A 64,987-nucleotide genomic window follows, 5' to 3' on the forward strand; every position below is an offset into this window, starting at 1 on the left:
ACCTCCCCAAAACAGTCCCGTTTTTTTCCCTCCAAAAAAGGGCATGGATAGCCTTTAGGGGCTTGCGGAGTGCTCCTGGGGGGTGCCCCCGCCAATGAGGGAAAAAATGGCCTGTTTTCCAAATAAAGAGCCTGTTTTTGTCAAAAAAAGGGCATGCATAGCCTTTAGGAGGTTTATAGAGTGCTCCTGGGGCTGGGGGGGGGGGGCAAATAGAGCAAAAAAATGACCCATATTTTTCTCATTTCTGCCTTCCGCAGCCCCCAGGAGTAATTTGCAAGCCTCCTAAAGGCTATGCACAGCCATTTTGGTGAAGGCAGCAGGGTTTTTTATTCTCAATATATACAGGTGAAACTCGAAAAATTAGAATATCGTGCAAAAGTTCATTTGTAGGATTGTATGTAGAACAATATAGTACGCCTGAAAAGTATAAGCATGCATATGTACTCATACTTGGTTTGGGCCCCTTTTGCAGCAATTACTGCCTCAATGCGACGTGGCATGGAAGCTATCAGCCTGTGGCACTGCTGAGGTGTTGTGGAAGACCAGGATGCTTCAATAGCGGCCTTCAGCTCTTCCACACTGTTCGGTCTCATGTCTCCATCTTTCTTTTTGCAATGCCCCATAGATTCTCTATGGGGTTCAGGTCAGACGAGTTTGCTGGCCAATCAAGCACAGTAATCCCACAGTGATTGAACCAGGTTTTGGTGCTTTTGGCAGTGTGGGCAGCAGGAAAATTAAGTCAGCATCCCCATAAAGCTCGTCTGCAGAAGGAACCAAGAAGTGCTCCAAAATCAGTGGTCCAAAGTCCTCTTTTCTGATGAGAGCAACTTTTGCATCACATTTGGAAACCAAGGACCCAGAGTATGGAGGAAGAATGGAGAGGCCAATCAAGCACAGTAATCCCACGGTCATTGAACCAGATTTTGGTGCTTTGGCAAAAGTTGCTCTCATCAGGAAAGAGGACTTTGGACCACTGAGCAACAGGACTGTAGACCACTGTGCTTCATGAAGACCAGGGTCAACGCAGCCGTCTACCAGGAGATTTCGGAGCACTTCATGCTTCCTTCCTATGTCTAATAAACAAAAAACTGACCCATTTTTTACTCATTTCTGCCCTCCCCAGCACCCAGGAGCAATTTGCAAGCCTCTTAAAGGCTATGCATGGCCATTTTGGTGAAGGGAAGGGGTTTTGGGAAGCAAAAAATGCTGTATTCAGTGTATGAGATGCACTCAGATTTCCAGCCCCTTTTTTGATGGAAAAAGGTCTGTCTTATACTCCAAAAATATGATATATGTAGCAGCTGAATATGTTTCAGCCTAGCTGCTTCTCTGCTCTGCTTCTCCACTGTGGAGCAAACCACATAGCCCTTCTTGCTCCTAGCCTGCTCCCAGCCTTGGTCTCTGATCTTTCCCCACTTCTAGCTACTGCGTGGACTCTAGAAAGAGAACAAGTCACGAGGCCAACCGCATGGCACACTCTGCCATACATCAACAACATTTCAGAATGCTGTAGAACGCAGCTTCCGAGATGCCCACTGTTTGCCCAGAGGCTACCGTATGAGGACAAATTATACGTTGTAAAGATTGCTTGGAGGTGGGAGATACTTCTAATGTAATCTATCAGATCCCCTGCATGGATTGGCCCTGTGACTATGTAGGACAGACAGGGAGGAAGCTGAACACCAAATTGTAAGAACAGAAGCGAGTAGTCAGATGAGGAGACCCGAACTGATTGGTAGCTTCGCCCTGCAATGATCAAGGGCAGAGATTCACTTTTGTCACTACTAAGGTTGTTGGGTGAGCAGGCACAAAAACAGCCAGGGAAGTGATTGAAGCCTTTGAGAAAAGGGGCCTTTGTCAGTCAACATGAGTACTGATTTACCATCAGTCTATCAAGTACTTAGAAGGTAAAGGGCTGGGCAGCACAAGCAAAACGACAGCCAACTACTCAAAAACCAGCACAATCAACATCTAAAATCCTACTTCCACACCAAATGGATTTCCAGAAGCAAAAAAAAAATGCAGAACCAGGAACACAACTCAGGTGACTCTTAGGGCGCAGATAAACTTCCAAGGGCTTCAAGGACCCTCTAAAAGGGTGCAAATGACCTGCTGTCTGCAAGGAATATAAATCCTTCTAATCCCTATCATTCTGTCAGAGCTAAAGAAGCTTCTTGAATGAGAAGCGAAACGTCTTCAATAAAAAAAACCAAAGAAAGTCCAGTTGCCTCCTGAAAAAACACCTTTGGGACAACCATGCCCTGGATGGCTGAGAATCTCTGCAGGTTGGGAGGGAGGATTTTAAGGGGATCGGTGGAGCCGATCCAGCAGCACCGTGCACGGAGCAGAAAACCTTGCAAGTAAAAACCGGGGACTCCGAAGGGGAGAGGGCGCAGCTGGCAAAAGTCCCCCAGTTTGCTCCTCCCCTTCCCTCACCTGGGGATCCCCCCTTCTCCTCCACTGAGCCCCCCCCTCCCTCGCTAGGGGTCCACTGCCCTCTTTCCAGCGTCTTTGCTCACCTGGCGCCCTCCCCGCGAGGGGATCTCCGCAGTCCTGGCGTAGCAAACGGCGGGAGACGGGGGTGGGTGGGGGAAGAGGCGGAGGGGACAGGAAACTGGGATCCCAACCCCCCTTTGCCGCTTTCCTGCTTCCACTCTAGGCGCAAAGGAAAAAAACCTCTCTGCCTTTAACCCCTTCGCTGAAGGCCGGGCGGTGAGAGGGCGGGACCGAGCAATCCCAAAATCCCCAGCCCGGGTGTGTTGTTTGTGTCTGTCCTGAGTCACTGGGATATTGCATTATAGTCTGACCTCTGAGCTGCGTTACAGACTTTGAAATCTTAATTTAAGGATCGCATATAAAATGGATGGACAACATGAAGAGGATCACATGCCTTGGAGATCTTGGGCAAAGAAAAAGGCACATGGCTGAGAGAGAGAGAGAGAGAGAGAGGGAGAGATTTATACCCTCTCTTGTGCTTTGAATTTGAGCTTGTGTTCTGATTGGTTGTCAGACACCTATGGGGCTATGCAAGGCAGGGGTGGTTTGCTGCCAGCATTACTGCTGATTCGGTGGGTGCGCTTTGCTTGCTTGTGCACGCCAGACACACTCTGCATGCGTGCACATTGGACCACAAATGCTATCAAAATTGTTCTGCCCATGTGCTGAAGCAAAAAACAAGATGGCACCACCTACTGCGCTGCCAGGAGAACCGGCTCGGGGGCATGGCAGGCCTGGGTCACTGCGGGTGCCAGCGACCCAGGCCACCAAACTACTACCGGTTCAGCCAAGTCGGTCCAAACCGGTAGGAACTCTAGTCTGTCCAGAGTCCCAAGCTTGGTTGAATCTTGCTGGGTGATGTAATCTCCCAGGTGCCATGTGGTGAGTTCTGTTGGTAGATGGGTAGAGGCTAATCCTACCTTTTGTTGGATTTGGGTGAGGGCATTTGCCTATGAATAGACCTAGCTGTCTCTTTATCACTGCTGTGGGCTATTGAGGAGGGTGGGGGTTGAATATCGACATTATTCATAGTAAAACAATACTTCAGGTTTCCATTCTATTTTAACCGCTGTTATTGCTCCATCCAATTTTTGATCCTTTTCCCAAAAAAATTTTTTTTTAATTATAAGTCTTCGAATCGACATCTACCGGCCACATCGATTGTTCCTCTCCAGGACAATTTATCCTTTTGAGTCATCCTTTTTTCTTGCAGAGCCACTCAGTCAGGGCCACTGGAACTAAGCCAGTGGCTTTTGTTGCAGAAGCCAGATCTAAACCAAAGGAAACATCCTCAGATGGCGACAGGTGTGTGTATGTGTAAACAATGTGCAACAGGCAACGACAAAGTGCTCTTGTGCGGATCGGTGGAGATTCTTCCAGCCAGTCTTGGGGTGCAGGATAACTCCTCAAATCCTACTGAGGGAAACTTGAGAGTCACGTTTCTGTGGAGATTCTAAATGATTGCCAACTTCATCCTATTAATAGAAACATGAAAGAAACCGAAGTATCCACTGGCATTGCCTATGAATTGGATCAAGACACAAGGTTGATATGTGGCTCCTATCTATATTATGAGGGGGGCTTGCTAGAAGGCAGAATTATTCTGAGGAGCCTTCTCAGAGGAGTTAGATTTCAGCTTTAGCTATTATTACTAGCTGAATACCCGTGCTCTGCTACGAAACTATATGATTGGGCTGACAAATCAACACAGCTTGAAAATTAATGAGTAGTTAACAATTGGCCTCTCCCCTTTCCCCTTCTCTCCCCAGGAGTGTCCCACAGAACAAGTAGGTGTCGCCAGCTTGTGGGAGTGGCTTGGCAGTCAGGTGACTGGATGGGCGTGGCCAACTCGTAAAATGTGGTGATACTCAAAAAACGCTCTTGCTTAGCAACCAAAATGTTGGCTCGGGAACTCTGGCATTGAAGCGGGCAAGTCTTAAAGCTGTCAATTTACAAGACCCTCCTAACCCTTTAGAAAAAAAAAAAACCAGGAGTGTTCAAACTTGACAGCTTTAAGACTTGTGGACTTCAACTCCCAGAATTCCTCCTCTGGCTCTTCATCTTGATGATGTGCGGATGGGTGGGGGGGGAGGGAGCTGGAACCAGTTCTAAACGGCACTGTAGATTTGTGGAACCTCTTCAATAGAAGAGGTTAGAACTGGCAGGAACCCACCCCTGCACAGAAAACCTCCCCTATCCTATCCGCTTCTCTCCCTCAGGCTTGCCCCACAGAAATCTCTCCTATCTTATCCCCTTTTCTCCCTCAGGCTCCTCACCAAACTCCCAGCCAGCATGTAGGATGAGTTGCATGCTGGCCACGCCCAAGTGGAAGTTGAACAGCAAGATCTTTTCAGGTGGGGAGGGGGGAGTAGAAGTGATTAGCATCATAGCGTGTTAAGAATAAAATAAGCAATACTAATGATCTGATGGTCATTTTGAAAAATCCAGCGACCCAGGCCACCAAACTACTACCGGTTCAGCCCGAGTGTCCAACCAGTAGGAACCCACTACTGATGCAAGGCAGCTCTGTAAGGCTGTCCGGAGTCCCAAGCTTGGTTGAATCTTGCTAGGTGATGCAATCTCCCCAGGTGCCATGTAGTGAGTTCTGTTGGTAGATGGGTAGAGGGGTTTGTTTTTGCTCCCAGGAGGCTTCCCTGAGGCCTGCTAGGCCAAAAACAGGGCTGAGGGCGAAAAAAAGAAAGAAAAAGGGAGAGGGAGGGGAGAGAAAAGGAGAAGGAGGAAGGACCCACAAATCGGGGCACTAGACGCAGCTCCAGAGGATACCTTGAAAGAGCACAGCAATCCAGGGCTGTAAGGGACCTAGAGGTCATCTAGTCCAACCCCCTTCTCCAGCAGGACGTTGTTAAAGTGAGTTTCTGTCTTTTGACAACCCCCCCCCCACTCACATGACTACATAGCCTTGCCCACCCAGTCACATGACCCCACCACTACCAAGAACCGGTAGGAAAAGGTTAGATTTCGCCACTGGTTCATCCACAATGTGATCTGCTGGAGAGTAAAAAGTAATAGATAAGCTGACAAAATCAAATCAATATTTATTACTGTGAAAGATCAGGATACAGTTAAAAAGTACAGAAAAGTAGAATAGTTTAAAAATGATAATTATTTTTAAAATACATAGAAGAGGGAATATATATATAAAAAAGAAGGTTAAATGGAACTAAAAGGAAAGCGAGGGTAAGAGTGGGGAGGGCAGTGTTTCTCAACCTTGGCAACTTGGAAAATGGGTGGACTTCAACTCCCAGAATTCCCCAGCCAGCATAGAGTATCATGTTGGAGCATTCACAACTTTTAGAGGTAAGCTGATTAATTGTTCTGTCATGAAATTTCTCCTTAGTTCTAGGTTGCTTACCTCTTTGATTAGTTTCCATCCATTGCTTCTTTTCCTGCCTTCAGGTGCTTTGGAGAACAGCTTGACTCCCTCTTCTTTGTGGCAGCCCCTGAGATATTGGAAGACTGCTGTCATGTCTCCCCTGGTCCTTCTTTTCATTGAACTACTAGACATATTCAGTTCCAGCAACCGTGTTCTTCATGTTTTAGCCTCCAGCCCCCTAATCATCCTTGATGCTCTTCTCTGCACTCTTTCTAGAGTCTCAACATATTTTTTACATCTTAGCAACCAAAATTGTAGCAGTATTCCAAGTGCAGCCTTACCAAGGCTCACTGGAGAAGCACATGCTCTTTTGTTTCTGGGGGTCGAGAGGGAAGAGGCATTGTATTATAGCTTGAAATGTGTTACTGAAATGAACAAACCTTGAATTGTTTGGTAAACTCAGCATCTTGGCATTGCTATCATCCCTCCCGCCTTCAAACGATAACAAGAGGCACCTCCACACAAAAAACATCACAGCAGGAGTTGCTAATAAATTTGAAGATCCTGTGCTCAAAAGCCACAACCCCTTTTTCTCTAGAATATTGCAACAGCATTTCCATGTCATATTCAACCACCTTTACATAGGAAATTTTCATGCTCTTCTCACCTGTCGAAACCTCCCTCATATGTTCTCCGTTCTGTGTGTCACTGCGCTGTGTTTCTGAATTCACTGTTCTCCTTGCACTCAATCTTTGTGCATGTTAGGAAAAGATGGAACTCCTCTCCCATCCCCTCATATTTGAGGAGCCACCATCATCACTAAGTGCTCCTATCTTTTCCTTTGGAGGGAAAACTAATCAAGCAGAGAACCAGAACTTAGGACTGGGGAGAAGTTTCCTGACACTTGGAGCAATTAACCAGGGGAATCACTTGACTTCAGAAGTTCTGGGTGCTCCATCAATGGAGGTTTTTAAGAGGAGACAGGACAGTTACTTATCTGGAATGGTATAGGGCAGGGGTCCTTAAACTTTTAAACAGGGGGGCCAATTCACGCTCCCTCAGACTAGGGGACCAGCTGGGTGGGCATGTGGCTGGGTGGGCGTGGCCAATTTAGCAGTCCATTTTCCCTTTGTCCTTGCTGTACTTGCCCTTCCCGTATTCATCCACCAGCCCTGGATCATATGGCTATGAAAAACGTCCTGAAAAACTGTTTTTAAAGCATTTTTAAAGACTTTTAAAGTACTACAAGCTGATAGTTGCTTTTCAAGCCAGCAGCAGCCTCGCCCTTACTCACCCACCAGCCTTGGATCACGTGGCTGCATTGGCAAGATCACCCCTTAGCCAGCTGGCCCTCCCCTGCACCGTTTGGCCTCACTTTCAGCATCAGCGGTGTGATCTGAAGTGCAGCTCAACCGGCGAAATAACTCACCAGACGTGCAGATGGAGTAGATGCTAGCTGGAAGATAAGGCCAACAAGGGTCGGGGCTGAATCTCATCACTCCGCGGGCTGGATACTCTGCATCGGTGGGCCGTATCCTGCCTGCTGGCTGTAGTTTGAGGATCGCTGGGACAAAGTCTTCTGTTGAGCAGGGGGTTGGACTAGAAGATCTCCAAGATCCCTTCCAACATTATTCTGTAATGTACATTTTTGGATCTCTAGTAGATTTTTGGAGCCTCGGAGAACATTATGACTCCCACATTTTTTTAAAAGACCTTCTGGCTGAAGAATTATTGGGCTCAAAGTGAGAAAGACACATAGGTAGAAGGCTGAAACTCTGCCTGGGCATTTCTATGAGGTACGATCAGTATGTAGAAAACCATCCTAAAAGTCTTCTTTGCAGAATTGAGCTATTTCTCTACCAGTGAAGGTCCATTAATTTCTGCTGATAGTCAGCTATGGGAAATTAGACTTATTAAATTTTCTTTTCTCCCTCATCTCTAATACTGAAGCATATTTGACTAACTGAACAAGGCCAGAAATTAAAGAGTTAACTTCTCAGCCATATTTTTATAGGCAGCTCAGAAATGAAATTCAAGCCTTTCCTACAGTCATCACCGTCTGCTTAACGTGGATTTTCTTGTGTGCAGTAAGGGAGGAATTTTCTGTGAAGCACCGTCCACACTCTGGACATTTGAAAGGTTTCTCCCCAATGTGTAAACCTACATGATTGATAAGTTTAGACCTAGTACTAAAACCTTTCCCACAATCGGGACACTCATATGGTTTCTCCCCTGTATGAGTCCTCTGGTGTATCACCAGATGGGAATTCTGACTGAATCTTTTCCCACAATCCAGACACTCATATGGTTTCTCCCCGGTGTGAATCCTATGGTGGCTCACCAGATGGGAATTCTGACTAAATCTTTTCCCACAATCCAGACACTCATATGGTTTCTCTCCTGTGTGAGTCCTCTGGTGTATCACCAGGTCTGAATTCCGACAGAAATTTTTCCCACAATAAGGACATTCATACGGTTTCTCTCCTGTGTGAATCCTTCGATGTATAACCAACTCAGAATTCCAAGTGAAGTTTTTCCCGCAATCCAGGCACTCATATGGTTTTTCCCCTGCGTGAGACCTCCGGTGTAATACCAGCTTGGAATTCTCACTGAAACTTTTCCCACAGTCTGGACACTTGTATGGTTTCTCCGCAGTGTGAGTCCTCTTGTGTATCACCAGGCTGGAACTGCGACTGAAACCTTTGCCACAGTCTGTACACTCATATGGTTTCTCTCCTGTGTGTGTCCTCTGATGTACCACCAGATCGGAATTGTGACTGAAACTTTTCCCACAATCTGGGCATTCATATGGTTTCTCCCCAGTGTGAGTCCTATGGTGGCTCAACAGAAGGGAATTCTGACTAAATCTTTTCCCACAATCCAGACACTCATATGGTTTCTCTCCTGTGTGAGTTCGCTGGTGTTTTATCAGGCCGGAATAATGACTGAAACTTTCCCACAATCTGGGCATTCATACGGTTTCTGCCCAGTGTGAGTCCTATGGTGGCTCACCAGATTGGAATTCTGACCTGAATCTTTTCCCCACAATCCAGACACTCATATGGTTCTCCCCTGTGTGAGTCCTCTGATGTCTCACCAGAACGGAATTGCGACTGAAACTTTTCCCACAATCTGAACACTCATACGGTTTTCTCCCCAGTGTGAATCCTACGGTGGCTCACAAATGGCAATTGTGACTGAATTTTTCCCCACAATCCAGACACTCATATGGTTTCTCCCCTGTGTGGGTCCTCTGGTGTATCCTTAGGGTGGCCTGCTTTCTGAAGCTTTTGCCACAGTGATGGCTCTGGGCAGACTCTTCTCCAGTTTGGATCCTCTTATGCATAATCAGCTTTGATCTAAAATTTTTGCAGGGGTGTTTCCATCCCTTACATTTTGGATTCTCAAGGTCTGAAATATGTGTGATCCCTTCTTCGATGGTGCTTTTATTCAAGCTACTCTTTCTTCCTTCACATGATGAGGCTTGCATGACTGTCCTCCCTATGGGCCTATCCAAGTGACCTCTTCCATTCCGGATTTCCAGATTATTTGGGATTTGGAAATGATCCTGATCTTTTCATGGAGTGTTTCAGTGAGTTTCACAGACTCAATTACTTCCAGCTGAAAATTCTCTTTCTGTTTATTCTCTCTTTGTCTCTCCCCGGTCTTGGGGAGGAGAAGAGTTTTGTGGTTTTCCGGAGGAAGTGGGGGGAAAACTTTGATTGCTGGCCGGATTGTTTTCCTTCTTAATGGTGCTTCTGATTCTCACTTGCTCAGGATGGTCTCTGGACATCCTCTTCATCTAAAAGATTCACACAAAGTAATGACTCTATAATCAAGCGTTATGTTTAGGGTTAGGGTTAGGGTTAGCTTTTGAATGCTAGTAAAAGCATTTTGCTGAGTGTTGCATATTCAATATGCAAATACCAGCTGCGACCTGATTGGTTGGTCGTTTTGACAGTTGGTCTGAGTGCTAGTATAAATACCCTGACAGTTGCAGGGAACGTTTGAATCGGCTTGTCACCTGTGTTATAATAAAGATCTGTCTTGCACATGGCTCCTGCGTGTCAATTCCCTCACAACAACAACCCACACGTTACAATACTGGCGACAAAGGTGGATTGATATGCGATTCCCGCAGAGCCTAACAACATCAGCCAACGTGAACGCAGGAAAAAATTTTTCTTTCCTACATTGAGGGCCTGTCAGGGCCGCCGCTATGGCCAGCAAGCGACATCAACAGCAGTACCCACCACCGTGGGCCTCCGGTTGTAGCCAACCTCAGTAAGCTCCCAGGTGCGGCCTCCATCCGTCGAGGGACGGGCTTCCTACGCTTAACCTCGACTGGAGCCGCCGCCGCTACTCAGGGACGAGCTATGGACCGTGATGGCTAAACTGCGCCAGCTGTGCCTGCCTGCCTACCTGCCACCAGCTGTTCCTACGGCATGCCTGCCACCAGCTGTTCCTACGGCACTCCAACCGCCTCGTTCCAACCGCTGGCGTTCAACAACAGCCTCGTTCTCCAAGCTGCCACCTAGCACCACCGGCTACGCTCTCTCAGCCTGTCTAAAGCCTCTCCAATACTAGCACACTCACAACATACACCAGACTGTCCTCTACACCATGAGCCTCCTTCCGCTGCAAAGGCCACAGCTTGCTTCTCGAACCAACGAGAGCTACAACACGAGAGCCTCCCTGCTGCAAATATTCCAAAGGACCTGTTTTTTTTTCCCTGGTTCTAAAATTTAGCTACGAAGGACTCACCACCATCTTGAAATAGCAGAACTGGGGGGAAGGAGAGAGATTGAATATGCAAATACCAGCTGCGACGTGATTGGCTGGTCATTTGGTCTTTAGAACTGGGGGGAAGGAGTGTTGTGTTAAGTATTCATAAGTTCATGAATATGTATGAGCCATGCAAATGGCCTCACTGTCTTGTACTTCAGCACCTTTGTGCTGGCCAGCAACAGCCTCCTGCGTCTGGATTGGATAGGACGCGAGGGAGGCTGTTGCCGGCTGAATGTTTGTTTCTGATTGGTTGAAGCCCGTGTATATAAGGTTTTGGCGGGCTGGTTATGAGTGGAATCGCTGTTATACTTAGCTTGGAATAAAGCCTGTTCCGTTGTTCACCCTGTGGTCGCGTCCCTCATTCCGAACCTCTAAACTGGCGACGAGGGTGGATTAGCGATTCCGCGACACTAGGGTGAAAAGAGAGAGACAGACAGTTAGCTGCCGTTTCCAGACCGGCAACGAACGCTGCCTGAAGAGGAAAAAAAAATTTTTTTTTGTGGCCTCTTGATATCTCTCCCTCAGGATGACATCTGCTTTGCCTCCATTCGCCCCTTTTGGTTCCGCCGGGGAATCATGGGAGGGGTTTATGGAAAGGTTTCGAATGTTACCTGATCGCTTCCAAAAATCAGGCGCAAACCGAAGAGGAAAAATGCAGTTTTTTCCTCTCATGCTGCGAGCCATCTATGTTCGCCTCAGCAAGAGCCTTGGCAGCCCCACGGCCAGCATACAAGCTTGGGTGGGACGAACTCATGGCCAGATTGAAGAACCACTATGCCACCCACTCCGCAGTCATTGCCCGCCGTTTTTTGCCTTCCGCAGACGAGTCCAAAAACAGAATGAATCAATCAGCCAATTTTTGGAGGCTCTGCGGATGGTGGCTGCCCAGTGCGAGTTCTCCAACCTTGAAGAAAATTTGGTGGAAACAGTTTGTGTGCGGGGTCCGCGATTCAACCTGCGGAGCGCATGTTCCGAATCACCGAATTACACTGCTGCAGGCCGTGGAAACTGCCCGAGCCGCTAAACTGTCGGAGCAGTCCACGGCCGACATTGAACGATTGCAGATTGCCCACCAGAGCGAGCCTCGTCGGACGCATCTCCACAAGCCCACATGGTCGAGGACGACCTGGCTTATGAGGATCCAGAAGAAGAAGTAGTGGCCCAAATGAGGGACTGTGTGCCTAAGAGAAAGCCAAAGCCGCAACCTGCAGCCCAACAGGCGTCCGCAGTGCCCTGCCGGGGTTGCGGAGGCCGTCATAAGCGCCAGGCTTGCCCATTTTAAATGCCATCTGTAACCGGTGCAAGGGCGAAGGCCACCTGGCAAGGTCTGCAGGGCCCTATTGCCGGCACCCTCGTTTCTTCAATCGCCCAGCCGTCCCCAGGCGCAACCGCGCCGCCAGGCAGCAGCGGCCACCGAAGAGAGCGGAAGATTGTTACCAGTCCACCAGCCAACCCGCTAATTTTGACAGTACGGCGAAGCCACGCCGTTGCAGGGGCCCGGAAGGTCTCGACCTCCGTCCAGCTGGAAGGTCAGCCGTGCCGGATGGAGGTGGACTCTGGCTCTTCCCGGTCCCTCCTGCCCTGGTCACTTTTCGCCAAGCTATGCCCTAAAGTGCCCCAGAAACGCCTAAAGCAATCTGAGGTCTCCCTAAGGGATTACCAGGGGAGGTTGATCCCTACTCTAGGATCCTTTCCCTATCTCTGTATCTTATGGCCACTTCCAGGGGAAGCTACCCATCCTCATAGTCAGGGATGACCTGCCGGCCATCCTGGGCCCCTGGACTGGTACCCCAGCCCTGGGATTATCCATTGGGGGGGTCCACCGGGTGGTTCCTAGCACACTCGAGGACACCTTAAGGGAATTTTCGGACATTTCGACGGCCAGTTGGGCTGTTATAAGGGGACCCCATATCTTTAAGTTTAGACCCTCAGGTTGCTCCCATTAGGCTGAAAGCCCGCAGGGTGCCTTTTGCCTTAAGGGCCAAGGGTTGACGCCGAACTTGACAAGGTGGTTGGCGCAGGGAGTCATCGAGCCCGTAGATCACTCCCCTTGGGAGACCCCCATTGTTCTCCCAATCAAACCCGACGGGTCGGTGAGGATCTGCGCCGACACAAGTCGACGATCAACTTGGCCCTTCAGGCAAACCCCTATCCAGTCCCTGTAGTGCAACACCTGCTCCATTCCCTGGGGGTTCCCCAGGGTTGCACATTTGCCAAACTGGATATGGCGCAGGCCTATCAACAGCTCCCGGTGGATGACGATGCGGCGGCTGCCCAGACCATCGTCACCCATCGTGGGGCTTTCCGTTGTCGCCGCCTGCAATTTGGGTGTTTCCGTGGCCCCGGGGATCTTCCAAAGCTGATGGAGCGGCTGCTCCACGGGCTGCCGGGCGTAGTTCCGTATTTCGATGACGTCCTGATCGCTGCTTCCAGCCGCTCAGAACTCATCGAAGTACTGCGGGAAGGTCCTCAGTCGTTTCAGGGGCGCGGGCTTAAAAACTGAAACGCAGCAAATGTTCATTTGCTGTTCCGAGGGTGGAATTTCTTGGCTTCATGATTGACGCCCAAGGCATCCACCCCACACCTTCTAAAGTCGCTGCCATTAGGAACGCCCCTGCAACCCACCTCCAAGGCGGAGCTGCAGGCGTTCTAGGGCTCCTGAATTTTTACGCCCCTTTTATTCCGCACAAGGCGTCACTAGCCGAGCCGCTGCATCGGTTGCTCGACCGATCTGCGGCCTGGCTGGGGGGAGCCGCGAAGCGCATGCGTTCGTGGCTGTCAAAGAAGCTCTGACGTCAGCGGCAGTCCTGTCCAGTACAATGACAGGATGCCACTGACGTTAGCTTGTGACGCCTCCCCCTATGGAGTCGGGGCCGTTCTAAGCCATGTCCTCCCAAATGGCTTAGAGGCCCCTTGGCCTATTACTCCCGGACACTCTCCTCGGCGGAGCGTAATTACAGCCAGATAGACAAGGAGGCTCTGGCTGCAGTGTCCGGGATTAAGATTTCCACGACTACCTCTATGGTCGGCCTTTCACCCTTGTCACTGTACCACAAGCACTCCTTGGGCTTCTGGCAGGTGACAAGCCGACACCCCCCCATCCTCTCCCCCCGAATGACTAGATGGACGGAGTTCCTGGCAGCGTATTCTTATACGCTGCAGTACCGTCCAGGCAAGCAGCTGGGGCATGCCGATGCCTTAAGCCGCTGCCCGTTACCGGAGACCGACACCGCCCTAGTGCCCTGTCTCTCAGTCCTGTCTATTGCGTCTTCCGGTTTTCCCGATTTCGGCCGCGGATGTCGCGGCCTGCAACCAAGGCCGATCCGATCCTCTCCCAGGTCGCTTCCTGGGTCTCGAGGGGATGGCCAGTGGACAAAGGTGGCAGAGGGCTTCAAGCCCTTTAAAACCCGGCAGGGCGGAGCTCTCCCTCCACGGGGGGTGCCTTATTTGGGGGGATCGAGTGGTGATCCCCACCGCGCTGCGGCCACAAGTCCTGTCCTGCTCCATAAGGATCATCCGGGCATAGCACGAATGAAGGCATTAGCCCGTAGCTATGTTTGGTGGCCCTTACTGGACTCAGAGATAGCGGGCCTATGTTGGCCGCTGCCACCACCTGTCAGCAATCTAGGCCTAATCCCCCAGCCGGGCCGGCTCGTGAGTGGGAGGCTCCGAGAGGCCCATGGTCGCGCCTCCACCTAGATTTTGCCGGTCCCTTTCACGGCCAGAACTTCTTGGTTAAGTGGTGGACGCTTACTCCCGCTGGGTGGAGCTGGTCCTCATGGCTCCACCACAGCTGAGAGTACGGTCCGGGCCTTGAGAAGGCTGTTCGCGACCCATGGTTTGCCGGACCTGATAGTTCTGATAATGGGCCTCAATTTATGTCCAACACGTTCCAGGAGTTCCTGGCCATGCAAGGGATTCGACATGCGCCCATAGCCCCGTACCACCCGGCCAGCATGGCCGGGCGGCGCGGGCGGTCCGCTCAGCAAAGGAGGCACTGGGCCGCATGGACCGGGGCGACTGGCAGGAGAAAGTGGCGGCTACTGCTAAGCCAACATTCACTCCCTGCCCAACTGACCAACCGAAGCCCCGCGGAGCTCTTGATGGGCAGGCGCCTGCGGACCCCCTGGACCGGCTTACATCCGTGGTATTCAGGGGATCAGCGAGCAACCTGGGGGTTATCCCTTCCCGTTCATTTAAATTAGGGGACCGCGGTATGGGCCCGGGCATTTTCGGGGCCTACGAGATGGGTGCCAGCCACTGTGACTGCCCTGACTGGCCCGTGTTCTTTTAGAGTCGGACTGGCTGACGGATCCAATGGAGGCGTCACCTGGATCAATTGAGAGACGCCTCCCACCGCCAGCCGGCAAGCCCAGGCCCACCGAAGCCGGCACCGACTGCCCGGAAACCCAGCGTGAGGCCTTCGCCGCTCCAGGCCTCTCCTGCAACAACCGAGAGCTCAATCCGGAGAGAACACACCACGGGCCTTCGCCACACCAGGCCCAACCTGCCCCGAGCGCCCCGTGCCGGGGGAACGCCCACAATCAGCTCAAGCCGCCGCAGAACAATTCCCACCTAGGCCTTGGTTCCTCCCTCCCGACACCGCCTCCTAACACAACACTATCACAGTGGACACGCCACCTCGCCCCTATTCACCAGGACAGTTGAGCCCTCCTTCTGGGCCATCACAAGAAGGCGTGCTTGGAGCTACACCCCCTTCCGGGAGGAGCTACCACAAGGAGGTCCTCCTCCGCCGCCGACTAGTGGAGAACTGCGTAGATCAGGGCGGGTCCGCACCGCCCCGCCTACCTGCAAGACTACGCATGCTCCACCCGCGGAGCATGCGCAGAACTGGGGGGAAGGGGTGTTAAGTATTCATAAGTTCATGAATATGTATGAGCCATGCAAATGGCCCTCACTGTCTTGTACTTCAGCACCTTTGTGCTGGCCAGCAACAGCCTCCTGCGTCTGGATTGATAGGACGCGAGGGAGGCTGTTGCCGGCTGAATGTTTGTTTCTGATTGGTTGAAAGCCCGTGTATATAAGGTTTTGGCGGGCTGGTTATGAGTGGAATCGCTGTTATACTTAGCTTGGAATAAAGGCCTGTTCCGTTGTTCACCCTGTGGTCGCGTCCCTCATTCCGAACCTCTAAATGTTGCAATATTCAATATGCAAATACCAGCTGCGACCTGATTGGTTGGTCGTTTTGACAGTTGGTCTGAGTGCTAGTATAAATACCCTGACAGTTGCAGGGAACGTTGAATCGCTTGTCACCTGTGTTATAATAAAGATCTGTCTTGCACATGGCTCCTGCGTGTCAATTCCCTCACAACAACAACCCACACGTTACAATACTGAGCACTCAGAAGGCGCGGATTTGCCCTCCGCAATTATGTCGGCGCGCTAGGGTCGCCTTTTTCCTTAGCGCATCGGACGGCACGGATTTGTCCTCCGCGGTTATGTCGGCGCGGAAAAGGGCTTTGCGGTTTTGTCGGTGAACCCTATTTTTTAGAGTATAAGATGCACCTTCCCCCCAAGAGTGTGAAAATCTGGGTGCATCTTATACACTTTTTGGGCTCTGATACCCTCTCCCTGCACATCCTGTTTTTTCACAAAAATGGACTTGCAGAGGATTTTGGAGGTGTTTTTTGCCCATTTTTGCACCCCCCTCAGCAGCACTCTACAAGCCTCCCAAAGCCTATGCATGCCCTATCCTATGTCTCTGCAACATTTAAAGTAGCAGTTTTGTTCATGAAGTGCCTCAGTTTCCAAGAAAACAAGATGTGCAGAAAAAATCACAAGGAGTGAACTCTAAGATGAAGACTTTTTAAATTTCCCAACCAGCTGAAAATTGCAGGCACCAATTTTAAATTTGCAGCACTAGGAGAATAAAAATTGGGGAGGGAAGGTGCTGCATTTTCATACCTAGATTTGATGAGGCAAATTAAACAAAAGGTTTTGCACTCTGCAAATCTTCCAAAAATGCCCCCCCCCTTTTTTTTTTTCAAAAAAGGGCATGGATAGCCTTTAGGAGGCGTGCAGAGTGCTCCTTGGGGTGCGGCCGCAAAATGAGCAAAAATGGCCCGTTTTTCACAAAAATGGGCCTGTTTTGTCAAAAGAAAGGTCATGCATAGCCTTTAGGAGGCTTATAGAGTGCTCCTGGGGGCTGCAGGGGGCAAAATGGAGCAAAAAAAAAGACCAATTTTTTACTTATTTCTGCCCTCCCCAGCCCCCAGGAGCACTCTGCAAGCCTCCTAAAGGCTATGCATGACCATTTTAATGAAGGGGGTGGAGTTTTGGGAGGCAAAAAATGCTGTATTCAGTGTATAAGATGCACTCAGATTTTCAGCCTCTTTTTTGTAGGAAAAAGATGTGTCTTATACTCCAAAAAATATGGTATATGTAGCAGCTGAATATGTTTCAGTCTAGCTGCTTCTCTGCTCTGCTTCTCCACTGTGGAGCAAACCACATAGCCCTTCTTGCTCCTAGCCTGCTCCCAGCCTTGGTCTCTGATCTTTCCACACTTCTAGCTACTGCGTGGACTCTAGAAAGAGAACAAGGCACAAGGCCAACCACATGGCACACTCTGCCATACATCAACAACATTTCAGAATGCTGTAGAACGCAGCTTCCGAGATGCCCACTGTTTGCCCAGAGGCTACCGTATGAGGACAAATTATACATTGTAAAAGATCGCTTGGAGGTGGGAGATACTGCTAATGTAATCTACCAAATCCCCTGCATGGATTGGCCCTGTGACTATGTAGGACAGACAGGGAGGAAGCTGAACACCAAATTGTAAGAACACAAGCGAGTGGTCAGATGAGGAGACCTGAACTGATTGGTAGCTTCACCCTGTAATGATCAAGGGCAGAGATTCACTTTTGTCACTACTAAGGTTGTGGGTGAGCAGGCACAAAAACAGCCAGGGAAGTGATTGAAGCCTTTGAGAAAAGGGGCCTTTGTCAGTCAACAGGACTGCTGATTTACCATCAGCCTATCAAGTACTTAGAAGATAAAGGGCTGGGCAGCACAAGCAAAATGACAGCCAACTACTCAAAAACCAGTACAATCAGCATCTAAAATGCCTACTTCCACACCAAATGGATTTCCAGAAGCAAAAAAAAATGCAGAACCAGGAACACACTCAGGTGACTCTTAGGATGCAGATAAACCTCCAAGGCTTCAAGGACCCTCCTCTAAAAGGGTGCAAATGATCTGCTGTCTGCAAGAAACATAAATCCTTCCATTCCCCATCATCCTGTCAGAGCTAAAGAAGCTTCTTGAATGAGAAACGAAACGTCTTCAATAAGAAAAAAAACCAAACAAGAGAGTCCAGTTGACTCCTGAAAAACCACCTTTGTTACAACCATGCCCTGGATGGCTGAGAATCTCTGCAGGCTGGGAGGGAGGATTTAAGGGGATCGGTGGAGCTGATCAATGCATGGAGCAGAAAACCTTGCAAGCAAAAAACCGGGGACTCCGAAGGGGAGAGGGCGCAGCTGGCAAAAGCCCCCCACTTTGCTCCCTCCCCTTCCCTCACCTGGGGATCCCCCCTTCTCCTCCACCTGAGCCCCCCCCTCCCTCGCTCGGGGTCCACCTGCCCTCTTGCCACGTCTTTGCTCACCTGGCGCCCCTCCTCGCGAGGGGATCTCCGCAGTCCTGGCGTAGCAAACGGCGGGAAACGGGGGTGGGTGGGGGAAGAGGCGGGAGAGGACAGGAAACTAGGATCCCAGCCCCCCTTTCCCCTTTCCCTGTCTCCTCTCTAGACGCAAAGGGGAAAAAAACTCTCTGCCTTTAACCCCTTCGCTATAGGCCGGGCGGGGAGCGGGCGGGACCGAGCAAATCCCAAAATCCCATCCCGGGTGAATGCGGGATCCCTCGCGTCACCCAGAGGTAAAAGCCGAAGGGTCAAAGCAAGCACCGAGACTGACGTGGAAAGTTGGAATAGAATAGATAGAATAACAAGAGTTGAAGGGACCTTGGAGATCTTCTAGTCCAACCTCCTGCTTAGGCAGGAACCCCTACACCGCTTCAGACAAATGGTTCTCCAACATCTTCTTAAAAACTTCCAGTGTTGGAGCTTCAGAAGGCAAGCTGTTCCACTGATTAATTGCTGTGTCAAGAAATTTCTTCTTAGTTCTAGGTTGCTTCTCTCCTTGATTAGTTTCCACCCATTGCTTCTTGTTCTGGCCCTCAGGTGCTTTGGAGAATAGCTTGACCTCCTCTTCTTTCTGGCAGCCCCTGAGATATTGGAAGACTGCTATCATGTCTCCCCTAGTCCTTCTTATCATTAAACTAGACATAACCAGTTCCTGCAACCGTTCTTCATATGTTTTAGCTTCATCTGCTCATCTGCATCTACAGGGGGAATTAGGAATTCAGCACTGTTGAATATAGACTGGGCTAGGACTAGGGCTAGGCAGAATAGAATAGAATAGAATTAAGGATAGGGTAGGATAGGAATAGGAATAGAATAGGAATAGAATAGGAATTAGAGCGCAGCGGAGCACAGAAGATCATGTTTCTCTTGAGCTGTCATTGTTTATGATTAGGGGGGAAAAACCCAGGCCATTTTCAATATAGTTGTGGTTTTATAACACCATCTTTTTGTATCTTCTCTTGTTTAGAGAACATAATGCTGAAAAAGACAGCTTGTCAGATCTTTAATCCTGAGGCGGTTGCCAGATTTTTTTAATTTATTTTTTATTTTTTAGTAACAAACATGTAAAATACACACACACAAAAACTTAGACATATACCACATTTATACAATACAATACGAACAAGAGCTTCCTGTTCTTTCTAATAGCAATTATCAATCGATACCACTCACCTTACGTTATTTCCCCTTCTATTGTATTTCATTTGGATTTCACCATTCTTAACCCTCTTATTTCACTCATAACTATTATTTTTGAGTTTTGTTATATTTCTTCATTGATTCTTGTTTCTTTCCTCCATCCACCTATACCATTTATCCCATACCTGGTAGAATTCTGATTCTTCTTTTCCCTGGATTTTTAGTTAGTTTGTCCATTTCAGCACAATCCATAACCTTCTTATTATTTCATCTTCGCTTGGAGTTAATTTGTTTTTCCATTTCTGGGCAAAGGCAATCCTTGCCGCCTTAATTATATGTAAGGTAAATACTGGATTTCTTTTTTGTATTTCACAGACATTATTCCTGCTTAGGGTTAGGGTTAGCTTTTGAATGCTAGTAAAAGCATTTTGCTGAGCGCTTCAGAAGGCGCGGATTTGCCCTCCGCAGTTATGTCGGCGCGGAAACCCACAAGTGGTGGGTTTCAAAAATTTTTAGAACCTCTTCTGTAGGTGTGGCCTGCTTTGTGGGAGTGGCTTGCCAGCCATGTGACTGGGTGGGAGTGGTTTGGCAGTCAGGTGACTGGGTGGGCATGGCCAACTTGTAAAATGTGGTGAAACTCATTTAACAATAGCAATAGCAGTAGACATATACCGCTTCATAGGGCTTTTAGCCCTCTCTAAGCGTTTACAGAGTCAGCATATTGCTCCCAACAATCCAGGTCCTCATTTTACCCACCTTGAAAGGATGGAAGGCTGAGTCAACCTTGAGCCAGTGAGATTTGAACAGCCGAACTGCAGAACTGCCGTCAGCTGAAGTAGCCTGCAGTGCTGCACTCTAACCACTGCGCCACCTCGGCTCTCTAACATTTAACACGGCTCTTGCTTAGGAATCAAAATGTTGGCTCAGGAACTCTGGCATTGAAGTGTGCAAGTCTTAAAGCTGTCAAGTTACAAGACCTTTGCACCACTAACCCTTTAGAAAAAAAAACCCCAGGGGTGTTCAAACTTGACAGCTTTAACACATGTGGACTTTAACTCCCAGAATTCCTCCTCTAGCTCTTGATCTTGATGTGCGGATGGGTGGGGGGGAGGGAGCTGGAACCGATTCTAAACGGCACTGTAGATTTGTGGAACCTCTTCAATAGAAGAGGTTAGAACTGGCAGGAACCCACCCCTGCACAGAACCCTCCCCTATCCTATCCGCTTTTCTCCCTCAGGCTTGCCCCACAGAAATCTCTCCTATCTTATCCCCTTTTCTCCCTCAGGCTCCTCACCAAACCCCCAGCCAGCAGGTCGGATGAGTCACATGCTGGCCACGCCCAAGTGGCAGTTTGAACAGAGATCTTTTCAGGTGGGGAGGGGGGAGTAGAACTGCTTAGCATCATAGCGTGTTAATAATAATATAAGCAGTACTAATGATCTGATGGTCATTTTGAAAAATCCTTTCTAAGCGAGCACCGAGAAGCCAAGAGGAACATACATGCCATATTTCAAGTTTGTAGGCTTTATGGTTCTGGAGATTTTGTGATGTGGCATGAGGGTTTTTCACTTTTATATATATATAGATTCTCAAGCAACTTTGAGGAAAAGAAGGAAACTAGTTTGCAGAAAACTGATTCAGATTCCTGTCCTTTCCAGTGATCAAAATCTCTATACATATTTAAGCTGTAGAGATTGACAGATTTTCTGTGGCTTCCAAGGGGAACCAGCTTGAGAGCACCAGCAGGCCAGACTCCAAGGGAACCCATTTCACTTGGTTGTGTCCAAGTTCATCCAGTGTCTTGAAGCTGGTGTTCTCAGCAAGTCACCTTTGTTCCTGAAGATTTTAAATCTCCTAGAAAAAGATGATGGAATAACAGAGTCGGTAGGGACCTTGGAGGTCATCGAGTCCAACCCCCTGCTCGAGCAGGAGTTTATAACATTTCAGATAAATGGCTGTCTGTTCTTGAAAGCCTCCAGAGATGGGGACACCCACAATGCTAAATGCCATCTTCTTTTGTAAATTCCTTTGCACAAAAGTCTCCTCTAGGTGAAAGTGAGAGACATAATATCAGGGAGTAGAAAAAGAGGGCTTAGAAAGAGGATGAATCTGTTTAAATTTGGTAAAAGAAACAAATAAACTTTTCGTATAAACATTTTAAATGGTTGTAAAAAAAAAGGTAGTGTTACAATTAGGGTTACTTCTTCCTTTCCATTGCCTTTGCCCTAATATCCCATTTTATTCCCCAAAGACATCAGAATATTGTAGTCACTAAGAGTTTGCATTACGGTATGGTCCTCTCAGAGAGGTTTTTCAATCTTTTCAAGGTTTTTCATCTCCTAAATCTGATGTGATGAGTGCACCACCCAAAAATGGCACCAAGTGAGAGAAAAGTAGAGAAAATTAAATATAATTTGATTCTTTTAAAACTTTGCACATTTAAAATTGAAGCCACCTGAAGCTTCAAAAAAGCCTCTTGGTTCCTCCTCACCCCTGGCCTGGTCCTGGTTTGTTAAGATATTTTTCTGCAAATAATTCATATGCAATGTGATCTATTGGAGACAAAAAAGTACTATATAACCTGGTGAAATCAAATGAAATCTTTATTATGCCGAAAGACCAGCATAAGGATTGTATGGTACATTTAATTAAAAAGGAAATAATCTTAATAATTGCTAAAGTAACTATTATTATAGAAAATTAAAAGGTATAAAAGAGAAGGCATATATAAATACAGAAGCTTAAATGGAATCTAAAAGGAGGACTAGAAACACGAGATGGGTTTAGGGAACGTTAAGAGTGGCAGATTAAATCTATCACTGCCCATACCTTTGTATGACAAGCTGGATGCTTATTAAACTAATTTATAGCCACAAAATGCAGCTTCAGGACAAGCTTCCCAAACCTTCCCTTTCCTTAATGTTCTCCATCCCTCAGAAAGTCACAATTTTGACTGCAGCAATCTAGTCTTTTAAGCCCTAGCTGGGCTTTACAGGCAGTCTGACAGTTAATTTAAGCTTGCAAAGACACAGCATCCTCTATTTTCTGGCACAACTTTTAGAGATTTGCTGTGGGTTTTTTTTTTTAACCTCAGGGGGAAAAGGCTGCAGAAATATTTTCTCTCTTTGGAGTAATTCTTAGACTCTCCCTAATCCAGGTGCATCATACAAACTGAAGGAATGCCAGTCCTTCAGTTAATAGTTGAAGAGCTACAGCCCAGGGAAAAAAACCTTTCAGGGTATGTATTCTGTTAGTCATCTTTTCACTGGAAGTAAAAAGTCTCTTCGCTGGCTTCATTCTTCCACTCTTCAGCCTGGAGTCAAAGTAAGGTTTTTTTAAAATAGGATATTGGTTAGAGGGCAGAGGGAGAATTTAGTTTTAGCACCTAATTGAGGCAGGGTGAAGGAAGATCAACAAGCCCATCCTTCCCAGATTTTTTTCCGGGAGAGAGAGAAAGGAGAGGGTGTTAAGGAAGGGAAAGGTTTGGGAAGCTTGTTCTGAAGCTGCCCTTTCAGCAAGGGCCCTCTTCCCAAAGCCTAGAGACAGAGGAGCTTCACAGCATCCCCATGGACAGCTAATGGTCAGACAGCTGATTAGTGGAAAAAAGCCCCCAAAAGCTGAGGAACTGGTCCTTCTTTTGTCCTATAAATGCAGGGCATCTTGGGAGAAAGAAGGGCAGAGGCAGAATTAGAAAATGCAGACAGAGATTCCTTCCCCACCTATTCTCGTTGGCAGGACAGCTGGGCCACTGGAGAAGGCCTGAGGCAGGTGGGCTGATGCTTCCATTAGGTCTCCCTACATTTCCTGCACTTCTAATGACAGATCAGAAATGAAAGTCAAGACTTTTCCAGACTCATTACTTTCTGCCTCATGTGGATTTTCTTGTGTGCAGTAAGAGAGGAATTTTGTGTGAAGCTACGTCCGCATTCTGGGCATTTGAATGGTTTCTCCCCAATGTGTAAAGCTACATGAACTACAAGTTTGGACTTAGTAGTGAAACCTTTCCCACAATCAGGACACTCATATGGTTTCTCTCCTGTGTGAGTTCTTTGGTGTATCACCAAGTGGGAATTCCGACTGAAAGTTTTCCCACACTCCTGACACTCATATGGTTTCTCCCCTGTGTGAGACCTCTGATGTATCAGCAGGTGAGAATTACGACTAAACGTTTTCCCACATTCCTGGCACTCATACGGCTTCTCACCTGTGTGAATACTCTGGTGCACCACCAGGTGGGAGTTGTTACTGAAACTTTTCCCACAATCTGGACACTCATATGGTTTCTCTCCTGTGTGTCGCCTCTGGTGGTATACCAAAAGGCAATTCTGACTGAAACTTTCCCCACAATCCTGGCACTCGTAAGGTTTCTTCTCCGAGTGAGTCCTCTGATGGACTACCAGGTGGGAATTAAGACGGAAACTTTTCCCACAATCCATACATTTGTACGGTTTCTCCCCTGTGTGAGTCCTTTGGTGTATCACTAAGGAGTAATTCCGAATGAAACTTTTCCCACAATATAGACACTCATATGGTTTCTCCCCTGTGTGAGTTCGCTCATGTATAACCAGGTAACAACTCTGACTGAAAGTTTTCCCACAATCTGGACACTCATACGGTTTCTCCCCAGTGTGAGTCCTCCTGTGTGACACCAAGCTGGAACTCTGACTGAAAGTTTTCCCGCAGTCTGGACATTCATATGGTTTTTCTCCTGTGTGCGTCCTCTGGTGTCTCACCAGTTCAGAACTGTGAATGAAACTTTTCCCACAATCAGGACATTCATACGGTTTCTCCCCAGTGTGAGTCCTGTGGTGTATCACCAGGTAGGAATTCCGACTGAAACTTTTCCCACAATCCGGACACTCATTTGATTTCTCCCCAGTGTGAATTCTTTGGTGTGCTGCCAGATTGGAACTGTAACTGAAACGTTTCCCACAATATGGACATTCATACGGTTTCTCTCCTGTGTGTGTCCTCTGGTGTACCACCAAATGGGAATTCTGACTGAAACTTTTCCCACAGTCCAAACATTCATATAGATTCTCTCCTGTGTGTGTCCTCTGGTGAATAACTAGTTGGGAATTCCGACTGAAACTTTTCCCACATTCCATACACTGGTGTGGTTTCTCCCCTGTGTGAGTCCTCTTGTGGGCCATCAGGTGTGAATTAGTACGGAACCTTTTCCTGCAATCTGGACACTCATAAGGTTTCTCCCCTGTGTGAGTCCTCTGGTGTTTCACCAGGTGGGAATTGTAAGTAAAATGTTTCCCACAATCCATACACTCATATGGTTTTCCACCTGTGTGTGTCTTCTGGCGAATCAGTAGGGGTGTGTCCTTGCGAAAACTCTTATCACACTGAGAGCATTGGAATGGATTCCCATCACTGTAGGTCCTTTTATCCTCAAAAGGATGAGAGCTGTAGTAAAATACCTTTCCACACTCTGAGCATTCATTCGGGGTTTCTCCGGTGTGCATCCCTTCAGGTGTAATCAGTTGTTGTCTGCAATCTATGCTTTTCTCATGATATGTAGATCTGCAGGGCTTTTCCACCACTAATATTCCTGGATTTTGAAGGTCAAAATATTTTGAATCTTTTCTTGCATGGTGCTTTGATTCAAGTTATTCTTTCGTTCTTCACAGGGCAAAGCTTGCATGACTGCCTGCCCTATATGGCTCTCTATGTGACAGCTTTCTCCCCACTGATTTCCAGATATTTCCATCTTTTTTTCTAAATTTGGATATTATTACTTCCTCTTGATCTTTTTGTGAAGACAAAAAAAAAAGATTGCTGGCTGGATTTTCTTTCCTTTTTAATGCTCTTTGTGATTCTCACTTGTCCAGAATGTTGTTCTTGGAATCTTCTTCATCTAAAAGATTTAAAAAGAGGGGTTAGTGTAATGATTGTATATAAAATGAAAACCCCAAAGGAAAAAGCATACATTGCAATCAAAAAGCAATCTAGGAATCACTGAATTTGTCCTTTGTACAATCAATACTGGCAAGAAGAGTGCGGAAGTGGTTTTTCTCACTGATTGGTCGACTGAGAGGCAGAGGAATCTCTTTTGTGATGCTGTTGAACAATTAACTTATACTTCCTCATTTCCCCCCCCCCCGTTTTATTTATTTTATATATAAAAAATAGATAAAAATTAATTTCCATCAAAAAGTGTGTTATACAATTGTTTTTAGGCAACCATAATCAAAATGCTTACAATGGCATTCATCACAATAACATTAATACTATAATAACAATGCTATTCAACTTATCTACTTTAACAAATCTCCATTTTAACATTTACCCTTTTTATATCCCCACGTTTCTAACTTCTGTTTCTGTTGTTCAACCATTGCTAAAATAGGTCCCATATCAAAATATTCAGTTTCTTCTTTGTCCTTAATAGTAAGTGTTAGTCTATCCATTTCTGCACATTCTAATATTTCTTAGTTACACTCTCATATGTCGGGATCTTATCATTCTTCCATTGCTATGCAAATACAATTCTAGCTGCAGTTAGTACATTAAAAATCAAAATCACTTCCTTCATTTCTTAAATCTTTTGGGTATTCATTTGTTATTTAAGAGAAGCTTTCTTTTGATATGAGATTTTTTTTCTTGGAGATCTTAATATTTCTGGACTTGAATTTGCCAGAAGGCTGGCTCTGTAAGAAAGCTGATCCTGTAACGGGCTAGACGCCTCTCTAGGAAACTGCAAAAGCAGAACATTATGTTTGATGCTTCTGAGCACACTAACTCCTGAAAGTCCCTGGGTGGGAAAGCAACGAGAGGCTTGCAAGATACAGCCGGATCTCCCCCTTGCTTGTTGGAAGTTGCAAACTGTATCCAGCAGGATCTCCCCTTGCTGACTGGAGGCTTGCAAACTCCCGATGCTTGATCGATGGGTGGGAAGGAAGATAGAGAATTGCAGGGACCCTAAAGGCAGAGAAGTGGGGTATAGAATGGCTCAGGGGATGGAAGAAGCCTTAGAAGGCTCAGGGCAGGTAAGCCTGGCACTACACCACGCATCCCATGCCCGCCCCATCTTAGGCACCTTTAATGATCCCATTATTTTTTAAACAGCTACATCAGAGGGAGGAGTGCTACTGCAATGCGCTCTACATGGGGCAGCCCTTGAAGAGTATTCGGAGACTTCAACTCGTCCAGAACGCAGCCGCACAAGCGATTGTGGGTGCACCTCGGTATACCCACGTTACACCTATCCTCCGCGAGCTGCACTGGTTACCGATCAGTCTCCGGATACGCTTCAAGGTGCTAGTCGTAACTTATAAAGCCCTTCATGGTATTGGATCTGGGTACTTGAGAGACCGCCTGCTGCCAATTACCTCCCACAGACCCATTAGATCACACAGGGTTGGCCTCCTCCGGGTTCCGTCTACCAGCCAATGCTACCTGGCTATTACCCGGGGGAGGGCCTTCTCTGTGGCAGCTCCGGCCCTCTGGAATGAACTCCCCGCAGGGATTCGGACCCTCACCTCTCTCCAGGCCTTCCGAAAAGCCGTCAAAACCTGGCTTTGCCGGCAGGCCTGGGGGTGATGAGTTCCCTCCCCTCTCGACATGTATGGTTGTGCGACTGTTGTCTACTTTTATTATTTGTATTTTGTCTTTTTATGTTCCCCCTTTTTTCCCCCTTGAATTGTTCGCTGCCCTGAGTCCTCCCGGAGAAGGGCAGCATACAAATAATAAAATACAATACAAATACAATACAAAAGGAGTGTTAAGAGACACTGCCTCATCATCAGCAATGTCAGAAGAATTGCCAGGGGGAATTTTCTATTCAAGAAAGGAGAGCTGTGACATCCCTAGGAAGAAACCCAAATATTCCCCACCCCCGCCAGCTGATAAAGGAAGATGCACAGTCATCCTGAACGTAGATGACGACAAGGTCAAGGTGAACAATCTTCTGTAGGACACTGCTAAGTATGAGACTCTGAAGAGAGACCCCAGCAGCAGTTACAAGAAAAAGGTCATTGATTTCTTGCAACACCTACTGAAGGACAATGCCATTGACAACCCACAATATTACTGTCTTTACCCTGCATGCATACATGGACTCCCCAAAATCCACAAAGAGGAACTCCACTCAAACCAATTGTTATCAGCATCAACTCTGCCACCTACAACATTGCAAAACATCTAACCACCTTATTAGCTCCTCTAGTTGGCAGCATCGCCTGTCACATCAACAATTCACAGGACTTCACCAACGTTTGGAAACTAAAACTGGACCCAAATGAGACCATGGTTTCTCTCTTCACCTGCATTCCAACTACCAAAGCTGACATAGTAATGAAAAAAAAACTGCTACAAGACAGCACCTTAGGTGACAGAACCGACCTCAGCCCAGGCCGCATATGTGTCATGCTGGACCTCTGCCTGACCACTACCTATTTTAAAAACAATGAAGGTTTCTACAGATGAAAACACGACTGCGGCATGGGTTCACCTGTGTGCCCCATTGTGGCCAATCTCTACATAGAAGAGGTAGAAACTAGACTCCTTCCCAGGAATTCCACAGGGCGGGATATGACATCATCTATCTCCAGTCTAGTCCTCTCAACAGTTCCAAGAAGGCTCCACATCATTTGCACTATTCAGGTGATGCTGATAAGAGATAAACCTCCACGTGGCCTTAACAACTCACTAAAAGAATGCAAATGACCAGCTGGCTGCAAGGAGTATAAATCCTTCCATTCCCCACCATCCAGTCAGAGCTGAAGAAGCTTCTTGGATGAGAAGTAAAATGTCTTCAAAGAAAAACCAGAAAGTTGCCCCTTGAAAAAAAACTCCTTTGGGAGAACCATTACCTGGATGACTGAAAATCTTCATAAACAAATGCAGTCTTAGGTAGCATCAATGGAGGAATAGCATGAAGATCACATGAAATGATAGTATGCTTTATAGAGCTTTGATAACACCACACTTAGAATACGGCATCCAGTTTTGGTCGCTACATTACAAAAGAATGTTGAGATTCTAGAAAGAGTACAGAGAGAAACAAAGACGATTAGGGGACTGGAGACTAAAATGTGACGAACAGTTGTAGGAACTGGGCACATCTAGTCAAATGAACAGAAGGGCTAGGAGTAACATAACTGCTCCAATGTTTGAGAGGCTGCCACAGAGAATAAAGGGTTTTAATCATTCATCAAAGTACCTAAAGGGAGGACAAGAATTAATGGATAGAAAATAACCAAGGAGAGATCTAACCTAGAAATAAGGAGTGATTTCCTGACAGTGAGAACAATTTATCAGTGGACAAGCTTGCCTCCAAAAGCTATGGCTGCTTCATCCCAGGGGTTTTTAAAGAAGACATTGGACAACTATTTGTCTGAAATGGTATAGGGCTTCCTGCCTGAGCAGGAAGCTAGACTAGGAGATTTCTAAGGTCCCTTCCAATCCTATTGTTTTGTTAATGGACAAGGTACATATGGGGCAATGCCATGGGAATTGTGACCCAAAGGATTAAATCTATTATTGGTTTTTATGTTGCACATGAAAGATTACAATGGTATAACAAGCTCGCTTTTAGATAGAGCCATTTATCTAAGAAATCAAGCCTATCCAGGACAATTTCCAAAATCCATCTTTGGACTGATGGGAGAATTTGGCACTGGTAGATTCTTGAAGACACAAAACTAGCTCTGAAAGCAAATATACTGTTTCCAGAAAGGCATAAATCATTTTCAAGAATCAACATCATATGGCTTTCAAAGAACTTAGCTAATACGATGGACAAAATGAATATCATACCAAAGATATTGGTAAGTTTTGATAATAGAAATGTACATTGTTGAAGTTTAACATATATATTTTAAAGTTTTTATGTGTTTGTCTAACTTTAAAATAGACAATGTTTTACTATAGAATTCTTATTATATAAGAATGTAGCAATGTTATGTGTATTTTTGAATTGATAATATGATGCATTCATGGGCTAGCTGCTATGTTTTATTTAGATTAAGATTATATATTTTGCTTTTATTACTCGATTGTTTGGTATGTACATCTTTATATTTTTAGTTTTGTATTATTTTATTGTGTTATCTAAAGCAAAAGTGTATTTTAAACATTTATATCTTAAAAATATTTAAAAGGAACCATTTTTAATGCTACTTTTGTCTTTTTTTCATTAGTTATGTCTGTTTTAAACTTTTCTTGCTCTTCCCCCTTCTTTTGAAATTTAAGGAAATTCTTTAAAAATGCAAACAGTCCAAAAGGCTAGATTAACCTTCAACATTATGATTCATTTGACATAACAAATGGCTAGCAAAATCCAAAGAAAAGCACACATTCTTAGCATTGAAATCATTATCAAATATATGTGGAAATGCCGATGATAGTTTATACAGATACATGAACACAAATACAAATCCACCCACTTATAAAGGTACATATGTTAAAATTCTTGTGTTACTTCAGCCTCACAAATGTCCCAGGAGTGGGTATGTTCAAATTTTTTTGTCTCATTTTAGAGATTGGGGGGGGGAGTTTTAAGGAAGGAAATGGTGCCCAAAGCATCTGCAAGATTTAAATCACCAGTTTTGCCCACGAAATGCCTCACCTGCAAAGAAAACAACACTCATTAAAAAAAAAAGCACAAGGAATCAACTCCTAAAGTGAAGGAAACTTTTTAAATCTTCCAACCAGCAGAAAATTGCAGGCAACACTTTTAAAGCGTGCAGCACCAGTGGAATCTGAAGGAGACATTTAAATCAGAAGAAAAAAATGAAGGGGCCCGTTTCAAATCATGCAGGAATTAGTGGAATAAAATTTGAGCAAGGGAAGGAAGGAAGGAATAAATAGCAACAACCCCAAAGTGAATGAGACTTTTCCCAATCTTTTTAAACCTCCCAACTAGCAGAAGGTTGAAAGCACCACTTTTAAAGGCACCCAGGTTGTTGTTTTTTTAAAGCCTGCGGTGCTATTGGAATAAAAATCGAGGAAGGAAAGAATAATATATACAGTGGAGGAAACAAAAGAGCCCGACTTACTCCTCTCTCCTCCGATCTTCCTCCAACTCACCTTCCAGCTCCAGCTGCCGCGACCCTGGGAAAAGAACACGAGAGCCGCTCCCCACGCGACCATCCTCCCCCAGGTGCGCCGGAAGAGGAAGTTCCTCTACCCTCCCTCTCCTGCAGCATCCTCTCTAGCAATCCAGGCACTCGAATGCTCTACCTCACAAAGAGGGCCTGTTTTCAGAGGCGGCTTGAGAGCGCCGTCGAGCGACCTCAGGCTGGAAAAAAAAAAACACGCTTGTCCCATTTGAGGTGGTTGCCAGATTTCTCTTTCGAGTGTGATTATTGAGTCTGCCATCTGCACCTTCATAACTGTCTGGTTTGCTTCTGCAACCCAACAAGAGAGACGCAGACTTCAGAGGAGAATCAGAACTGCAGGGGGGGGGAAACAATTACTACCAACCTGCCTTCCATTGAGGACCTGTACACTGTATGAGTCAAACAAGGGAGCTGTGAAAATATATACAGACCCCTCACATCCTGGACATAAATTGTTTCAACTCCTACCCTCAAAACTGTATGGCACTGCACACCAAGACAACTAGAGACAAGGACAGTTTTTCCCCAAATAACATCACTCTGCTAAACAAATAATTCACCATTGTCACACTATTCACTAAGGCTGCATTACTATTACTGTTAGTCCTCTCATCGTTCCTATCGCCCATCTCCTCCCACTTATGACTGCAGGACTGCAACTTTGTTGCTTGTATCCTTACGATTTATATTGATATTGTTTCCTGATTGCTTATCTGTACCCTATGACTATCATTAATTGCTGTATGATTCTTGATGAATGTATCTTGTTGAAGGGGAATAGTAATAAGGATACAAACCTGTTGGTCTTAGTAGAAACATTTGTTTTCTGTAAGACATACATATTATGCCTTGTATTTGTTTCCTGCAACTGACTTCCTGTGGCACTATTAGGGTCTGTAAAATATCTGGCAAATGTCAAAAGGTGTGATCCTTGCCATTTGAACTCTTATCAATCTCCTACAATCTATGGACATAGAACTATAAAAGCAGCTGTAAAGGTGACACCTTTTGATCTCCCTGAGAAGCTAAGTGATTAATTGAGAGAGATAAGGAGATAGCTGAAGGGGATAATTAAGATACTCTATCCTGTCCAGAGGATAAACAAAGAGCCCAGGATGGGGGATTTTGCTGATGTTTATAACATTTCTAACAGTATAAAAAGGAGTTACACCTTTTCTGAAGTGTAGTTCTTCTTTGCATATCCTTGGGGCATGTTGGGAACAACTGACCATCATGTCTTTAAACTTGGATCAAAGATTAAACTCTGATTGTTAGTCAAGCCTCCGTTTAAGTCTCATTTTGGGCTCATTGTGACTTGGATGTATTGTCAAACTTCTATGGGTCTAAACATATTTTCAAACCTTACATTGTCTTTTTATGTACACTGAGAGCATATGCACCAAAGACAAATTCCTTGTGTGTCCAATCACATTTGGCTAATAAAGAATTCTATTCTATTCAAATTGATATTGACCAACCATATCAAGGATCTATCCCTTTGCAAGAAGTGAGAACTAAACCAAGGGAAGATGTCTATGGAGATTCTCAGTCATTCAAGTCATGGTTGTCCCAAAGGTGCTTTTTTCAAAAGGCAACTGGACTTTCTATGTTTTTTGTTGAAGACGTTTGGCTTCTCATCCAAGAAGCTTCTTCAGTTCTTCAGTGGATGAGAAGCCCAAACGTCTTTAAGCAAAAAACATACAAACATAGAAAATTGATGGCAGAAAAAAAAAACCTAGTGGTCTATTGAGTCTGTCTTTCTATCAGTATTATACAGAAGCCTAAATCTCATAGAGGGAAAAACTGCTCTGAACACCTTTCCCAATCTCCAGGGGAGTTACATTTCAGCCTTATTACTCCCAAAGTTTGAGTAAAAGAAGTAGTTTGCAGAAAGCTCACCTAAAAAATTCTTTCCTTTCGCAGGGCTGGTTCTCAGGAGAGATAAAAAAAACACTCTATATCCCCAAACTTTTGACTGATTTCCTGTGGCTCTCAAGGATTTGGGACAAGGCAAGACAGAGGCCTCAAAGGAGCCGCCTTCCCTTATACTGACAAGAGATCTCCAAATTGTCTTGAATCTGTTGTTCCCAACAAGCCAGCTTTGTTCATGAAGATTTTAAATCTGCTAAATGGTACAAGTAAATGCCATCTGCTTGCCCAGAAATCTCCATTAAGTCAAAGCAAGAAGCACACAACAGGGCCTAGAAAAATTGTGCTTAAAAAGAGCGGGTGACTATATATGGTAGAAGAAACTCCTAAACTATAGACACATTATTTTAAAGGTTTGTAAAATTTGTGCTGCTATGCATTTGAATGCAAAATGTATAAGTCACCATGTTCTTTGTGCGAAGCATTTCTTTTTGATAATCAGGAAAATTTTAATGTAATGAAATACACAGTACAAAGAAAAAGATAAACTGTAATTAATCCTTCTGTGGTATGTCAGGATTGCTGTCTAACCAATTGTATTAAAATGCATAGCTGACACAGATATATGCCTCTCAATAAAATATGGTAGTCTGAAAGGTGCTATTAGATGCCTTCCCATTTTTGAGTGCCAGAGACTCACATGGCTCTCCTTCCCATTGAATGAGTTTTCAATGAAACTCCCCACTGTTTGTAATTCTGAGTGTCACAAAGACAAACCTTGGGAGAAGCACCCCATCCTCAGGACCTCTGGTGAATGTGAATTGCTCACCACTTGGAAAACTACTGTTGCAAAATATGACTTTAAAGGGGAAAACAACATAAAAAGAGAGGAAAATGTAGAATGGCCTTAAAGCAGTTTTTTGTTTCTTTAATCACAAGATAGAAACATCATAGGGTATATTTTTAATAGAATTGATCTATCTTCAGTTAACAGTACAAATTTGGAGAGAATTCACATCTGATCTTTTAACAGAAAAGTGGTAACTGCAGTATGGAAGTTTACGTAAATGACATGACAACATCCATATCTAAGAGGATTGGTTAATTTTGGTTGAAGTCATTATGTTAGATTTTGTGTGGTCCAATTAATCTATTGAAAGGGGCTATATGTTTGGTATTGCGTTACTAGAGTCAGTTTCAATGTTTCTGCTTTGTATTTTGCATATTCAAATTCAATTAATTTAAATTTAATATTAATATATCAATAAATTTATAGTGTTTTATATTTTTAATCTTAAATTGTTCAGTTTTTAATGTTTTATTATACTTATTAATTTGTAAACTGCTCAAAGGTCCTCTATGAGGGAGACAGGGAGTTAAGAAGTTTGATACATGAATAAATAAAATAAATGAATAACATCCTTGATTAATATTCTGCACTTAAATCTTAAGCAAGGCATACATTGTTATTCCTCCCCACTGTTCCTCTTTTTGGCCATCTGGCATTTTGGTTGTATGTGTGAGACACGTCCCAAAAGACCTAAAAAAAACATTTTCAGAGAATAATTAAAAAAAATCTCTGCAACGAACTCTTGCAGCAGATAGCCACCAATTCTTTCAAGTTCTTCCCTCCCATTCCCTCTTTGCTAATGTCCCTTTTTTATTCCCCAAAGATGTCAGAATACTGTAGTCCAAGGGTGTCAAACGTGCGGCATCATGTCACGTGACTTCCCCCCTTTGCTAAACCTGGGATGGGCGAAGCCAGCACGTGATGCATCCGGCCCCCGGGCCATGAGTTTTGACACCCCTGCTGTAATTACTAACAATTTGCACTATGGTATGGTCCTCTCAAAGATCCAGAGGCTTTTGAAACATTTCAAGCATTTTCAAGTCCTCAGGATAATAAAATTTGATGTGATAACAGTGCCCAAAAGACCAGCGTAAGGAACATGGGGTACATTAAGTAAAAAGCATAGAAAATAATTAAAAATCCAAAAATAATAATTCTAAAAAGCTAAAAGATATAAAAGAGAAAGTATATATAAAAATAGAAGTATAAAAGGAAGGAGCATAAAAGTTAATATGTGGCAGATGAAGCCTATCCCTGTGCAAAGTCTAATACGACAAGATGGATGTTCAGCAAGACTAATTTATGGCACAGGTCATCCTTTATCTGAAAAATTTAAGTGCTGATCCTCAGAATCAGGTAACTTATAGCAGGGATTCTATCTGAAAGCAGCAGGGAGATGCAGAATTGTTCTGTGTGTCCCAAGTATTTATGCAGTAATGGCGAGATGAGCCTGTTCAAATGCCTCTGTAATACAGTCACTGGAGAAGCATGTGCTCATTTGTCTGTGGAGATTCTCAATCATCCACGACATAGTTGTCTCAAAGGTACTTTTTCAAAAAGCAAATTGGATTGTTTTTTCCCTAAGGAGGAAGAAGACATTTCTGTTCTCATCCAAGAAGCTTCATTGGTTCTGGCCAGAGCCGACTGCACTTCTTGTATGAGAAGCAAAACGTTTTCTTCCTTAAGGAAAAAAAAAAGTACAGTTCTTTTGAAAAAGCACGTTTGAAATACAGGTTTTGTTGTTTCTGTGTGTCCAGAGTCACAGGGGCATTGTATTTGATCTCTGAATTCTGTCAATGTAATGAACCAATCTTGAATTCTTTGGAGTCTTTTAAACACAGCACAATAAGAGTTCTTCATCTGTATAACTAAAATGCCTCTTAATTGCTCCAAATATTCCTCCTCTTTATTAGTAGGCATTTTTGGAAAAAAATTAAAAACAGCCCAGAGACTGGAGTGAAAGAATTGAATGAATCTCCCATATCTTGAGAAGAGAACTTTGCATTTCTTTGACCTATGTTCACAGCAATGCCGATATTTCCCCTTTATTTTCCTTGTTGAAAGTTATGGTTCTTACACAATGCATTTTTACAAATGAAACACTTTTTTCCTCAGGTCTCCACCACCAAGGAGTATGCAAAAAAAAAAAAGGGCAGCACCATGATATTAATATCACCCACCAGATGTCAAAGGGTATCTCTAAAAAAACAAGATCATAGGAGGGTTTTGCTAATAAACATTCAAAAGCACAATTTTTTTCTCTTCAATATTCTTACAGCACTTATCATGTTCAACAGTCTTTGCCTGTAAAATTTTACAGTGTGGTTGTTGCTAAACCCTCCTTCATATCTTCTCTATTCTGTGCTTTAGCTAACCATAATCTAAATAGAATTCTCTTTGACCGAAAATTCTGAAAATGTTAGGAAAAGATGAACTTTAAACCCTCTTTGTCATATTTGAGGAATAACGATATGAGTGCTCCTATTTTTCTTTAATAATGTATTTTTAAGTCTTGCCGCAGATTTTTGGGACCTACCAGAAATGTTTACTATGACTCCAAAATATTTTATTCAATAAGGATGCTGGCTGGGGGATTCTGGGACTGAAAATCGGGAGGACATCTAGGTAGAAGGTTAATAAGGGTAGTCCTTGACTTGCAACAGTTCATTGCAATCGTTCAAAGTTACAACAGCACTGAAAAAAGGGACTTGTGACCATTTTTCACACTTAAGACCATTGTAGCTTCCCCATGCTCACATGCTTTACATTTGGATGTTTGACAACTGACTCATATTTATGACCGTTGCAGTGTCCCACAATCATGTGATCCCCTTTTGCGACAAGCAAAGTCAATAGCAAAACCAGATACATTTAACCATGTGACTAATTTAAACAACTGCAGTGATTCACTTAAAAAATGTGGCAAAATAAGTTGTAAAATAGGACAAAACTCACTTAACAAATTCCTCACAAAAAATTTTGGGCTCCATTGTGGTTGTAAATTGAGGAGTACCTGTACTTTATATGTTGCATTTCTATGCCCTATGATCAATATGCAAAAAAAAACACCCCACCCCAAAACACTTTTTGCAGAATTCCACTATATCTGCTAAACTAACTAAACTAACGTTTTCTCTCTTCCCTAATGTCTAATACTAAGACATTTTACTAAAGTAAATCAGCTGCATTTCCAAAGGAGATCAAAAAGGAAACTCAAACCTTCTCTATATTCATCACCTTTTGCCTCATGTGGATTTTCTTGTGTGCAGTAAGGGAGGAATTTTGAGTAAAACACCGTCCACACTCTGAGCATTTGAAAGGTTTCTCCCCTATGTGTAAACCTACATGATTTACAAGTTTAGATCTAGTACTAAAACCTTTTCCACAATCTGGACACTCATATGGTTTCTCCCCTGTGTGAGTCCTCTGATGCACCACCAGGTGAGAATTCCGACTGAAACTTTTCCCACAATCCAGACACTCGTATGGTTTCTCCCCTGTGTGAATCCGCTGGTGCACCACCAGGTGAGAATTATTACTGAAACCTTTCCCACAATCTGGACACTCATACGGTTTTTCTCCTGTGTGTGCTCTCTGATGGTATACCAGGAGACAATTCTGACTGAAACTTTCCCCACAATCCTGACACTCATATGGTTTCTTCCCAGTGTGAATCCGCTGGTGCACCACTAGGTGGGAACTCAGACGGAAACTTTTCCCACAATCTGAGCACTCATATGGTTTCTCCCCAGTGTGAGTCCTCTGGTGTATCACCAAGGCATAATTCCGAATGAAACTTTTCCCACAATAGAGACACTCATATGGTTTCTCCCCTGTGTGCGTCCTCTCATGTATAATTAGGTAGCAGTTCTGACTAAACGTTTTCCCACAATCCGAACACTCATATGGTTTCTCCCCAGTGTGAGTCCTCTTGTGTATCACCAGGCTGGAATTCTGACTGAAACTTTTTCCACAGTCTGAACACTCATACGGTTTCTCTCCTGTATGTATCCTCTGGTGTCTCACCAGTTCAGAACTGTGACTGAAACTTTTCCCACAATCCAAACACTGATATGGTTTCTCCCCAGTGTGAGTCCTCTGGTGTATCACCAGGTAAGAATTCCGACTGAAACTTTTCCCACAGTATGGACACTCATATGGCTTCTCTCCAGTGTGTATCCTTTGGTGTACCACCAGGTTGGAATTGTGACTGAAACGTTTCCTACAATATGGACACTCATATGGTTTCTCTCCTGTGTGTGTCCTCAGGTGTACCATGAGGTCGGAATTGTGAGTGCAACTTTTTCCACACTCTGGACATTCATACAGTTTCTCTCCTGTGTGTGTCCTCTGGTGCACCACCAGTTGGGAATTCTGACTGAAACTTTTCCCACAATCCAGACACTGATATGGTTTCTCCCCTGTGTGAATCCTTTGGTGCGCCACCAGATGGGAATTAACACGGAAACCTTTCCCACAATCTGGACACTCATAAGGTTTCTCTCCTGTGTGAGTTCTCCTGTGTATCACAAGGTGGGAACTATGAGTGAAACCTTTCCCACAATCCAAGCACTCATATGGTTTCTCACCTGTGTGAGATCTTTTGTGTACCACCAGATGGGAATTAAGACGGAAACACTTCCCACAATCTGAACATTCATATGGCTTCTCCCCTGTATGAGTCCTCTGGTGCATCAAGAGATTGGAATTCTGACTGAAACCTTTCCCACAATCTGGACACTCATACGGTTTCTCCCCTGTATGTGTCCTCTGATGGTTTACAAGGTGGGAATTCTGACTGAAAGCTTTTCCACAGTTCGGACACTCATATGGTTTCTCACCTGTAGGAGTCCTTTGGTGTAAGACAAGAGGAGCGTGTTTGCTAAAATCTCCATACTGGAAGCTTTGGTATGGATTCTCTCCGGTGTAAATCCTTTTATTTTCAAAAGGGAAGGAGCTGTAGCAAAAAACCTTCTCACATCCGGAACATTCATTCGGTTTTTCTCCAGTATGGAAACTCTCATGCATAATCAATTGTGATCCACAATCTGTGCTTTTCCCACATTGGTGGGGTGTTTCCACCAATGGATTCTGGAGGTCAAAAATATTTTGGATCCCATCTTGCCTGGCACTTTCATTCAAGCTATTCTTTATTTCTTCACAGGGCAAGGCTCGCACGACTGCCTGCCCTACATAATTATCCAAGTCACAGGGTTCTCCCCACTCACTTCCAGGTATTTCCATCTTTTTTCTGAATTTGGATATGAGTTCCAGAGTCTCGATTTTTTCCCAGCTCAAAACCCAGTTCCTGTTATTCTCTTCTGTCTGTTACTTGACAGGGAAGGAGAGTTTTGTTGTTTTCTGCAGGAAACTGGAAGATTTTGATTGCTGACTGCATTCACTTTCTTCTTTAATTCCTCTTGTGATTTTTACTTATCCAGAATGTCTTCTTGGCATCCTCTTTGTCTAGAAGATTGACATAAGTTTAATTGGTTGTTTATAAAATGGGTGCCCAACAGGTGAAAAACCACAAGTAGAAAGCATACATTACAATGAAAAAGCAAGCATGCCAAAATGCTAGATTAATCCCCAACTTTAATTATGATTCATTTGACACATAGAATATTAATACTAATAGAATACTAATGAGATTCAAACATTGACATAATCGTAAAATTCTCTTGTTGACTTGAGTAAATCACAAATTCTTAGCGCTACAAAGGGTTATTATCAAATATATCTAGAAATGCTGAGGATATATTATACAGACATCCACACAGATATACACTTACAAATATATGTTGGAAAACCATGTCCCAGAAATGGTACACTCAAACCTTTTGGTCTAATTTTAGAGATGTGGGGGGCTTCAACTGAAGAAATGATGCCCAGAGCCTCTGCAAGATTTAATGCAGCAGTTTTGCTCCTTTCTTGGCTAAGAAAGCACCATGCTTATAAAAAGCACGAGCGACTCCTAAACTGAAGGAGACTTTTTTTCAATCCCCCAACCAGCAGAAATTTGAAGGCGCCGCTTTTAAATCAAGGGGCACCAGTGGAATTAAAATTCGGGGAGGGAAGAAATATGTAGCAGCTGAGTAAGTTGCAGCTTAGTTGAATCTCTGCTTCTACACAATGGAGAAAACCAAACAGCATTACTTGTTCCCGGCTCCACCCCGACCTCAACTCACCTTTCCAGCTGCTGCTTCGACCCTTGAAAGAGCGAGAGCCCCTGCTTGTTCCACCATCCTCCCATGAATGAGCCGGAAGAGGAAGTTCCCCTCCCGCATCCACTCTAGCAATACCAGATTGTTTCAACGCCTTTCACTCCCAGTCTCTCTGCCTCCCGTTGGATGCCAGTACTCAACAACCACCGATGCCGCTACTGTATTGGCGGCTTTCTAGGCGCTGATCTATGGCGCGCCATCTAGCGACAAAAGCTCGAAAAACACGTTCCTTTTGTCTTCTGAGGTGCTTGCTAGATTTTTGATGAATAGAAAAGAATGGCATACATACAATAACAGAGTTGGATGGGATCTTGGAGGTCTTCTAGTCCAACCCCCTGCTCAGCCATGCCAAATGGCTCTCCAGTCTCTTCTTAAAAACTTCCAGTGTTGGAGCATTTACAACCTCTGAAGGCAAGGTGCTGGACTGATTAATTGTTCTGTCAGGGAATTTCTTCTTAGTTGTAGATTGCTTCTCTCCTTGATTAGTTTCCACCCATTGCTTCTTGTCCTGCTCTCAGATGCTTTGGAGAACAGGCTGATCCGCTCTTTGTGGCATCCCCTGAGATATTGGAACACTGCTAGCTTGCCACCCCTAGTCCTTCTTTTCATTAAACCAGACATGCCCAATTCCAGCAACTGTTCTTTATACGTTTTAGCCTCCAATCATCTCTGCTGCTCTAGTGATTACTCTATGTGCCAGTAAGTGGTTTTCATCATCAACGATCACATTGATAGCTTATCTCTAGGATGAACCTGTTTTTTCTGGCATCCAGAGGGGCACTCATCGCCACTGCAATTGCACTGCAATCAGGGTGTGTGTGAGTTCATTAGTTTTTGTAAGGGAGGGGGTTAATTGTTAGGCACCCAGAATCACCATGAGTGCATTAGGTGGACATATAAATTTTCTTAATAAATCAGAATCAGAAGCTTCGTTCACAGGAAGTGAGAACTAGTCCTTCTTTTCATTAAACCAGACATGCCCAATTCCAGCAACTGTTCTTTATACGTTTTAGCCTCCAATCATCTCTGCTGCTCTAGTGATTACTCTATGTGCCAGTAAGTGGTTTTCATCATCAACGATCACATTGATAGCTTATCTCTAGGATGAACCTGTTTTTTCTGGCATCCAGAGGGGCACTCATCGCCACTGCAATTGCACTGCAATCAGGGTGTGTGTGAGTTCATTAGTTTTTGTAAGGGAGGGGGTTAATTGTTAGGCACCCAGAATCACCATGAGTGCATTAGGTGGACATATAAATTTTCTTAATAAATCAGAATCAGAAGCTTCGTTCACAGGAAGTGAGAACTAGTCCTTCTTTTCATTAAACCAGACATGCCCAATTCCAGCAACTGTTCTTTATACGTTTTAGCCTCCAATCATCTCTGCTGCTCTAGTGATTACTCTATGTGCCAGTAAGTGGTTTTCATCATCAACGATCACATTGATAGCTTATCTCTAGGATGAACCTGTTTTTTCTGGCATCCAGAGGGGCACTCATCGCCACTGCAATTGCACTGCAATCAGGGTGTGTGTGAGTTCATTAGTTTTTGTAAGGGAGGGGGTTAATTGTTAGGCACCCAGAATCACCATGAGTGCATTAGGTGGACATATAAATTTTCTTAATAAATCAGAATCAGAAGCTTCGTTCACAGGAAGTGAGAACTAAGGGAAAGCATCCTTTTGTTGTAGTGCGGGGGAATAGAAATACAAGCAAGCAAACTAAGTGTACCTCTTTTGGGGATCAGTAAATACTGTTGCAGCCAGTTTCTTATCTGGGGGTGTGTGGGAAAACTCCTCAAAACCTACCTTTGCAACTGAGGGAAGCTTGACCAGCAAAGCTAGATTCAACTTAGCTATAGAAGATTAGCCAGGTGCTGGGTCCTAAAATTTCATTAAGTTCAAGGTGGAAGGAATAGCCAACACTTTATCAGGAGTGTCAAACTGGCGGCTCACAGGCTGGATGCGTCATGCACAGGTCACACCCACCCAGATCCATGAAGGGAAAAAATGTTGCGATATGTCATGGGACTGCAACGTGATGCCACGAGTTTGACACCTGTGCTTCAGATGGACTGAAGGTACAGAAGGGTCTTGATAGGCTTGAGCATGGGGCCCTATTCCCCAAAATGCAATTCAGTGATGAGAAGAGTTAAGGTCCTAGACATAGTCAAGAAAAACAATACAATACAATACAATACAATAGCAGAGTTGGAAGGGACCTTGGAGGTCTTCTAGTCCAACCCCCTGCCTAGGCAGGAAACCCTACACCGTTTCAGAGAAATGGCTATGCAACATCTTCTTAAAGACTTCCAGTGTTGGGGCATTCACAATTTCTGGAGGGAAGCTGTTCCACTGATTAATTGTTCTAACTGTCAGGAAATTCCTCCTCCGTTCTAAGTTGTTTCTCTCCTTGATTAGTTTCCACCCATTGCTTCTTGTCCTGCCCTCAGGTGCCTTGGAGAATAGTTTGACTCCCTCTTCTTTGTGGCAACCCCTGAGATATTGGAACACTGCTATCATATCTCCCCTAGTCTTTTTTTTCATTAAACTAGACATTCCCAGTTCCTTGATATGTTCTTCTCTGAACTCTGTTCTAGAATCTCCACATCTTTTCTACATCGTGGCGACCAAAACTGAATGCAATATTCCAAGTGTGGCCTTACCAAGGCATTATAAAGTGGTATTAACACTTCACGTGTTAATACAAAAATGTTAATACAAAAACACTTCACCTGTTAGAACAAAATGCACAGTATATAGAACTTGTAGTACTTGGGCTGAACAGTAGCAACTAGATGTGTCTAGTTGTGTCACCACTAAAATATGAGCCAGAGTGTGCTGCAGCTGCCAAGAAAAAAAAAAGGAAATGTAGTCCTAGGTTACATCAACAGAGGCATAGAACCAAGATGACCTGAAGGGATAAGTTTGAATACTGTATTCATTTCTGGTCATCACAATACAATAAACATGGTAAGACTCTAGAAAGAGGGCAGAGAAGAGCAACAAAGATGATAAGGGCATGGAGGCTAACCATAGGATGGAAAGTTGAGGCAATTAGGTATAATGTATAATGAAGTATAATGAAGAGAAGGTCTGGGGATGATAGGATAGCAGTCTTCCAGTATTTGAAGAGCTGTCACAGAGAAGAGAGGGTTGGGCCTATTCTCCAAAGCACCTGAGAGCAGGAAAAGAAGGTGGAAGGTAATTAAAGAGAGAGCCAAGCTAAAGCTTTAGAGAAATCTCCTGTCAGTGAGAATAATTAATCAATGGGATGCAGGCGTGAATTCCGGCAGGCACTACTGCTGGTTCGCTCACTTGTTCTTTGTGCGCGCGAGCGTGCGCAGTACAATTAAAACTGTTCTGTGCATGTCCAGAACCATAAAACAAGATGGTGGTGCCTACGGCGCCACTTGGAGAACCGGTTTGGGGCGTGGCAGGCCTAGGTCGCTGCCGATTCCAGCGACCCAGGCCACCAAACCACTACCGGTTCGGCCGAACTGGTCCAAACCGGTAGGAACCCACCACTGCTGGGATGACTTGCCTGCAGAACTTGTGAGTGCTCCATCACTGGAGGTTTTTAGAAGATATGCTGGAAGTTGAGGATTGCCCTGTTAGGATCAGTGAATAAGGCAGCCTCCTTCCCTTCTCCAATAACTGGGCTTCCTCCCCTCCCTCTCTTCCGTTTCTCTGGCTGACTCGGGGTTGGACTAGAAGACCTCCAAGGTCCTCCCAACTCTGTTATTCTTTTAAAGGGCGATCCCCTCCCCTCTTCCCCTCCCCGGGCTTCGTCCCCTCCCTCCTCCCCCCCCCCCCGTTTCTCTGGCTGCCTGAGGCAAAGAAGCAATGGATTCGTTGCCCAGCTCACCATCCTAGCCCGGGGGGCGGGGAGGAGCAAGCAGGGGGGATCCCCGACTGGACGACGCTCTCGGCCCTTTAGAGAATGGGAGGAGCTGGACGGAGAGAGGAGGAGCTATAAGCATTCCCAGCTTAGGCTCTTTGGCTGGGATGGTTCCGGGGATCCACGTGAGTGGCCGGGAAGGAAGGAAGCTTAGCCCGCGGGGCTGCGAGGAAAGCGGATCTTTTCCTGCGCGCATCTCTTGGAACGAGGAACAGAGCCGCGCTTCCCTGAGGGCGCCAGGTAAGAAGCTCCCTCCCTCCCTCCCTCCTTCCTCACATCTGGGGAAATGCTTGGACAGGAGACCTTCAATGCAGCTTCTTGGGTGCTGCTCAAATCGCTCCGGCAGTCACCAACTTTCTCCTTGGGGAGATTAATAAACAACAACAACAACAACAATGGATGAGCTATAAGATCTTGCAGCTTGGGATCTGCCAATTCCTGCCTGGGGTCGTTCCGGGGAGAGAGATCCACGTGCCTGGCCGGGAAGGAAGGAAGCGTGGCTGGCGGCGATCGCGGATGCTTTCCTGTGTGCATCTCTTGGGAAGCGGAATTCGGGCGAGGAAGAGAGCCGTATGTTTCCCATCGTGGGCCAGGTAAAAAGCTCCTCCCTCCTTCCCGGGAAATGCTCGGACAGGAGACCCTTCAATGCAGCTCATTGGGGCGCTGCTACGATCGCTCCTGCAGTCCCCATTTTCTCCTTGGGGAGATGATGGTGATGATGATTTATTTTACTGGCCCTTCCTGATCGTTTCCCGTCACTTTTTTCTTGGACTGTTTCAGATCCAGGAGGCTTGGTGTTCAATGGCTGGGAAACCGGCGGGGAGAAAAGGGCGCGATCCCTCCCAGGAATCGCTCCCGCACTCCCCATTTTCTTCTTGGGGAGATTATTCTGCCGGCCCTTCCTGATCGTTTCCCGTCACTTCCTTTTCTCTGGGGCTGTTTCAGATCCAGGAGGCTTGGAGTTCAATGGCTGGGAAAGCGGCGGGCAGAAATGGGGGCGATCCCTCCCAGGAGCTGTTGTTTCGGGGAGTTGCTCTGGACGAGCCTCCTCCGGAGAGAGCATCGGGTAAAGGGTCCTTCTGATGCCCTTTAATCTCTTTGCCCTCGTTTCTTTCATCCCTGAATTAGTTTTCATTGTTCAATTCATGGCCGAATCCAATCCTTGGTCCTTCCTCACCTTTCCCTTTTCCCCTCACCCAGGGTGAACTTCTATATATTGTTGCTGTGGCTGCAAAGGACTCACATAAAGGGGTTCCCTAGTTAGCCTAGAAATAGGCTAAAATCAGCCTTCTGCACTGTATGCTCAAGAAGATCCTTAGGATGGTTGCTAACAAATTATTCCCTTGCTGGTTTTTTTTCATTCCTAGACATTCCCATGACCTTGTCTTCATCTCCCGGAACCTCAGGTCTTTGTAGTGGAGGATTAACAGCAGTTGAGCTTCCAATGCAGGTGGTAGGATTCTCCCCTCCCCTCCCCAAATGTGCCAATCTCCCAATAACAGGATAACACAATTGGAAGAGTTCTTGGAGATCTTTTAGTCCATCCTCCTGTTTCAAGCAGGAGACCCTATACCATTTCAGAGAAGTGGGTGTCCAGTTTCTTCGTAAAAACCTCCTGCCCACAACTTCTGAAAGCAAACTGCTCCATTAGTTAATTGTTTTCCCTGTCAGGAAGTTTCTCCTTAATTCCAAGTTTCTTTTCTCCATGATTAATAATACAATAGTAGAGTTGGAAGGGACCTTGGACTTTTGGAGGTCTTCTAGTCCAACTCCCTGCCTAGGCAGGAAATCATACACCACTTCAGACAAATGGTTATCCAATATTCTCTTCCAGTGTTGGGGCATTCACAACTTCTGGAGGCAAGATGTTCCACTAATTAATTGTTCTGTCAGGAAATTTATTCTCAGTTCTAAGTTGCTTCTCTCTGTGATTAGTTTCCACTCATTGCTTCTTGTTCTACCCTCAGGTGTCTTGGAGAATAGCTTGACTTCCTCTTCTTTGTGGCAACTCCTGAGATATTGGAACACTGCTATCATGTCTCCCCTAGTCCTTATTTTCATTAAACTAGACATACCCAGTTACTGCAACCGTTCTTCATATGTTTTAGTCTCCAATCCCCTAATCATCTTTATTGCTCTTCTCTGCACTCTTTCTAGAGTCTCCACATCTTTTTTACATCATGGCAACCAAAACTGAATGTAGTATTCCAAGTGTGGCCTTACCAAGGCATTATAAAGTGGTATTCACGTGATCTTATGGTCTACTTTATCAAATGCCTTGCTGAAGTCCAAGTAAATTAATCGACGGCATTCCTCTGGTCCACTAATTTTGTCACTTTGTCAAAGAATGCAATTAGATTAGTCTGGCATGATCTGTTTTTGACAAACCCATGTTGGCTTTTGGCTATTACTTTGTTTACTTCTAGGTGTTCACTAATTCGTTGCATGATTATCTTTTCCAGAATCTTTCCTGGTATTGGGGTCAGGCTGATAGGTCTGTAGTTTCCTGGATCTATTTTTTTCCTTTTTTGAAGATGGGAACCACTTGCATGTAATTCATTGAAATGTTCATTGTTAGGAATATTCATGGAATACATGGTATTTTTTCCTTCTCCCTGTGTCAGGAATTGGTAGCGCTTGAGGATGTAGCTGTGTTTTTCTCCGTGGAGGAGTGGGCTCTGCTGGATTCTAAGCAAAAAGCCTTATACCAAGAGGTCATGCTGGAAAACAAGAGCAACATGGCCTCCTTAGGTAAGGGATTCTGTTAAGATATTTACATTTAATAGCCAAAGGTCAAATCTTATATCAACTTAATAACAAGCATAGGGCAATGTTTTGGACAAATGGGAGTTTGGAAGAATATTGATCAGTGACGTGCGGTGAGGTTTATCACTGGTAAGGCACTGACACAGGGGTTTCAAATTTTTTTAGACTTGTGGACTTCAACTCCCAGAATTCCACAGCCAGGCATGCTCAGTTCCGATTTAAAGCGACAGCATTTGTTTTTCTCCTTAACGAAAAAGTTTTACTTCATTCTTTTTCTTCTCCCTCCCCCTCCTTCCTCCCTCCCCCCTCTCTCAAACAGACACACGCACACAGAGAAGTTGGATCCCTCTCTCACTCACTCACTCTCAAACAACAAAAACACAGAAGTTGGATTGGATATATTTTCCAATGGCTTGAAAGCAGCTCCTCTGGCATCCCCCCCCCCCCATTCCCCTGCTGCCTTCCGATCTGAGCCTTTGATTGCAGGTGGAGCCATGTTGCCTTTTCAAACTTGTAATCAGTGAAGCTGGGCTTATATACTTTTATCCAGGGGTGTGTGTGTGTGTGTGTGTGTGTGTGTGTGTGTGTGTGTGTGTGTTTGAAAAGGCAACGTGGCTCAGCATGCAACCAAACTTTTTGAATTCCCCCCTCCCTCCGACCCACACACGTACCTTTTCCAGCTGTTTCAGAGAGGATTTCAACTCTGCTCTTGCCTGCCATCATGAAAAGAAAAAAAAATGTAAAAGGAAAAAGACAAGAGCTGAGGCCAGGCTGAGCTAGTTGCTGCCAGAGCCTCTAAAAAGCCTCTAAAAAATCATTCTCTACAGAAGGCAGGAGAATGGCGTGCCTCATTACGTCAGGAATTTTTCGGCTTTTAACTCTTGCTTAGGTCTGCTCAAGTGATCATAAAGTCAGACTAGATGAGGCACCTCGTTCTCCTGCCGCCTCCTGTAGAGGGCACTTTATTAGAGGCTTTTTTAAACAGTTAAGCACTAAGCAGAGTCATCCATGGTGATTCTGGCAGCAACTAGCTCAGCCTTTTTCCTTTTTCTTTTTCTTTTCATGATGACAGTGGTGAGGCTCTGCCTCCCCTGCCTCCCCTGACTGCACGTCCCTGATATTGATAAATATTCAAATACAGCAATGTTGCTTGATCCCCTTTACACCTAAGTTTGTCTTAACCTTTTTCTTTTTTTCTGTTGCACGCAGGTGATGGATGGGAGATGGAGGATTCTGGCCAAGAGGCAGTAGCAGCTTTCCCAAAAGAGAAAAAGGAAGTTGGAGAAAAGATGGATGGAAAGCAAAGTCGTGAGGAAAACCTGTTAATGGTTGAGCTGGAGAATTGCTCTGGTTCACCTTGTGCAGATACCAATGTCTTATTGAACACAGAGGATTGCCATGAAAAAGAAGTGTGTTCAAGGTGTGGAAAAACACTTCTAGATGAATCTGGATTATGTGACTGTTGTGAAAGCCCTGCTGGAGAGAAACAAGATGAAAGCAGGCAACACTCCAGAAGGAGCCTTCCTTCTCCATTACATGAAATAGTACAAGAAGGAGGGGAAATGTACAAATGTACGGTGTGTGCAGAAAGCTTCAGTACAAGCCGCTCTCTTGCATTGCATAAAAAGATTCACAAAGCAGAGGATCCACACAAATGTCTGGATTGTGGAAGGACCTTCAGGAAGAAAAATCATCTGAGTTCACATAAGAGGGTCCACGAAGAGAGGAAGCAGCATCAATGCATTAATAGGGGAAAGATATTTGGAAACAGCACCACCCTTACTTCCCACCAAAGCATCCACAGAGAGGAGAAGTTGCATCAATGCAGGGAGGGTAGAACGAGGTTTACTCGGAGCAATGAACCAAATTCCCGGAAAAAAAGCCTCACTGGGAATAAACCATATAAATGCCTGGAATGTGGGAAGAGCTTCCGCTCTGCAAGTGACCTCACTTACCATAATAGGATCCATACAGGGGAAAAGCCATATCATTGCACAGTGTGCGGAAAGAGCTTTGCACAAAAAGGCAACTTCAATTTACATAAGAGGATCCATACCGGAGAGAAGCCGTATAAATGTACAGAATGTGGGAAATGCTTCAGGACCTCCAGTGCCCTTACTCATCATAAGAGGATTCATACAGGGGAGAAACCCTATGAATGTTTGGAGTGTGGAAAAAGCTTCAACAGACGTGACACTCTAACCTTGCATAATAGGATGCATAAAGGGGAGAAACCTTACAAATGCCTGCACTGTAGAAAAAGCTTCACTCAAAAAGTTCATCTTAAGTCACATGAGAGGATCCACACAGGGGAAAAACCATTTCAATGCATGGAGTGTGGAAAGAGCTTCCGTTTAGCTGGTCATCTTACTGCCCATCACAGAATCCACACAGGGCAGAAGCCCTTTCAATGCCTGCAGTGTGGAAAGTGCTTTGCCAATTCTAGCAGCTTTAATACCCACAAACGGACCCACACAGGGGAGAAACCATACAAATGCCTGGAGTGTGGAAAGAGCTTCCGTAAATCCAGCCACTTAACTTCCCATAGAAATATCCACAGTGGAGAGAAACCGTATCAATGCACCGAGTGTGGGAAGTGCTTCAGTCAAACAAGTCACCTTAATATCCATAAAAGGACCCACACGGGTGAAAAGCCTTATAAGTGCACCGAATGTGACAAATGTTTCACCAGTTTGAGGTCCCTCACTTCCCACAAAAGGCTTCACACCGGGGAGAAACCATATGAATGCCGCATGTGTGGAAAGAGCTTCAATGCCAAAAAAAGCTGTATCCTACACAGCAGAACCCACACTGGGGAGAAACCATATCAGTGCCAGCAGTGTGGAAAATGCTTCAGTGATTCTGGAGAACTGACGATCCATAAAAGGATTCACACAGGGGAGAAACCCTTTAAGTGCACAGAATGCAGCATGAGTTTCAGAAGAAGTGGTTACCTTTGTAGCCACAAGAGGATCCACACTGGAGAGAAACCATACACATGTCACGAGTGCGGAAAAAGCTTTAGACACAATAATTCACTCAGGAGCCATAGAAGGCTTCACTCAGGGAAGAAATCCTATAAATGCCTGGAGTGTGGAAAATGTTTTAGTGAGAGTGCCCAGCTTACCTCCCACAATAGGATCCACACAGGAGAGAAGCCGTTTAAATGCATCGACTGTGGAAAGAGTTTCAAAGACGGGAGAAATCTTACGCTGCATAAAAGAATCCACACAGGGGAGAAGCCATATCAGTGTGTAGAGTGTGGAAAGAAATTCAGAACCGGGAGTGTCTTTAATTACCATAAGAAGACCCACAGCATGAAAAGATGATGTAAGGTGTAAAAATCAAGCTAGAGTGGGGCAGGGGGATGTGCCTCACATGCCCCGCACCCGTTCACCTGAAAAAAGCACCTTTGGGATAAGACATTCAGACAACGTTAGGGAGCAGAAAGCTGGCTTAGACATCGTATAGGGAAGATGATTAAATATTTCAGGAGGAAACATTGCAACCTAAGTGGTGAGGTGCAGAACTGGTGTTGACAACCATCCATATTTCACTAATGTTGGAAGGAATCAGCAGTGGATCTACAACTACACCCATGTGGAGAAAGTCACACCAGAATAAAGAGAAACGGGATCTTCGGTGAGCACTTTGCTGGGACAAAGTGACGGAAGAGAATGAACTATTGAACCAATACAAGGCTCGAGAGTTTTGTCATAAGTAATAAGTGGAGGGATGGCGCTGTGTCTGCACCACCTAACATTGGTTGTGTATAACTGATTTCTAGTCTGAGATATGATATTGTTTTTTTTTTAATTAATGCCCAAACTTACACAGTAGTTAAAAGGCTACATTTATACAGTTCAGACATAGGCTGTTTTTGGTTAGCAAATTGGACAATTTAGGGAACTAGCTGTAGAATATACAGGCAGCCCTTGACTTATGACCACAATTAAAGCCCAAAATTTCCATTGCTAAACAAGATAGTTGTTAAGTGAGTCTGAAACCCATGTTGGAAAACATAGGGAAGGAAGTTCGTAACATCAAAATCGGTCGGGGCCTAATTTATTGGTCTCCAAACCTGGCAACGTCTGGACTTCAATTCCCAGAATTCCTCTTACCGTGCTGGCTAGGGGATTCTGGGAGTGAAGTCTTAAAGTTGCCAAGTTTGGAGAGTCCTGGCTTAAACGTGTGGAATTATAGTTTGTAGTTGTTTCTAGTGCTTTCCTACTATAAAGTCTTTTGGTGTTCAACACCCTGGAAATGGAGAAAGAATTATGGTGAATAATTCCTTGCTTTAAAATCTGAAAAAGGGAAGTTGGCAAAGAGGCCTAAGATTCCCTGGAAAAGGCCAGATGCACAATAGATCTTTGACAATTGGGAGGCCAGAGTCTAATCAGGAGCGGTGAATCCTGGCCCTTTTTTGACTTGTGCACTTCAACCCCCAGAATTCCTTAGCTCACCATGCTTAAAAACCAGGTTCCTTTACTTGCTGGAGAATTCTTGAAGTCCACATGTCTTAAAATTGCCAAGTTTGGTAATCCTCGGCCTAGATTTATGGAATTATGGTCTGTTGTTATTTATAGTGCCTTCCTGCTGCAAAGTCTGTATGTGTCCAATAAACTGAAAAGGGAGAAAGAATTATGGTCAATATCTCCTTGGTCTTCAAGAAAAGGATTATAAGCGTTACGAGACCCCTGAATCTTCTAAATAAAAAGTTAAAAACTCAAAATGTACTATGGGAGAAGGCAAAAGGCACGGATAGGAGAGTTTTGAACACCTCAAAGAAGAAGTAGTATGCTGGAAATAGGAAGTATCATTGAAAGCTATGCTATATTACCGCTGAAGTTACATTTATAAAAATTTAGAAAACTGATGAGGTTTCTCTGTGTACACGTTAGGATAAATAGCTTGGCTGAGCTCTGTATTACATAAACTGGTATGCAGGAAGGCTAAGATGTTAGTGTAAAACAGGCAGGAATTACTCTAAAGCAGTGGTTCCCAAACTTTTTCAGTCCACCGCCCCCTTGGTGCTACACACTGATCCTCAGTGCCCCCCACCCAGTGGTGGAATTCAAATTTTTTTACTACCGATTCTGTGGGCGTGGCTTGGTGGGCATGGCTGGGGGATCATGTGACTGGGCGGTTTGCACAACAGAAGGAAGATGGTAACACTAAAATTCAAAATTGCACATTTATTCAAAATCCAATTTAAAAACCTTTTTAGTTAATGTTAATTCAACAAAATTGTTGAACATGAACCAGTGATACCAGTCTGATAGTCATTTTTCAAGAACCTTAGTAACTAGTAACTTAGTAAACTCAGTAAAATTTAGAAACTACTTCACTGTTCAGTGAATTCTGTGTAATACAGTGCATGCCTGATCATTCACATACACACTGCTGCCTTTTGTTTTTTTTTTCAAAATAACAGGGTAGGGTGGGGGTAGAGAAGGAAGACGACTTTGTTCTGTGGTATCTGCCATTTCAGAAATGCTCATTAGACTGCCCCACGTGATCAGTCTTTTCGTATTCCTCAATATATTGGTGCCCAGCAGCTGGTCAAAATCCTAGTAGTACTTATGGAGCTGTAGATACTATGGCAAAATACAAGTCTTGCAGCTCATGTATACTTTACACAACATAAGAGTGATGCCATTATCCAGGTTTATCTGTGACAAAGGTCTCAGTGTGCATAAATATCAAGATAGGAAGGGCACTTTATAAAAAAAAACTGCAGTGTTTTGACTCCATTTGGTTATAAAACATCTTGTTTGGCATACTGGGAACATTTGGACAGCATTTTCTTCTAATATGGGACGTTGTTCTATCATAATTTTGTTTTGCTTTGTTTTTTCCTGTATGTGACAATATCCAACTTTAGACCACTTTTTTATTTCCTTTTTTAAAACAGTATATGTTGGAAATGCTTATTCCTCTTCCACAATCTCCCCTATATTTCAGCGTTCAATTAGATTACTTTGCAACTCAAAGTTTGAGAAACCACCCCAAGTGCCCTTCCTCCCGCTCCTCCTCGCTTTTTAAAGCCACCTCTACGAATGGAGCGAGGAGGCAGAGGGGGGCTAGCCTCTCCCCCCCCACATGTTTAACTGTGTTGCATTTCTGGGGTGGGAGGGGTAGAGGCAGGCGAGAGTGGCGCATCCGAGGTGGCGCAGTGGTTAAATGCAGCACTGCAGGCTACTTCAGCTGACTGCAGTTCTGCAGTTCTGCAGTTCAAATCTCACCGGCTCAGGGTTGACTCAGCCTTCCATCCTTCTGAGGTGGGTAAAATGAGGACCTGGATTGTTGTTGGGGGCAATATGCTGACTCTAAACCGCTTAGAGAGGGCTGAAAGCCCTATGAAGCGGTATATAAGTCTAACTGCTATTGCTATCCGTGTGGAGCGGGGGCAAGAGGGATTGGGGTGTGTGTGTGTGTGTGTGTTTCCGTTGCACATGCGTACTGCGATGCAATGCAATCCTCGCGGAGGCGGCTCACAGCACATTCCCGGGAGTAAAAAGTAAAGCCATTTATAAAAGCGCGCGAGAGGCAGGCGAGCGCTCTTGTGCAGTGACACCGGACTCTGCTGCGTAACGCAGCACCAATTCCCAAACCCTGAAATGCAGGCCCAAGGACAGCCCCGTTCAATCCCGCATCTCTTCTCCATGCACAGCACACGCAGAGTCATATCAGAGGAAAAATGCAGGCAAAAGGCTCTTCTCTTCTTTCTCTGCCCCTTACCCCCCAGCCTGACATGCTTGTATGTCACCTGAGCGAGTGAGCGAGCATAAAATCCTTCCAGTCTTTGGGATATTAGACTGAATTTCACCCCTGCTGGAAGTGCTCAGATGACTGCCAGCCAACAGAGCCCCAGGCAGAATTGTGCCCTGCGAGGGGGCCATCTCCAGCACTCCACTGCCACCTCCTTTGCCTCTTAGCGCCCCTCTGATGCCCCCTTGCCTCTTAGGGCCCCCCTAAGTCATCCTACCGCCCCTCAGGGGGTGGTATTGCCCACTTTGGGAACCACTGCTCTAAAGGGAGATGAGAAAATTCCTTCTGACTCTGACTTGTAAACTGTGGCAAATGCTGTGTGAAAGCCCCCAAGAGGACGTTGGTGGGGTACAAAGGCTTTGAGAGAGATTTCCTTGTGTTACTTTTTCTACACAATAAAGTTGTTGCTTACAATCTCCACCTCAATGTGTTCAATTGGAGGCGTGGGCACATCTGGTAAGGGGGCTGGAGCAGGAAAGGTAAGGAAAATCCAAAAGTGCCTTTGAGTCCAGAAGGATCTCCTTCCTTCTTTCAACCAGATGGCAAGACAGTCACGTTTAGTGCAATTTGCTCCATTTTGTGACCTTGCCACAGTTGTTAAGCGAATAATCACAGTTGTTAAACTAGCAACAAGGGTGAATCTAGTTCTTCCCGTTGACGTTACTTGTCAGAAGGTCACAAGAGGTGATCACATGACCCCAGCACATTACAACGGTCATAAATGTGAGTCAGTTCCCAAGTGTCTGAATTTTGATCACGTGACCATGGGGATGCTTGAACGGTCGTAAGGGCAAAAACGGTTGTAACTCACTTTTTGTAAATTGCAGTTGTAACTGAATGGTCACTAAATGAAATGTTGTAAGTCAAGGACTATCTGTACTGCGTAGAAGTAATTCTTCTGAACTTCATATATGGATACTTTTAAATGGAGGGATTAAATATTTCCCCACTCAGGCCTTTTAAATGGTTAAATATTAAATATTTCCTAGTTCAGAAGTTTTCTTCTGCTTCAAAGTGGTATGGTTAATGGGGGGGAGCGCTGGTCGCACACACATGCGTACTGAGGTCACACGCATAGCATTATGGGTGTGGCCATGCCCACGCATGACCCCCTGCCCTCCCCCCACTTTTGATGCGCAATCCCAAAAACGTTAGCCATCACTGATATATGTCCTTCCCTCCCTCCCCAATATGAGGTTCAGAGATCTTCAGAAGGTAAGAAGGAGGAAGGTGTGAGGTCGGGTGGGGGTGGGACCCTGCAGGAGAAAGTGAAGGGCCAAGGAGACCCAAGGGTTAGGAAATAAAGCAAAAGGATGTCTTGGAGGGTGTGGGAGGCCTAGAGATGCCTACGGCAGGCAGGCCTAGCCCTGTGCTAGGCCTCCAAGGAGTTTTTCCCAGCTCTGAGTAGACAGTGTTCTGCTTAGCGACTCACACATTTGATTAATGGCTGCATCAGGGAGAGCAGGGGGATTCGGGTAGTTAAGGAAAGCAATTTCACTTAAGAGCCATTGCAAGCTGCAACCTTAATTCAAGGCCCATAATAGTTATATCTTGAGAACTATTTTTATGCGGGCTGTGGAATTCTGGGGGTGAAAATCGGGTGAAATCAAGGTAGAAGACTGAAACTCCACATGTGGGAATTCCATAATCAACAAACAAAAGCTCCACCCACAATTCCTTTTTGAGGAATTCCTCTACTTTTGGAAAAGGAAATATCCAGAAGTTTTGCTGATAACCAGAAACTAGTAGTTAGCCATTTTCCTTTTCACTCCACTTACAAATTTAATCATGAGAAATGTTTGAGCAAAATGAATCAGGCCAAAATTCAAACAATCAATTTCTCACATATACTGGGAGATCACAAATGAAATTCAAGCATTCTCTAAACTCATCTACCTTTCCTCATATGGATTACCTTGTGTGCAATAAGGGATGATTTATGCTTGAAGTAATGACCGCAGACTCGACAATTCAAAGATTTCTCCACGATGTGAGTCCTCTGGTGTGCCACCAGATTGGAATTTTGACTGAAATTTCTCCCACAATTAGGACATTCAAAGGGTTTCTCTCCTGTGTGAGTCCTCTGGTGTTTCAGCAGGCTGGAATGATCACAGAAACCTTTCCTACAGGAAAGACATTCAAAGAGTTTCTCTCCTGTGTGAGTCCTCTGGTGTGTCACCAGATTGGAACTTTTATTAAAGCTTTTCTCACAGACAGGACATTCAAAGGGTTTCTCTCCTATGTGAGTCCTCTGGTGTGTCCATAGGCTGGAACTCAGACTAAAACCTTTCCCACAATCAGGACATTTGAAGAGTTTCTCTCCTGTGTGAGTCCTGGTGTCTCACTAGATTAGAATTATCACTAAAACTTTTCCCACAGATATGACATTCAAATGGTTTTTCTCCTGTATGAGTCCTCTGGTGTTTCACCAGGCTGGAATTATCACTAAAGCTTTTCCCACAATCAGGGCATTCAAAGGGTTTCTCTCCTGTGTGAGTCCTCTGGTGTCTCACCAGAGTGGAATTCTGATTAAAGCTTTTCCCACAGATATGACATTCAAATGGTTTCTCTCCTGTGTGAGTCCTCTGGTGTCTCACCAGATTGGAATTCTGATTAAAGCTTTCCCCACAGATATGACATTCAAATGGTTTCTCACCTGTGTGAGTCCTCTGGTGTTTCACTAAGCTGGAATGATCACAAAAACCTTTCCTACAGGAAAGACATTCAAAGGGTTTCTCTCCTGTGTGAGTCCTCTGGTGTTTCACCAGGCTGGAATGATCATAAAAACCTTTCCTACAGGAAAGACATTCAAAAGGTTTCTCTCCTGTGTGAGTCCTCTGGTGTATCCGTAGGCTGGAACTCAGACTAAAACATTTCCCACAATCAGGACATTTGTAGGGTTTCTCTCCTGTGTGAGTCCTCTGGTGTCTCACCAGATTGTAATTATTACTAAAGCTTTTCCCACAGAAAGGACATTCAAAGGGTTTCTCTCCTGTGTGAGTCCTCTGGTGTGTCACCAGGCAGTAATTATCACTAAAACCTTTCCCACAAATAGGACATTCAAAGGGTTTCTCTCCTGTATGAGCCCTCTGGTGTTTCACCAGGCTGGAATTATAACTAAAGCTTTTCCCACAATCAGGACATTCAAAGGGTTTCTCTCCTGTGTGAGTCCTCTGGTGTCCCACCAGACTGGAATTCTGATTAAAGTTTTTCCCACAGATATGACATTCAAATGTTTTCCCATCTGTGTGAGTCCTCTGGTGTTTCACCTGGCTGGAATGATCACAAAAACCTTTCCTACAGGAAAGACATTCAAAGAGTTTCTCTCCTGTGTGAGTCCTTTGGTGTCTCACCAGATTGGAATTATTACTAAAGCTTTTCTCACAGATAGGACATTCAAAGGGTTTCTCTCCTGTGTGAGTCCTCTGGTGTCTCACCAGATTGGAATTATTCCTAAAGCTTTTCCCACAGATAGGACATTCAAAGGATTTCTCTCCTGTGTGAGTCCTCTGGTGTATCACCAGGCAGTAATTATCACTAAAACCTTTCCCACAAATAGGACATTCAAAGGGTTTCTCTGCTGTATGAGTCCTCTGGTGTTTCACCAGGCTGGAATGATCACAAAAACCTTTCCTACAGGAAAGACATTCAAAGGGTTTCTCTCCTGTGTGAGTCCTCTGGTGTCTCACCAGATTGGAATTATTACTAAAGCTTTTCCCACAAATAGGACATTCAAAAAGTTTCTCTCCTGTGTGAGTCCTCTGGTGTGTCACCAGATTGGAATTATTACTAAAGCTTTTCTCACAGATAGGACATTCAAAGGGTTTCTCTCCTGTGTGAGTACTCTGGTGTGTCGCCAGGCTGTAATTATCACTAAAACGTTTCCCACAGATAGGACATTCAAAGGGTTTCTCTCCTGTGTGAGTCATCTGGTGTTTCCGTAAGCTGAAACTCAGACTAAAACCTTTCCCACAATCAGGACATTTGAAGGGCTTCTCTTCTGTGTGAGTCCTCTGGTGTCTCACCAGATTGGAATTCTGACTAAAGTTTTTTCCCACAGATAGGACATTCAATGGGTTTCTCTCCCATGTGAGTCCTCTGGTGTGTCACCAGATTGGAATTATTACTAAAGCTTTTCTCACAGATAGGACATTCAAAGGGTTTCTCTCCTGTGTGAGTCCTCTGGTGTGTCACCAGATTGTAATTATTACTAAAGCTTTTCTCATAGATTGGACATTCAAAGGGTTTCTCTCCTGTATGAGTCCTCTGGCGTCTCAACAGATTAGAATTCCAATGGAAACTTTTCCACAGTCCGGACATTCAAAGGGTTTCTCTCCTGTGTGAGTCCTCTGATGTGTCACCAGACTGAAATTTTTGCTAAAGCTTTTCCCACAGATAGTACATTCAAAGGTTTTCTCTCCTGTGTGAGTCTTCTCGTGTTTCATCAGGCTGGAATTATCACTAAAGCTTTTCCCGCAGTCTGGACATTCAAAGGGTTTCTCTTCTGTGTGTGTGGTCTTATGTCTCAGGAGGTGGGAATTCTAATGAAACTTTTCCCACAATCTCCACACTTATAAGGTTTCTCCATGGAGTGAATCCTTTGATGTATTACCAGATGGGAATTACGAATGAAACTTCTCCCACAGTGAGGACTTTGAATGGGTTTTTCTCCTTTATGGTTCCTCTAGTGTTTCACAAATTGGAATCATAACTGAAAGTTTTCCAACAATCAGGACATTCAAAGCATTTATCTCCTATGTGACACTTCTGGTGTATCACCAGGCTGGAATTGTGATTTTCCCATAATCAGGACATTCAAAGGGTTTTTCTTCTGTGTGAGTTGTCTGGTGTCTCCTGAGATGGAAATTTCTAATGATGTTTTCCCCACAATCTGGATACTCATACAGTTTCTCCCTGGAGTCAATCTACTGATGCGTCACCAGACTAAAATTGTGACTAATTTCCCCCCCCACAATCATGACATTCAAAGGGTTTCACTTTTGTGGGAGTCCTTGGGTGCTTCACCAGAGTGGAATTCTCACTGAAACTTTTCCCACAGAAAGGATGTTCAAATGGTTTTATTCCTGTGTGTGCATCCTTTAGTGTCTCAAGACCTGAGAATTTCTAGTGTAACTTTCTCACAATCTGCAGTCATACGTTTTCTCCCTCTTGTGAGTTATCTGATGTAGCACCATGTTGCCATGCTCACTAAAGCATTTACATTGGGAGCACTTCCCTCTTGTGTGGTGATACTTCCATGAACCACAAGGGAACTGTTGTGACCATAGTTTTGGTCACATTCAGGTAATTTGTATGGTTTTTCTCCTTTCTGGCCCCTCTAGGACATAATCAGTCCTAAAAGCAATCTGTGCTTTTCCCATAATAGGCAAATCTATGGAGCTTTTCCACAGTTGATATTCTTGAGGAGGTCAAAATTATGGACAATGTCTTGTTTAGTGGTGCTTTCATTTAAGTCGTCTTCTTCCTCACAGAGAGAGGCCTGCATTACTGTCTGTTTTCCTCCCCACGGACTTCCAGATAATATCCCTCTTTTGCTGAATGATATAAAATCTCCGTTCACCTCTCATTCAATTTATCCTTGAGTTCTGCATAATCTGCTTATTCTTTCTCAATTTTCTCTCTTTTGTCAGCTGCTGGAGGAGGAGCAGATTTGTATGATTTTCTTCAGGAAATGGAAAATATTTTGATTTCTGCCTTGATTTTCTTCCCTTTTCACCACTGATTGTTATTTAAGTTGTCCAGAGTGCTCTTATTGCCCTCCTGGTCGTCTGTAAGATGCAAAGAAAAGTGTAACTTTAATTGTTTATAAAATGGTTAGAGATGAGGTGAAAAAAGAAGAAGTATACACCACTTTTGTTCATGGAAGTCCTCAGCTGCAAATAAGGGCAGAAAATGCTGTCTACAACCCCTTTGGTGACATCCTTGTTCAAGTAGTCCTCACTTAACCTCCCGCAATTGGAACTGATATTTGCGTCACTAAGCAGCTCAATCATTAAGCATCATGTCACATGACAGTGCCAACTTACATCTGTTCCTCTGTAGTTGTTAAGCTAATTACTGTGGGTTGTTAAAGGCAATTTCATATGACCGTGACTTGCAATTTCCTGCCAGTATATCCACTGATTTTGCTTGTCAGAAGCTAGCTGGGAAGGTCACAACTGGGGATCATGAGTGTTGGATGCCACCACCATCATAAATGTGCAACTATTGGCAGAACCCCAATTGGTGCAATTCCTTTTCCTGCACCTTCAAAACCAGAGTCACTACTGAAGTGCGGTCACGGAACAAGTGCTAGGATTACCACAAATTTTGTGGACCAGGTGCCCGTCTGCTTCTAGCGTGCCATAGTAACTTTGAAGGCTCAGGAAAGAAGTGGTAAGTGAGGACTATCTGTGCAACAAAGATGCCAATAGCTATTTTTTAGAAAGTGCTGGGTTAAGCACAATTGAACCTGATTAATACATGGATGGGACAGGAAATGCCATACTTATTGGCAAGACATGGAAGTAAAAAAAAACTTGTAAATTTTATTCATCTGTCATTTTCAATACACATGTGGATTACAAACTATATCAAGAGGGCAACATCAAGATATAATGGGAGACTTTAGCTATCCTGATATCAACTGGGAGACAAAGTGTACAGCAAGCAGAAGATTGAATAGATTTGTAAATAACTTAGCTGACAACTTTGTGATCCCAAAGGTAGAGGAGTGAACTAGTGGAAAAACTATACTTCTTACTAATAGAGGAGCAATAGAAGGAGTTGAAGTTGTTGGAACCTTGGGCGAGTGACCACGTCTTACTGGAATTCAAAATAATGCAAACACAAGCAATAGAATATAACCCAACAAGTGTCTTAAACTTTAGAAGAGCTGATTTTAACAAATTCAGAGCCTAAGCAAAATTTCATGGATAAAAAGGAGAAAAGAATGCAAGGAGTGTGGGAAACTAGGGGTGACATGATAGCCATCTTCCAATACTTGAGGAGTTGCCACAAAAGAGGGAGGAGTGTCAACCTATTCTCCAAAGCCCCTGGAGGCAGGACAAGAAACTGCATGGACACTCATCAAGGAGAGAAGCAACCTAGAACTAAGGAGAAATTTCCCGACACTAATAACAGTGAACCAGTGGAAGGTTTCTCTTCAGAGGTTGTGGATGCTCCATCACTGGTGGCTTTTAAACAGAGACGTTTGTCTGAAATGATATTGGGTCTCCTGCTTGATCAGGGCGTCGGAATAGAATACCTGCAAGGTCCCCCCCCCAACCTCTGTCACAAACCCTCCAGTGATGGGAGCACCCGCAACCTCTGGAGGGAAGCCATTCCCGAAGAATCCACCTTCACTGCAAGGAGGCTTTTTCAATCTTCCCATCAGAAAGAAAATTGCAGCCACCAGTTTCACAGCGTGCAGCACCAGTGGGCTTAAATTTGGGGAGGGAAGGAACCTACAGCAGCAGCTGAGATGCTTCAGCCCAGTTGCTTCTTTGCTTCCAGGCCGTGGAGGAAACCAAACAGCCCGACTTACTCCCGGACTCACCTTCCAGCTGCTGCTTCGATCATGAGAAGAGCAAAAAAACCGCTCTGCACACCACTCTCCTCCCATGAGTGATCCGGAAGAGGAAGTTCAGCTGTTCCCAAAGGTGCTTTTTTTCAAAAGGCAACTGGACTTTCTTTCTTCTACGCTTCCCGTCGCTTTCCAACCTTTCTAGCAACACCGTACTCGATGGTTTTAACTCCTTTAAGCTCAACCACAGGTATTATCCGCTTTCTAGGCACAGGTGTTGCCTATTTGAGCACCATCACCAGATAGGAGGCAGAAAAAAAAATCCTTCTCCAGTTTCTACCGAAGGCGCTTGCAACAGGTTTCCACTGATTAAATGCTATCAAGTCGTTTTTTTACTTCTAGCACCCGACTTTGCAGATGAGCCTAGTGAAGGAAATGATATTAAATTACTCTTTTATAAAATGTTAAAAGGTTGCTTTTGTATTATTTTACAATGTTAAATATATAAGCCATTATATTCTTGTCTAAAATGTGTAAATAAAATATTGTGTTTTTACTAACTGCAAAATGTGTTAAGTAAACAGGAGAAGATAAAACTTTCTTTTTCCAAGGCTACGGTACAGAAAGGCACCAGGGGAAAAAAACCAAATAAGAGATAGGGGCCTCTCAAGAAAGTGTCAAGTTGACCCTTTACAATATGGAATGACAAAAGAAACGATGTAAATGAATGAGCAGGAAAGGGGGGAGTTTCTGAGGAATAGAATGTATTTAAGGCATATTAATTAGACAGCCATTTGTCTGAAATAGTGTAGGATCTCCTGCCAGACGAGGGGCTTTGAACTAGAAAACATCCAAGGTCCTTTCCAGCCCTGCTATTCTATGTTCTTGTTTGTGTGCTCATTCTCGAAACGATTATGAGCTGGTCAGCTTTATCTGACTAGAATAATGAAATAAGGGACAAACCTGGAAGTGTTCACTGACATTGCCTCTGAACCACAGGTAGATAGAAATAGAATGAATGAGCTCGAAGGGACCTTGGAGATCTTCTAGTTGTCCTCTGCTCAAGCAGGAGAACCTATAGTATTTCAGATGAGTGGCTGTCTAGTCTCTTCTTATAAACATCTAATGATGGAGTGCCCACGATTTCTGTAGGCAAGCTGTTCCACTGATTAATTGTCCTCACTGTTAGGAAGTTTCTCCTTAGTTCTAGGTTGCTTCTCTCCTGGATTAGTGTCCACCCATTGCTTCTTGCTCTGCCTTCAGGTGCTTTGGAGAATAGCTTGATTCCCTCTTCTTTGTGGTAGCCCCTCAAATACTGGAATACTGCTATCATGTCACCCCTAGTCCTTCTTTTCTTTAGACTAGGCAAACCCAAATCCAGCAGCTGTTTTTCATGTTTTAGTCTCCAGGCCTTTGATCATCTTAGTTGCTCTTCTCTGAACATTTTTCAGTCTCAGCATCTTTTTTGTAGTATGAACACCAAAATTGGTTGCAGTATTCCAGGTGTGGTCTTGCTAAGATTTTATATACTAGCTAGGAAGTATATATAATTTTCCTATTTGCATTATAGGGGAGTCTACATCTCATCAGAGGGTAGAATTGCTCTGAGTAGCCTTTCTACTCTCCAGAAATAATGAAGATTTAGGCCTTATTATTCCCAAACAGTTTGGGTAAAACAATTAGAGGAAGCTTGGTTGCTTAAAGCCAATCTAAAGAGTCCTGGGCTTTAGTAGTTGGCTCTCAAGTCACCCTCCAAACCTCCCTACATCCCAAAGCTTGATTTCCTGTGGCTCCCAAGGATTTAGGGGATGGAAGCACCAGCAGGCTAGAGGCTCCAAGGGAGCCAGTTTCACTCAAGCTAGCCAAGCTGTTTCCAAGTGTAGACTACAGGTAATCCTCAATGTACGACCACAATTGAGCCCAACATATATGTTGTTAAGTGAGAAATTTGTTAAGCAGTTGCCAAGCGTCTGAATTTTGATTGTGGCCCTGGAGATGCTGCAACTGTTGTAAGTGTGAAAAATGGTCAGAAGTCACTTTTTTTTGGTGCTGTGGTAACTTTAGGTGCTGTTAAAGCAGCCGTAAAGTGAGATTTGGACATTAAGTGTGAAACCTACTGGGTCAGGCTGGACAGCCTCTTAGATCCCCTTTACTTCTATATTAAAAGTCACATAGACAAGAGTTGGAACTTGCAATAGAAACAGGAAGCCTGTGCCTAACCACAAGATGTCAAAATCTATGTCAAAAGTTCAAGGTTCAATTAAATTTCGTTAATGATACGTACTCCATAAACAAAAGGAGAAGTAAGACCCCATCTCCTTATAAGGTTTTATCCTCAAGGTAACCACTAAGAAATGAGTTAAGTATTTCCATGTTGTAATGCTTTTGAGAATGTATAAGAATGCGTGCTTCGATAATTAAGGTTGTTCAGAACTTGCAATGTTAGCCATGGGCTCGCTTTCTGAATCTGGCTGCCAAATAAACTTTTCCTGTATCCTGAGAAGTCTAACGCCTGTCATTTTCTGCAACACTGTGGTGACTGTTCAGTCACTAAATGAACTACTCTAATTGAGCCCAACATTTATGTGGCTAAGTGAAACATTTGCTCAGTGAGTTTGCCCCATTTTACAACTTTTCTTGCTGCAGTTGTTAAGTGAATCCCGGCAGTTAAGTTAGTAGCACCCCCATTGACTTTGTTTGTCAGAAGTTTGCAAAAGGGGATGACATCACCCCAGGAGGGCTGCACAGTGTCACTGTACTGGGAGTAGCCGGGAGCAGCACAGAGAATGTACCGGTATGGTGGCTCATTTGGCCCTCCTGTCCGCCCACGCTCTATAGCTGTTTTTATGGGAAACAGCAAAGTGTGCATGTGCGCATAGTGTGCGGTGCCTGCGGAAGCCCCCAAAGGCAGCTGGTTGTCACAGGGGCGGTGGATTGTGCATGCATGCACAGCACGTGTGCGTGAACAGATGGCCAAGGGATGCCGCAGGTGCCGCTCCACCACAGACAGCAAAGGCCCGGCCGGAAGGGAGGGGAGAGAGGGGAGGCCGAAGGGCTTCGGCTCCTCTTGGCGGAAATGGTCAAAGCTCGTCGGAGGAGGGACGGAAAGGGGAACAGGTGCGGTCGCAGCCCAGCCACACATATAAAGGAACCATCGGGACAAAGCTGGAGAGAGACCGAACTGTTCCGAATATACTATACTCACGAAATGAACACTATGGTAAGCGACACAGCTCAATTCCAACGCAATGTCACATGAAATAACTAAATCAAAATGAAAATAAATCGAAATCTATGAAAATTCAATATATCAATGCAATCGGAAACATTGAAATGGAATGTGAAATATTTAGTATAGCATGTGTTGCTTTTGCGTCCAACAGATGGCGCTGGTTTTCAAAAAAACCATGTTTCTACCTGTCACAGGTGTGACATCTATATAATATAGGTATCGCGTATTCGAATGCAATGTTGTGACAAAATTTCAAAGCAATCGGTGAAGAACTTTCAGAGATTTAAGATTTTGAACAAATGAACATTTACATTTTTATTTATATAGATTGTTAATGTCGTGAAATAAAAAAAAACATACAAATCAAATGTCGAAAATCTTAACGGGAAAGGAATTGCAAAAAGAAAAACCATAGAGTTGTGCCTTCTGCTCCCTCTTTTCTTATTGGGTAGTTGTCATCACGCATTCCTGTTTGGGAATTCTCTCTGATGAGCTGACCTGAATAAAACTCTCTTTGGAAACGGAGCGTGGCCTGAAGTCCATTCCTCAAGAGAAATCCAGACCAGCATTTCCCTTCCACATTGCTCATCTCCATGCAGAGGAACAGGGAGATTTCCTCTATGCACAGGTGGCAAGCAGGAACCAGATCCTCAAGGAAGTCTTTGAGTCTTTCTTCTGTACTGTCTCATTGAGTTCCACATGCTTCAAACATGTCAACTCAATACTTCCTCCCAAGGCTGCTGGGCTTATCCATGATCTGATTTGAGGGGGGATGAAGTTAGTATCATGATTTTTGTTTGAGGCAGTGGTCCCAGATCTTTATGGTGGTGTGGGGGTGGGGAACCAGGCCATGTGAGCGGCAGGCCGATGTGCATGCACGCACCTTTATTTCTGTGTGCAGGGGGAAGCACACATGTGCATGTACATGCACCTCAAATGCAAGTAGAGCTGCATGAACATGCATGTCTGCATACCACTTGCGTGAGTGGAGCTGCATGTGTGCATGCATGCCAGTTTGCCACTCATGTGGCCCAGTAGCGGTGGCCCCTGGTTTAAGGAAACAGGACTACTTTTTTCCATTTTTGCCTTCAGAATCGCTTTTTGTATATTATACACTGCTGGGGCAGTGGTTCTACTGCAGGCTGACTCTGCCCACTGTCAGTTCAATCCTGACTAGGTCAAGGTTGACTCAGCCTTCCATCCTTCCGAGGTGGGTAAAATGAGGATCCAGATTGTTGGGGGCAATAAACTGACTCTGTAAACTGCTTAGACGGGGTATAAAGCACTGTGAAGCGGTATATAAGTGCTAATAATAGCTATTGCTATTATACCTGACCAAGGGGTTTAAGCCATATTTT

General features: G+C 44.6%; 4 protein-coding genes and 1 long non-coding RNA gene across 10 annotated transcripts in view; 1 reads left to right on the forward strand and 4 right to left on the reverse strand.

The window, feature by feature from the left end:
• Positions 1-8,915, reverse strand: part of LOC116504264 (zinc finger protein 84-like) — a 10,883-nt gene extending 1,968 nt beyond the window's left edge. The window contains exon 1 of the mRNA XM_032211193.1: positions 8,014-8,915. Within this exon, the coding sequence (XP_032067084.1) occupies positions 8,014-8,801 (788 nt within the window). The 5' untranslated portion in view covers positions 8,802-8,915. The remainder of the gene's footprint in view (positions 1-8,013) is intronic.
• A 13,091-nt stretch (positions 8,916-22,006) lies between these two features.
• LOC116504241 (zinc finger protein 420-like) lies at positions 22,007-39,611 on the reverse strand. Of its 5 annotated transcripts, none has more exons than XM_032211149.1 (3): positions 39,401-39,611; positions 36,462-38,678; positions 22,007-24,721 (listed from the first exon to the last, which is right to left on the reverse strand). In XM_032211149.1, exons 2-3 carry the CDS (start codon positions 38,454-38,456, stop codon positions 23,258-23,260), a joined length of 3,459 nt encoding a protein of 1,152 aa, XP_032067040.1. In that variant the 5' UTR covers positions 38,457-38,678; positions 39,401-39,611; the 3' UTR covers positions 22,007-23,257. The 5 variants fall into 5 exon arrangements, with proteins under 5 accessions (XP_032067040.1, XP_032067038.1, XP_032067037.1 ...); XM_032211147.1 differs by lacking the exons at positions 36,462-38,678; positions 39,401-39,611 and adding exons at positions 28,244-28,412; positions 30,462-30,752 and having other exon boundaries at positions 22,007-25,287; XM_032211146.1 differs by lacking the exons at positions 36,462-38,678; positions 39,401-39,611 and adding exons at positions 28,244-28,412; positions 30,431-30,752 and having other exon boundaries at positions 22,007-25,287.
• Positions 39,612-43,305: 3,694 nt separating this feature from the next.
• LOC116504238 (zinc finger protein 678-like) lies at positions 43,306-51,102 on the forward strand. 2 transcript variants are annotated; one of them, XM_032211142.1, is made up of 3 exons: positions 43,306-43,928; positions 45,960-46,086; positions 47,311-51,102. In XM_032211142.1, the coding sequence occupies exons 1-3, from the start codon at positions 43,908-43,910 to the stop codon at positions 49,428-49,430; spliced, it is 2,268 nt and encodes a 755-aa protein (XP_032067033.1). In that variant the 5' UTR covers positions 43,306-43,907; the 3' UTR covers positions 49,431-51,102. The 2 variants fall into 2 exon arrangements, with proteins under 2 accessions (XP_032067033.1, XP_032067031.1); XM_032211140.1 differs by lacking the exon at positions 43,306-43,928 and having other exon boundaries at positions 45,856-46,086.
• Positions 51,103-54,059: 2,957 nt separating this feature from the next.
• LOC116502412 (zinc finger and SCAN domain-containing protein 2-like) lies at positions 54,060-57,192 on the reverse strand. Its single transcript, XM_032208308.1, has 3 exons — positions 57,067-57,192; positions 56,058-56,141; positions 54,060-55,859 (listed from the first exon to the last, which is right to left on the reverse strand). The coding sequence occupies exons 1-3, from the start codon at positions 57,190-57,192 to the stop codon at positions 55,170-55,172; spliced, it is 900 nt and encodes a 299-aa protein (XP_032064199.1). The 3' UTR covers positions 54,060-55,169.
• A 646-nt stretch (positions 57,193-57,838) lies between these two features.
• LOC116504268 lies at positions 57,839-60,590 on the reverse strand. The gene is made up of 2 exons (XR_004254791.1): positions 60,431-60,590; positions 57,839-58,661 (listed from the first exon to the last, which is right to left on the reverse strand). It is a non-coding gene; the product is annotated as an uncharacterized LOC116504268 (long non-coding RNA).
• Between the last annotated feature and the right edge of the window lie 4,397 nt (positions 60,591-64,987).

This window comes from Thamnophis elegans, chromosome 2 (assembly GCF_009769535.1).
Source record: "Thamnophis elegans isolate rThaEle1 chromosome 2, rThaEle1.pri, whole genome shotgun sequence".
Taxonomy (NCBI): domain Eukaryota; kingdom Metazoa; phylum Chordata; class Lepidosauria; order Squamata; family Colubridae; genus Thamnophis; species Thamnophis elegans.

What these genes read in the sequence shown, in the direction of transcription:
- LOC116504241 (XM_032211149.1), bottom strand. Translation starts at nt 38,456, where the DNA reads ATGGAAATACCTGGAAGTGAGTGGGGAGAACCCTGTGACTTGGATAAT. An exon ending in CTGCACACAAGAAAATCCAC is followed by an intron (nt 24,722 to 36,461) that starts ATGAGGCAAAAG and finishes CAGAAGACACAC; the next exon opens with ACAGGTGGAAAACCATATGA.
- LOC116504238 (XM_032211140.1), top strand. Translation starts at nt 45,900, where the DNA reads ATGTTCATTGTTAGGAATATTCATGGAATACATGGTATTTTTTCCTTC. An exon ending in GAGCAACATGGCCTCCTTAG is followed by an intron (nt 46,087 to 47,310) that starts GTAAGGGATTCT and finishes TGTTGCACGCAG; the next exon opens with GTGATGGATGGGAGATGGAG.
- LOC116502412 (XM_032208308.1), bottom strand. Translation starts at nt 57,192, where the DNA reads ATGTCCGGACTGTGGAAAAGTTTCCATTGGAATTCTAATCTGTTGAGA. An exon ending in TTAGTAATAATTACAATCTG is followed by an intron (nt 56,142 to 57,066) that starts GTGACACACCAG and finishes CATTCCAGCCAG; the next exon opens with GTGAAACACCAGAGGACTCA. An exon ending in TTAATCAGAATTCCAGTCTG is followed by an intron (nt 55,860 to 56,057) that starts GTGGGACACCAG and finishes CACACAGGAGAG; the next exon opens with AAACCCTTTGAATGTCCTTT.